General features: G+C 31.8%; 3 protein-coding genes across 5 annotated transcripts; 1 reads left to right on the plus strand and 2 right to left on the minus strand.

Moving 5' to 3' along the window:
• Positions 1 to 4069: 4069 nt before the first annotated feature.
• LOC143067505 (endoribonuclease Dicer-like) lies at positions 4070 to 36052 on the minus strand. Of its 3 annotated transcripts, none has more exons than XM_076240823.1 (17): positions 35939 to 36052; positions 31372 to 31467; positions 27009 to 27171; positions 24772 to 26189; positions 24337 to 24438; positions 23061 to 23218; positions 22264 to 22405; positions 21748 to 21823; positions 21235 to 21377; positions 19273 to 19449; positions 17792 to 18005; positions 13191 to 15184; positions 12718 to 12929; positions 11818 to 12076; positions 11289 to 11445; positions 10008 to 10083; positions 4070 to 7500 (listed from the first exon to the last, which is right to left on the minus strand). In XM_076240823.1, exons 2-17 carry the CDS (start codon positions 31465 to 31467, stop codon positions 7335 to 7337), a joined length of 5553 nt encoding a protein of 1850 aa, XP_076096938.1. In that variant the 5' UTR covers positions 35939 to 36052; the 3' UTR covers positions 4070 to 7334. The 3 variants fall into 3 exon arrangements, with proteins under 3 accessions (XP_076096938.1, XP_076096939.1, XP_076096940.1); XM_076240824.1 differs by having other exon boundaries at positions 35967 to 36036; XM_076240825.1 differs by lacking the exon at positions 35939 to 36052 and adding an exon at positions 33536 to 34533.
• Positions 36053 to 36083: 31 nt separating this feature from the next.
• On the plus strand, positions 36084 to 43959 carry LOC143067508 (putative RNA/DNA demethylase ALKBH6). Its single transcript, XM_076240827.1, has 6 exons — positions 36084 to 36180; positions 39055 to 39184; positions 39633 to 39679; positions 39992 to 40096; positions 43177 to 43278; positions 43596 to 43959. The coding sequence occupies exons 1-6, from the start codon at positions 36154 to 36156 to the stop codon at positions 43860 to 43862; spliced, it is 678 nt and encodes a 225-aa protein (XP_076096942.1). The 5' UTR covers positions 36084 to 36153; the 3' UTR covers positions 43863 to 43959.
• A 2272-nt stretch (positions 43960 to 46231) lies between these two features.
• Positions 46232 to 55535, minus strand: LOC143067507 (uncharacterized). The gene is made up of 4 exons (XM_076240826.1): positions 55347 to 55535; positions 49521 to 53788; positions 48369 to 48557; positions 46232 to 47373 (listed from the first exon to the last, which is right to left on the minus strand). The coding sequence occupies exons 1-4, from the start codon at positions 55397 to 55399 to the stop codon at positions 46904 to 46906; spliced, it is 4980 nt and encodes a 1659-aa protein (XP_076096941.1). The 5' UTR covers positions 55400 to 55535; the 3' UTR covers positions 46232 to 46903.
• Positions 55536 to 61997: the final 6462 nt, after the last annotated feature.

The following is a 61997-nucleotide window of genomic DNA, read 5'->3' on the forward strand; positions in this document are numbered from 1 at the left end:
ATCAAACCCAACCTTCCTTTTATGGTCATAAACCTTGTGTTTAAATTTCATAGATTTCTATTTACTTATACTAAAGTTATGGTGCAAAAACCAAAAATAATGCTTATTTGGGCCCCTTTTTGGCCCCTAATTCATAAACTGTTGTGACCGCAACTCCAAAAATCAATCCCAACCTTCCTTTTGTGGTCATAAACCTTGTGTTAAAATTTCATTGATTTCTATTTACTTATACTAAAGTTATTGTGCGAAAACCAAGAATAATGCTTACTTGGGCCCTTTTTTGGCCCTTAATTCCTAAACTGTTGGAACCAAAACTCCCAAAATCAATCCCAACCTTTCTTTTGTGGTCATAAACCCTGTGTCAAAATTTCATAGATTTCTATTCACTTAAACTAAAGTTATAGTGCGAAAACCAAGAAAATGCTTATTTGGGCCCTTTTTGGCCCCTAATTCCTAAAATGTTGGGACCAAAACTCCCAAAATCAATCCCAACCTTCCTTTTGTGGTCATAAACCTTGTGTTAAAATTTCATTGATTTCTATTTACTTATACTAAAGTTATTGTGCGAAAACCAAGAATAATGCTTATTTGGGCCCTTTTTTGGCCCTTAATTCCTAAACTGTTGGAACCAAAACTCCCAAAATCAATCCCAACCTTTCTTTTGTGGTCATAAACCCTGTGTCAAAATTTCATAGATTTCTATTCACTTAAACTAAAGTTATAGTGCGAAAACCAAGAAAATGCTTATTTGGGCCCTTTTTGGCCCCTAATTCCTAAAATGTTGGGACCAAAACTCCCAAAATCAATCCCAACCTTCCTTTTGTGGTCACAAACCTTGTGTTAAAATTTCATTGATTTCTATTCACTTTTACTAAAGTTAGAGTGCGAAAACTAAAAGTATTCAAAAGACGACGCAGACGACGACACCAACGTGATAGCAATATACGACCAAAAAATTAAAATTTTTGCGGTCGTATAAAAACTTTTGAATATGTGTTCTATAGTTTCTATTGAGTCCATACAGAAAGTGCATTTATTGTGTTGTGAGACTTTAATTTTGTAGAGTATTTTATTAGTTCCCAATATTCTGTGATTTATCCTGTATTGGAGCCATTGTAATTTTGAATTTTTAGTAATGTAAAATTGCAGTCTGTATATTTTATTCCAAATAATATTATGTCTATTTGGGATTAGGGACCACTTTTCCTGTGATGTGATATTTGTTATTTTTTCATTTAAAACATTGTACATGTCTTTTGATCCTTTTGTAGATTTCATAAATATAGAAATAGTAGTTGGTATAATTGGCCCATAAGGATTTATAAGCTGATTAAATTTAATATTAAGACTTTTCATATAGGAATAAACAGCTGACATTACTCCTTGAAATATAAGAAATATATGCTTTTTTAAAATTCCTGCCAATTCATTAAATGTCCATCATTATCAATTACATCATTTATTAGCCAGGCTCCCTTTTCAGTCCATTTTTTATACAGAGGGATTTGATTACCAATTTTATTTTTATTTTTTTATTATTCCAAAGATTAGATGTGTTAAAATCATATTCCTTTTTAATAGCTACTTTGGTTTGGAGTTCAGTCCAAGCATTAAAAACCTCCTGCCAAAAAGGATTTCTAACTTGTGTTCTTGGACCTACCAAGAATAATTCATTTAATTTAACTTTTTCAGTACAAGTTAGTAACTTACAATAGTTATTAGTTTGCTTAATCATTCTTCTTATCCAAGTTAGTTTTAATCCTTTGATGCATTGTTTTAGATTTAAGGTAGCACAATACAAAGATTTTTCATCCCCAATCAGACATCTTTAAACTGATGTAATTCCCCTCATCCTTCTTTAAATTTTATAAATGAAGTACCAAAAGAAAGATGAAGGATTAATCTTTCAAATTGTGATAATTTCATTATGACATAATTATTACATAATTAATTGTTATGTAATTAGTTGCTATATTGTGATGTCCATACTTGAATGAATTTATCTTCTTTGTTATTCATAGCATCCCAAAATATTTTATAGATTCTTGCACAACACAGTTTGACCTCAAAAACTGTGTCTCAGATTTTTCCTATTGTATTTCCTTCTCTCATAAATCTTCAATGAAGTTTGCAACATCAATTCATAAGAGATCACTAAATTCAATTGGATATAAAATTTGTTCTATTGATGCTTTTGGAAATCTGATACATTTTGTACACAGTTTTGGAGGTCAAGCTGTGTTGTTCAAGAATCTATAAAATATTTTGGGATGTTATGTAGAACAAAGATGCTAAATTCATTCAAGTGTGGACAACACAATATAGCAACTAATTACATAACAATTGATTATGTAATAAAACACAAAGAGATGCATCTAAGGATTCTGGTGAACCATCTAAAATAAGTGTGGTGTCATCAGCATATTGTGAGATCGAAAATTCTGAGTCTTCAATAGTAATACCTTTTATATTTTCGTTTTTTCTAAGTAATAGTCCTAAAATTTCTGCACATAACAAGAAAATGTAAGGGGATAAAGGATCCCCTTGTCTGCAACCTCTTTCAATTGTAAAAAAATCTGATAGAAAATTATTCTGTGTTATTGCTGATTTGGTATTTGTAAAAAAAGTTTTAACCCAGTGTTTTATGGAATTTCCAAAGTTGAAAAAATCAAGAACTTGTGAGTTTTACTGGGGGAGGGTTGAGATCTCACAAAACATGTGTAACCCAGCTGTATTTTTGCGCCTGTCCTAAGTCAGGAGCCTTTGGCCTTTGTAAGTCTTGTATGATTTTTAATTTTTATACAACCGCAAAGCATTTTTTGCGTTATATAATGCTATCATGTCGTCGTCATCTGTGTCGTCGTCCGAAGACGCATTTAGTTTCCTGACAATAAATTAAGTTTTAGTGAATGGATCATTATAAATTTTTAACAGAAGGTTCAATACCACTAAAGGAAGGTTGGGATTGATTTTGGGGGTTATGGTCCAAATAGTTTTGGAATAAGGGGCCAAAAAGGGGCCCCAAAATAAGCATTTTTGTAGTTTTCAAACAATAACTTGTGTTTAAGTGTATGAATCTCTCTGAAATTATACCACAAGTTTCCATACCATGAAGGGATAGTTAGTATTGACTTTTGGGGGTTATGGCTCAAAATGTTATGGAATTAGGGACAAAAAAGGGGGAAAACTAGGTTTTTCTGGTCAATGGACAATTAAGACAATTTAAAAGCAGTGAAAGGGAGGTAATTCAAAAGCTTTAACATACAATGTTGAGTATGTTCAGATTTACCTCCCTTACACTACTTGTAAAATGTGTATAAAGAAATGTCAGATTTTGGACTAATTGCAAAAAAAGTTTGAAAAAGAAATCTTTAATTGCATAATATTGTGCAATAGATTTGTAAGATCTTGACATTTGATTTGTGTAAGAAACCCATATAATGTCAAAAATTTGATCACAATTCAAATACAGAGCTGTATCAAGCTTAAATGTTTTGTCCATACTTGCCCCAACTGTGCAGGGTTTGACCTCTGCGGTTGTATAAGGATGGGCCCTGCGGAGCACCTGGCTGTTTCAAGTGTATATTTCTTGGTTAAGTATGACATCCATTATCACTTAACCAGTACACATTTTTGTTTAGGGGCCAGCTGTTAGTCTTGCATGTTTTTTTTTTAAATTTTAGTTCATTTATATGTTTTGGAGTTTAGTAAGACATCCATTTTCACTGAACTAGTACACAATTTTATTTAGGGGGTCAGCCTATGGGTGCACGATTTTCTTGCTACGCTGATGAAAAATTGGTGGTTGTTGTCTCTTTGACATATTCCCCAATTGAACTCCATTCTTAATTTTATTACTTTTAAATGCAACAAAATCTGATGCAAGGTACAGTATTTCCAACAAAAGACCTCTTCAATGCACTGAAACAAACATTTTTTTTTTATAAATTTAGTAAAGATGTCAAAAGATGGCAATTGGTCACATGGCTAAGTGAATGAAAAGCTGAACAACTCTTACTTCTTGATGGAACAAATTCAATGATGGTTTGGTAACACAAACAAATAAAACTGACCAGCAAATACAGTTTATTTTGACTAAATATCACATTCAATAAACTGGAATGAAAATAAACAGATCATTATTTATAATAATCATCTAATTGCCACTGATTATGTTGTAATTAAGTGCCAATCTGTATAAGAATCGATGACAAACAAAAAACCCACTTAAGTTTACATTGGTTTAAGTTCAAAATGTATAATGGTACATAATATACCATTAGTTTCCATTTCCTGTTTTTGTATTTCTAGATATTATTTGTTTGAAATGTACTAAAAATTACCAAATAAGGGGGAGTTAATTCTGTAACTTGCAAGCATTCTAACCAAAAGTTATGTGGAGAATTCTGTAATTACCAGACAAGAAGAAACAAAAGACCTACCATTTCTAACTCAGGACGAGGGTAACTTAGAAATAGAATGGTTAGGTTGGCTGGTTTTTCCAGTTATGTTTTTCAATTCTTCTAAATTGTGTGATTCTTACAAAGACTGGCACTTAATTGTTAACTGACAAAGTTTCCTTTTTGTCAAATTGGCTGTAAAAATATGATGGTTTCTACACTCTTAACAGCAAAAATTTTACTGTTTAATCTGAGTGCAGACTGCAATAATGACCAGATATAATGTTTTTTTAGACATGTATATGCATATTACCATATTAGCCCTTAAAAAATATTTTTTTCTTACTTCAATTACACACAATAACATACAATATTCAAAACTAAAATTCATTATATATTTTTGTTCCTAAGATTAATTAAATAATTGGATTTGTAGCCAGTTAGATATATTTTCATTTGTTTGTTCAATATACATTCATTAGCTAGAATCTGTAATCAATTATGCAAAAAATCTTACTATTGAAGTTGATTTTAAGCCAGTCATGAAAAATTTCAATATGCTTACTTTAGTCTTAAGAATTTTTGTGAAACTGTTCACAGGACCATTACAAAACTAGTGATATTAATTTTTATTACAGTTTTTGAAAACAATTATTTAAATCATAATTTATAAAATCTGTACTCTTGCCAGATTTAACATTCCTGAGTAGGACAATTAGTAAAACACTGTCTGAATTACTTACTTCATCTAAGAAATTTACAAAATGAATATAGTTTTTGAATATTTTCTAAACGATGCATGTTTTGAATGGAAAATGCAAGTCATTTATTATTATATGGTCATGATACTTACAAAGAATCACCACTTTTTATGGTCATAACAAATTAAAACAAAGAATCAGCAATTTTTATGGTCATACATTTTGTAATACCTTAAAACAAAGAATCGGCACTTTTAACAATTATGATACCTTAAATTAAAGATATAGCACTATTTATGATCTTGATATCTTAAACAAAGACTCAGCACGTTTTATGGTCATAATACCTTAAAACAAAGGTATAAGCACTCTTATAAAATACAGATGAAAAGATGTGTGAAACCTAATGATTAAGTAACAGTGAGAACATAATACATTTATACTGTAGTTTCTTCTTTCTATATATATACTGCGTGAAATTATTTCACTTACAAATCTTCAGTTAAAATTTGAGTCGAAATAATAATAAGTTGTTTCACAAGTTGTTCACATGACAAATAGAGAGGTAGAATAGTTTAAAGTTTTACTTAAAGTTCTATACCAGGTAATATTCTGTGAGGAACCATTGAATAGAGAGAAAATATCATATCAAAGACTCAGTCCCTCTACTGGTCTGGTTGCACTGTTTGCTTTTTAAACAATAAACTATAATGAATTTGAATATAATGGAAATATAAAAGGTAACAATGGCAAAATCATGAAATAACTACATAATGGAAGGTTAACAACTTCTAAAGGTTTAAATAACTACATAATGGAAGGTTAACAACTTCTATAGGTTTAAATAACTACCTAATGGAAGGTTAACAACTTCTATAGGTTTAAATAACTACATAATGGAAGGTTAACAACTTCTATAGGTTTAAATAACTACCTAATGGAAGGTTAACAACTTCTATAGGTTTAAATAACTACATAATGGAAGGTTAACAACTTCTATAGGTTTAAATAACTACATAATGGAAGGTTAACAACTTCTATAGGTTTAAATAACTACATAATGGAAGGTTAACAACTTCTAAAGGTCTGCAAAATTTCTGTGAAGTTCAAAGATATGAAAACAAAATTTGGTACCAGCTTGTTAAAATTTTGAAAAATGGAAAAAGTTCCTCAAATATTTCCATAATAGCAGGTGCCTAACTATAATATATGTTTCATCATTCTGTTATCCACCAGTTTAACATGCTCACATGAAGCTAGATACTATACAGGAAGCTCTGATTCATAGAACCTGAGAAAACTGTGACAAAAATATCATCAATGCCAATTATGAGGAAAAATATATAAGTATTTAGTATTAAAACTGGAAGTTGACAAGATATAAATGTAAAAACACATCACACAGTATAGAATGCTCTCAGGAAGCTTGATATGAAATTTCAGGAATCTGTGACTTACGATTAAATGTTTAACATTTAAGATAGTACAAATACATTTGATTTATTCATACAGCAGAAATGAATTTGGTAACCCCCATGAATTTTATATCAACGCAACTGAAATTTAAGTGTCAAATCTTTTTCTGTATGTATTTTGGTGTCAAAATCTTTTACCACACATGTAATTGTAAGAATTCGAATTGTATAAATTAATTAACTTATATCCATTGATAATAATATAGAAAACTAGAAAATCTATAAACTAAAGAATATATTCATAGACAACCAACAGAAATTATCTCTTTCTGTGATGTTTTGTTCAAATATTGCACTTATCTGAAATTGCCTATATTTCTCCATAAATAAGCCATAACAAAACTGAAATATCTAGAAAAGTAAGTCATGACAATATATTTTACATACCAAAATTGTATCATACCTTCATATGAAGGGACTAGGTTTACACTTTCACAAAAACTGAATAACACCAAAAAGTGAGGTAAATTTAAAAAAGTCAGACATATGAACAAAAAGGAGACTTCATAAATCAAAGATGTACATCCAAAAAATATATTGACTGTTTCGGTCTAACAACTTTTAAGTTTAAACACAACCTAAACATGATTAAGTAATAACTCTGTTTTGTCTTCACTCATGTGAACTAAGTATAAGCTTTCCCTTTGATATTTTGATTCATGACTTTAATTTCTATTCAATGTTTTAGAAAAAATGTGAAAACATTTAAAAATGAATCTACAGTAAATTATGGCACATTTTTTGGTTTTCTATGATATCTATTGCACCAGTCCCTGAGCTTGCATAGTTTTTATTCCTCGTAAGGCTTTTTTGGCAGCAGCACTTTTAGCAATCCTGTAATTTCTTCCGACACCAGTAAACACCCCTTTGCTAACAACATTCACTGAGACTCGTATTTTTCCCTCTAATGTTCTCTCTGGTTTCCTGAAAAATGAAGAAAATTTCAATAATGTTTAAGTATTAATTTCTCATATGTTCCTAACATCTACATGACGTGCAAAAATAGTACAGTGTCTGAGTACCAGTCATTCAAAAGTAAACCTACTGTTGTATTGTAAAACAGCAAAAGTAAATCCTCATGATTTTAAAAACAATGTATCATGGAAACATTGGCATAGATTTTTACTTGTGATATGTTCACTAGAGACAATTTACTTTATTTGTTTTTATACTTTTTTGCTGGGTTTCATTTTTGCTACATGTATCAAAGTACCTCAATTAGTATATCTACGTAAGAAATGATTTCAATGATGTAAAATTTAAAAGATTTATAGCATTCATAACTAGAGGCTCTAAAGAGCCTGTGTCGCTCACCTTGGTCTATGTGCATATTAAACAAAGGACACAAATGGATTCATGACAAAATTGTATTTTGGTGATGGTGATGTGTTTGAAGTTCTTACTTTACTGAACGATTTTGCTTCTTACAATTATATCCATCATGAACTTTGCCCATTAGTAACAGAGAACTATATTTGGTAAAAATTTACATAAATTTACCAAATTAATGAAAATTGTTAAAAATTGACTATAAAGGGCAATAACTCCTTAAGGGGTCAATTGACCATTTAGGTCATGTTGACTTATTTGTAGATCTTACTTTGCTGAACATTATTGCTGTTTACAGTTTATCTCTAACTATAATAATATTCAAGATAATAACCAAAAACAGCAAAATTTCTTCAAAATTACCAATTCAGGGGCAGCAACCCAACAACCGATTGACCGATTCATCTGAAAATTTCAGGGCAGATAGTTCTTGACCTGATAAACATTTTTATCCCCTGTCAGATTTCCTCAAAATGCTTTGGTTTTTGAGTTATAAGCCAAAAACTGCATTTTACCCCTATGTTCTATTTTTAGCGGTGGCGGCCATCTTGGTTGGTTGACCAGGTCACGCCACACATTTTTTAAACTAGATACCCCAAAGATGATTGTGGCCATGTTTGGATTAATTTGGCCAAGTAGTTTCAGAGGAGAAGATTTTTGTAAAAGATTACTTTAATTTACGAAAAATGGTTAAAAATTGACTATAAAGGGCAATAACTCCTAAACGGGTCAACTGACCATTTTGGTCATGTTGACTTATTTGTAGATCTTACTTTGCTGAACATTATTGCTGTTTACAGTTTATCTCTATCTATAATAATATTCAAGATAATAACCAAAAACAGCAAAATTTCCTCAAAATTACCAATTCAGGGGCAGCAACCCAACAACCGATTGACCGATTCATCTGAAAATTTTAGGGCAGATAGATCTTGACCTGATAAACGTTTTTATCCCATGTCAGATTTCCTCAAAATGCTTTGGTTTTTGAGTTATAAGCCAAAAACTGCATTTTACCCCTTTGTTCTATTTTTAGCTGTGGCGGCCATCTTGGTTGGTTGACCAGGTCACGCCACACATTTTTTAAACTAGATACCCCAAAGATGATTGTGGCCAAGTTTGGATTAATTTGGCCAAGTAGTTTCAGAGGAGAAGATTTTTGTAAAAGATTACCTTAATTAACGAAAAATGGTTAAAAATTGACTATAAAGGGCAATAACTCCTAAACGGGTCAACTGACCATTTTGGTCATGTTGACTTATTTGTAGATCTTACTTTGCTGAACATTATTGCTGTTTACAGTTTATCTCTAACTATAATAATATTCAAGATAATAACCAAAAACAGCAAAATTTCTTCAAAATTACCAATTCAGGGGCAGCAACCCAACAACCGATTGACCGATTCATCTGAAAATTTCAGGGCAGATAGATCTTGACCTGATAAACATTTTTACCCCATGTCAGATTTGCTCTAAATGCTTTGGTTTTTGAGTTATAAGCCAAAAACTGCATTTTACCCCTATGTTCTATTTTTAGCCGTGGCGGCCATCTTGGTTGGTTGACCGGGTCACGCCACACATTTTTTAAACTAGATACCCCAATGATGATTGTGGCCAAGTTTGGTTTGATTTGGCCCAGTAGTTTCAGAGGAGAAGTTTTTTGTAAAAGTTAACGACGACGGACGACGACGGACGACGGACGCCAAGTGATGAGAAAAGCTCACTTGGCCCTTCGGGCCAGGTGAGCTAAAAATAGCTTAACATTATGTTGATCTTTTCTTTAAAAGTTGCGTTGCTGTCTGATTGATGTTTCTTTCATAGATGTTGGGAATAAGTAAATCAGATAACAACCCATTCGCACAACAAAAATAATAAAAGACATCTTAAGTCCACTGTCAAGTCCCGCACAACAAAAATAATAAAAGACATCTCAAGTCCACTGTCAAGTCCAACAGAATACAGTTTTTGATGCATAACATTCTAGTGTCTCATCTACTTTCTCATGTTTTAGATTGAATATTCATAAATTGAAATACTTTAGTATCATTCTTTGTACTCAATTTTGTCATTGGTTAGCTATCAAAAATAAATATAAACTTACTCAAATTTAGCTGTCTCTGGCTCCATCTCAAGAAGTTCTCTGACCGGGGACTTAGGAATACTCTTCAGATATTTTTCTGTTGATTAAACAATCAATAACTAAAGTGAATTGTATACTCCTACTGGTATTTCAAATTATATTCAAAGAGGATCTGTTAAAACTTTTTGGTTATTACAATTTGTCTTGCATGTGTCATAATAAATTATTCATATAAATTAAACACGTTTATGCAATAAAGTCTATAGGAGCATGTATTTCTAAAGGGTAAAATGTTCTGGTCAGGTTTACTGGTTGTTGTTCTTTTAAACCGTTATATCTTGGTTGAAATCAACCCAGTTATGCTAAAATAAATATATCAGACAATGCAAAAATTTACTGTAACTTACAGGATTTAAACATAAGCAATATCATGTGTGTCACTAACTGGTGCAAACCCTCTAAGAGCTCCTAATTTTTTACTTTTTTTTTTTAGGTTTGGTTTGTGTTGCACATCTTTAAGTTTAGGTGTTTGGTTTTATGGACTTTTGGGGTTTTGTTTTTTATCATTGTATTGTCTGTCTCTACTTAAATTATGGTGGGCTTACCACACCAGCGAAGTGATATAGAAACATTGCCCTAGAAATCATGACTCCAAAAGAAGTTTTAGTCACCCCCAAACTATCAGTGAAATAACCCAAGTTGCTTCATGATCTTAAAATTTCTCTATCAAAATGCAGTTCTTTTTTTTTGTCATTGTAACATAAGCTTTCATGAGTCCTATAAATGTGGAATAAACATGAAATTTATTTTTTGGGTATATTCAGATGTATAAAAAATAGTTGTGATTTGTAGTGAAATATACTTGGAAACATAACAATTTGTTTATTATTGAGTAAAGACAATTAAAAAGAACAATATCAGTGTTCTACTTCTTATACTTTCTGTTTAATATCAAGAATATTGGTTAACCCTGCCACATTGTTATGTCCCTTTCTAGTGGCACGTTATTTATTGTTTTTGGTTGGTGACTGTCACAATTGACATCTTTTCTTTAGTATAATTCAGGCCCTTTAAGATTGTTTAACATTTTGTTATCCTGGACATTTTACAGCTTTAATGACTGAATGTTAAATGGTAGATTTGCCTCCAATGTCATACTTATGTGTTTGGCTGCCACATAAAATCTCATTTCCTTGTCATTTTAAATATTGATCTTTTATGATGTTGTTTGCTTTTGTATCATCCCTTTTGTATCTTGTAGCTTTTTTCACATACTGCTATTACTACTATTTCAATTCTTACCTATTTGTGGTTTCATAATTCTATAATAAACCCTCCAAACTGTGTCTAAAGACATCCCACTATCCAGGTATATAGCACCAGCTAATGATTCAAATATATCCCCTAAGGCTTTGGGAACTTCTAGTTCTACTTTCACTTCATCGTCTCCTTCTTCCTGCTTTTTAAGGAGAGAAGGGATACCAGTCAGTAAAACAGAAATCCAAATACACAAATAAAAACATTTAATTATCAACATAGTATCTTTAGCAATAGACAAATTTCTTTACAAAATGTTAAGCCCTAAAATGCCAAGAGTCTATTTCTAGTGTATCATGTTTGTTTTGGAGATACAAAGGAAATATTTAATTAAAAGGTGTACATACAATACCTTACACTATATTGGACCTTATTCATAGGCCAGATTCCATTCAGTTCATGTGCCAAAGTTACTTTTTCTCAATTCATTTAAGTGCTCAAGTGCCTTTTTCAAAAATTTCACTTGCCGTTCTCAAATCTGAATAGAAAACTTTTACGGTAAATCAAATCTTACCTCCTCATCTTCTAGATCAATCTCATCTTCTCTCTCCTTCTGCCTCGTAACAAACTTCTCTATAACATTGAACAGTGGAGGAGATATAGCCTTGAAGAACTTATGGAAGTCCCATTTAACAGCAAGTGCAGCAAATATATTATTATTGACTAGAGCTGACCGTAAGTCAGTAAGTACACCGGGTGAATATTTACACGCGTCTTCGTACAGATGTCGTGTTATCACATAATCTAATATTGCATCACCTAAAAATTCTAACCTGAAAAAAGAGGTACAATTTAGGACATGTTAATAATTTTTCACAATCACTGAATCAGCATTAATATGTAACCAAACTTATTGGGAGAGAAGAAAGAAACATACAGAGAAGAAAGAAACATACAGAGAAGAAAGAAACATATAGAGAAAAAAAATTTCAAAAAGCAAAGTATTGAAAATACTCTAAACCAACTTATTTTCCCAGATACATTTGCATTTAGCCCTTTTAAGCCATTTCTTTTTTTTTTTTGTGCCAGCAAACATAGAGCGAAAAATTCATTAAGAACTTTCAAGTAAATGCTAAACTACTAAATAACATTCATTGTGTCTTCATATCATATCTTTGCTACTGAAACTCTTGTCTGCAAAAATGGGTAATTGTAAAAAAAAAGTAGCTCAAGGCTAATTAAAAATTTGACATACATAAGATAACCATATAATACTAGAATTCAAGTTTGTCAGTTGGGGACAAATAAGCTTTACAGAAACATGAAGCAATTCAACGACCAAACACAAAGTTGTCAGGATATAGCCAAAATTTGTATGAAGAACACTAAAGGGGTGGCAAATGAAAGTACATTGGTTATAATGACATTAAAGATAGATTCCATTTAATATCCGATTATTAATAAATAAACCAACCTTTGGTAACAATCTGTTACTGTGTTATAATGATATGAAGCATGAGTAAAGGCCTGTAGTAGATATGCTCGGTCTTTGAAATGGTAGTGGATTTTTTCCTCCAGTTTGTCAAAACCAATCAACAGATGTTGAAGCTGATTGACAGAATCTGGTTCCCCATCAAATAATGGAGAGCTTGGACATGATAATATATGTGTGTCTACGCAACCAGTCTGAAATGTAAAAATTGCTTACATACATGTTCTGCTTGTGTTCTGTCACTTTCTTAATTTTCATAAGATTTCACAGTTTTAAATAAAATCAATGAATTCTGACATTATTAAATGAGTATCTCTCTAACTGAATACAAGTGACTTAGCAGTTCAAGCAAAGTAAGCAAATCATAAATAAGGTGATTTCTTAGTCTATCCATCTAACACATGTAACATTGATTATGACTATATGAGTTGTAATAGTATACTACAAATAAATACCTGCTCTAAAGATTTTTTCTGAGGTAGAACTCGGAGACCCAACCACGACATGAACCTCAATGCCACTTTCTTTCCACAACTTGTGAGGTAACAACCTATCAATGACTCAACACAGTCAGCTATACTCTTATCTGGCAAGCTATGAAGAGTCTGTAAGCAGTAGGGGATCAAACAATCAGACGAATCAGATCTATCTTCCTCTTCAACATTGGCTTGAATTTCCTTCAGTTCTTTATTAAATTCATTTTCCTCTTTTGAACAGGGGACATATTTGTCCCATCCATTAGTTAAATGATGTGAATGACTATCAATTTTAATGTCACAAAAGTTCACTGCAGAACTGCTTCCAGGTATTTTGTCTACTTTTGTTGCCAATAAGACTTTTGGCACAGGCCCTTTCCTTCTTTCCTCATTAATTAGATATCCAGGTGGCAACCAATTCTCATAGGGTTCAAATTTTGTTGAGATCATACATTCAGCTAAACCTTTCTTTTTACCAAGTCTGTACAAATTGCAATTACTAACTTGTTTGCTACGTAAATAACTTAACTTTCCTTCATGAACTCCAGGATATGTACAGAAAAGATAAACAGTGATAGCATACTTAAGGAATGAATCACCAATTGTCTCCAATCTTTCAAGGCTAAAAAAATCATTAGCATTAGACATGGTCAGGGCCTGTAAAATCATACATGGTGAAGGACCTATAAAATCTCCAGTCACCACATCAGTATCAAATGACATTAGCTTATCAAGCTCTTCTTCCGTCACTTCAACATCTTCTTCCTTTTTCTTCACTGGTTTTCCTCCGAAGTGTCCCACCTGATTGAACACATCCTGTTCTACAACTCGTTCTGGAGAACTGGTTCCATTTTGTTCAGTAGAATCATTATGTGATTGTTTCATTTGTATTTCTATTTCTTTGTTCATATTGTTCTCATTCTCAGATTTAGACAGCACTAATTTGTCAAATTCACAACAAACTTCAGCAGTTTGTACAGGGTTTGAGGATAATTGAGATACAGTATCTGACGACTGATTATCTGGTATCTCTGGAATGTCAGTATCATTTGGCCAGCCATTTGTGGATACAACAGAATTATCAGTATTTTCATTGGTTTCTAAAGATTTATCAACATCTTGGAATGTTTCTGCACACTTTGAGGTTTTCTCATCAACTACATTAATAACATTAGTATGATTAAAATCAGCTTTGACCTGACTGTTAATATCACAACCATTACTACTGAAAGACTTTTCTACACTTTTTCCTGTTTGATCATCTTCATCATCATCAGACTGCTCAGTGGAGGGATTCATGTCCAGAGGAATACCATCAGTTTCTTCATCTTTGAGAAAAGAGAAACTCAAAGCATCATAGATAAATCCCTCAGGAATTGAGGCTTGTCCTATATTAGCACCTTCTGTAATTATAATTCTAAGTTCTTCAGCCACTAATAAGCAGTTCATTCTGTAAAGAATTGTTGGTAAACAAACAGCCTTTCTCCAAAAAGAGGCTGGAAATACATGGATTTCACACAATTCTGGAATAAGAATTTGCTTCTGTTGTAAATTTTCACGTCTTGCTTTCTTCGTCTCTGCACTACTTGTTGGCAATGCCACGCCTTTTTGATTCAAATATCGTGGAGTCAATAAATTGAGCCGAGCAGATGTATGATCAACATCCAGTAATGGTTGCTCATAATTTGTGATTGATAAACCATACTTGGTTATATAATATTCAGCAAAAGTTTTATATAGTTCTGGGGATGGAAATGGAGATGCTGGGTTGAGATCCATTCTGATTTCAGCTACGTAGAAATGTTGAGGCTGATCAATATTCCTGTATCCTGGCATTACAACACCATCTTCATAATCTGTTTTGGTAAATTCAAAAAGTTCTCTTTCTGTATCATATATGTTTCTTCTCTCATGGAGCTTATAATTTTCTACTTTTTCAATAAACTCCCAATCAACAGCAATTTCTTCTGTAGCTGAAAAAGAGATTTAAAAAAAAGGTTTTCAAAACATCAATAATATTTTATCATCAGTAATTACAACATGTACAATTGGCAATGCAAATTTTGAAAATTAACATAATATCACATACTTATTAATATTTGAAATGACTGTTTAAAGGTAAATATAGCCTATAAATATATAGAAATTACTACAAAATATATAACACTGACTGATTATTGATTAACATGGTACATAAGTGGAATTTTCTGTAAATATACAAGCTAAATCTCTTCTCATGACGTAAAGCAAACTTATGTTTTGCAGATTAAATTAAATAATAGTTCATTTTTATGACAAATTTCATTTCATAAAAAATAAATTGCTTCTTGAGCGCAGCTTGATACGACCGCAAAAGGTCCAACCCTGAACAGTTGGGGCAAACATGGACACAATATTCTCGCTTGACACAGGTCTGAATTAAATATTTGACACATAATAGGTTTCTGACACAGAATAACTGCAGTGAACATAATAGGTTTCTGACACAGAATAACTGCAGTGATTTTGTTAGCGCTCGTCACTTTCATAATTTACGAAGTGGTTTTCGCATTGACAAAAGTATTTCAAATCAATTTCGTCACTTAAATTTGAAAGTGTAAAAATATTTTCGCATTAAAATACTATAAATTTACCTGTCTTTATGTTTTTGACAAGTTTATGACCCCCAGGTAATTAACATTTGCAACAGGTGTTACAAGTTGTGATTACAACTAATCCGCTTATCCCCATCCAATAGGTCACTAATCCATTATTTAATAAACCTAATAATTGACCATCATAATTATTTTCCGGCGTTTTACGTTTCCGCAAATTGGCATTACTTTTCCGGAAAAAAAAGATGACGTTTCCGGAAAAAAAAGTTTACGTTTCCGCAAATAAATATCTTACTTTTCCGGAAAAAAAGTAACTATTCCGGAAAAAATAAATTATTGCTTTTCCGCAAATAATTGAGGAATACCTGTTGATCGATAGCAAAGCCATAATATAAAATAAATATTAAGTAAGTCAAAGGTCATCATAACATGCAAGTAAAATTCATCATTTAAATCTATAAAAACGTATGTTCAAAAGTCAGCACTAATCAGAAATATCTTGATATGAGTTCATAAGTCAGTCCTGGCAGAATATTTGTAGCCAACACGCCGTACAAAGTCCACAGTAGTACATTCACCGTTTACAAGTTTTATATTTTGTTGAAGAAGGAAGTCCATCTTCTCCTTTTCACATTTCCAAACTGATGCTTTTACAGTTAGAGTTCTCATCTTTATGTAAGATGTTGTTTGCAGTTTCAATAACACATCGATAAAAACAAAAATGTTAGGATGGCTACCGTAAAACAGCTCGTTCAAGTGGGCATGAAAAGACTAGGCACTATTCGAGTTTTCGTAGCAGCAGTATGCATTACATATTCAAAGTCATTGTGAACTACCTCGGGGCAGGAGAGTTATTCTTCGGGTAGTGCACACATCAATAAGCTGATCCAACAGTTTCGTGCAACATTCATCGGATTCAAGTGGAAGTAACGCAAATACAAGACGAATGTAGTTATTATTTTTACATCCATGTATCGAATAAACTGAGTTGGTAGAAGAATTTCGGACAGGATTTAAATGTGCCATCTATGAAAATATCAGTCATTTCATTACATAGACATACCAAGTTGGTGAAACATGAAAGTATAATGATTCCCGAATCAAAATCATTGACTAATTAAAAGTGAAAAAAAGTTTGGAAACTGCTTTCGCCTGTCTCTGTATAAGGACATAGCAACATTTTTTAAGTCAATATATATTCAAATATTTATAATTTACCAGGTAAATTTGCGGAAAACTAATAAATACAAATTGCGGAAACGTATACTTTAAATTTGCGGAAACGTAGCATTGGGACTTTGAAAAATTAGCGGAAAAGCAATACGCCCTTATTTTCCCCAGGAAAATCAGTAAATCTGCATTTCAACTTTCAGGAGTATAGTGCTGTCATTTGATCAAAATTGGATATCATTTCTATTAAGTTGGAACTGTATAAAATCCTTTTTGGAACAATTATAATGACTGTAAGGAGGTTGTAAACAAATCAAGAATAGTCAATAGATCATGTTTTCTACTTTTGGTTTTAAAATGAAATGAAAACAGGCAGACACAGTGACATGTGAATACTAAATTCAAAATGAATCCGGATTCATCAGGAAATTGTCATTTTTCGATTTAAATTCCTTTAGTAAGAGATATTTGTCTCTCTCGTTTAATTGACACTAAATTATTTTGTATTCTACGTTTTTAAATACTCATAAGAATACTTACACGCATGCGTAGCACACAGTACAGGAAGCACCTGTTTGACTCTTGAAAAACCTTTTGTGGTTATGAACCTTGTGTTTAAATTTCATAGATTTTTATTTACTAATACTTAAGTTTTTGTTCAGAAACCAAATGTCTTCGGATGACGCTGACGTGATACCAATATTCGATCTCAAAAGGTTGTATAAAAAAGTAATAGGTAAGCAGTTTGTTACTATAGGAACAGTTAAACAGTTTGTTACTATTGACAAAATCAAATTTACCACAAAACATACTTACCTTTTCCTAAAGGAATAATTAAGTAGCCAAGCTCAGCTTGGTTGGGAGAGAATATCATTGGATCTTTCTCTAGTCGTAAGACATTGCTGAACAGAAATCGGTGGAATTTTGATAATCTTTCTAGCTCCTCTTGACTATAACACACATCAGATGTAAGTAGTTCTATACTTGTAGTAACCTCCCCTGACCTGGTATATACTGGAAATTCTGGAACCTATGAAATGTAAAACAAAATCAGATAAAATTCAAATGAGGCAACCAAATCTGATTAAACCATATACAAAATCAAAGTAAATTAAATGCTCTGCAGTGCACAGCTTGACACGACCACAGAGGTTGAACCCTGAACAGTTGGGGCAAGTATGGACACAACATTAATGCTTGATACAGCTCTGAATTTGGGTTGTGATTAAATAGTTGACACAGCATAGGTTTCTGATACAGAATGAATGTGGTCTAAGAACTTAAAATTTTAAAATTGGACATTTACCTTTTATGGTCCAATATCCAAAATCTAAATACATGGTTAGATTCAGCGTATCAAAGAATCATAGGGATTCAATTTCTGTTAAAATCAAACTAAAGTTTAATTTTGGACCCTTTGGACCTTAATGTAGACCAATTTGAAAACAGGACTAAAAAATTAAGAATCTAAATATATGGTTAGATTCTGCATAACAAAGAACCCCAAGAATTCAATTTTTGATGAAATCAAACAAAGTTTAATTTTGGGACCCTTTTGGCCCCTAATTCCTAAACTGTTGGGACCAAAAACTCCCAAATCAATCCAAACCTTCCTTTTGTGGTCATAAACCTTGTGTTTAAATTTCATAGATTTCTATTTACTTATACTAAAGTTATTGTGCGAAAACCAAGAAAAATGCTTACTTGGGCTCTTTTTTTACCCCTAATTCCTAAACTGTTGGGACCAAAACTCCCAAAATCAATCCCTACCTTCCTTTTGTAGTCAAAAACCTTGTGTTTAAAAATCATAGATTTTTTTTCACTTATACTAAAGTTATTGTGCGAAAACCAAATGTCTTCAGACGACGACGACATGATACCAATATACAATTGAAAATTTTTTTGTTTGCGGTCGTATTAAAAGAAATAAAGGAAAACAACAAACATTACAAAGGAGACTCTAAATAGCTCAACATTTTATTGACCTACTATTGATAAGAACACCAAAACAAAACCCAACGTGACTACAAAGATGCAAGAAGAAATTTGGAAAAAGTTCTAAAGTGGTCCCAAATCTTGACTTCGTTCAGAGTATGCATAAATGAATAACAAAACAAGTCTTTACTTTTCTAAACTGGTCTCTTGTGGACAGTTGTCTCATTGGCAATCATACCACATCTTCTTTTTTATATTTATAGCTCACAACAGTAAAATATTTTATTACAGTTTCATTTTGATCAAGTAACTCTAATAGTACATTTGTTATAAAGTATCTTATTATTCCCAGTTCTACAAACCTGTGGTATTGTAACAGAGGTTAAGAGACCAAATGACCTTGAAGTTTCCTCTGGATCATTGAGTTTTCTTCCTCTGGTATTCTGATCGTCAGAGATTGGTTTTGTCAGCTTCATTTTCAGTAGGTACAAATTATTCTTTTGTTTCTCAGGATATCCTCTTAACAGTATATTGGCTGTCTGTGAAGTAAAATTATTAATTACAAAAATAATAAAAATATCATATAGCGTCTACATTTTTTGGCCTGAATAAGTGTAATGAACATACTTTCCCCCCTCTGCAATAGCATTTCTAACATTTTGTTCCTCCCATAATCCTAACACCTTTCAATGCTGTAATAAATATTATTATACCGGTACTTGAGAGAAAATGATTTATTTCTAATTTGTAATTGACTTTGAAGTAGCTTTAAGTAACTGTGTGCAAGCCCATATCGACTATAGGGAATGGGTTTTATTCATTGTTGAAGGCTGCATGGTTGCAAATAATGGCTTACATCCACTTCATTTAAACTGTAGTGGATCGTTGTCTCATTGGCTAACATACCACATCTTCATATTTTTATACACTGTTTATTAAATAATGCACAGTTATACCCAATGGGTTAGAAGGCATACATTAATTAACAAAATAAGTTTACAATACATCATAAAAAACAATAAAAGAACAAAGAATTTCTTATATAGATCATTATTTTGTGTCTTTTGTTGAGTGCTCACAAACAAGTTTAACACGAACATTTTCTCTGTGTGTCTGTCTGAAGTCTGATGCCTGCAATTCAGTGGTTGCCGTTGGTTGGTGTCTGTCATATTTGTCTTTCATTACTTGTCTGTTGTACATTATACCATTAGTTTTTTTCATTTGAATTGTTCCACACTTTGTAATATCAAGGCCTCTTTTTTAGCCGACTATAAAAGTATGAGTTTTGCTCATTGTTGAAGGCTGTTGTTTACCTTTAATTGCTTACATCCACATTATTTGGACTCTGATGGATGGTTGTATCATTGGCAATCATACCACATTATTTAGACTCTGATGGATGGTTGTATCATTGGCAATCATACCACATTATTTAGACTCTGACGGATGGTTGTATCATTGGCAATCATACCACATTATTTAGACTCTGACGGATGGTTGTATCATTGGCAATCATACCACATTATTTAGACTCTGATGGATGGTTGTATCATTGGCAATCATACCACATTATTTAGACTCTGACGGATGGTTGTATCATTGGCAATCATACCACATTATTTAGACTCTGATGAATGGTTGTATCATTGGCAATCATACCACATTATTTAGACTCTGACGGATGGTTGTATCATTGGCAATCATACCACATTATTTAGACTCTGACGGATGGTTGTATCATTGGCAATCATACCACATTATTTAGACTCTGACGAATGGTTGTATCATTGGCAATCATACCACATTATTTAGACTCTGATGAATGGTTGTATCATTGGCAATCATACCACATTATTTAGACTCTGACGGATGGTTGTATCATTGGCAATCATATCACATTATTTAGACTCTGACGGATGGTTGTATCATTGGCAATCATACCACATTATTTAGACTCTGATGAATGGTTGTATCATTGGCAATCATACCACATTATTTAGACTCTGACGGATGGTTGTATCATTGGCAATCATACCACATTATTTAGACTCTGACGGATGGTTGTATCATTGGCAATCATACCACATTATTTAGACTCTGACGGATGGTTGTATCATTGGCAATCATACCACATTATTTAAACTCTGACGGATGGTTGTATCATTGGCAATCATACCACATTATTTAGACTCTGATGGATGGTTGTATCATTGGCAATCATACCTCATTATTTAGACTCTGATGGATGGTTGTATCATTTGCAATCATACCACATTTCTTTTTTTAAATAGATAGCAGAAAATGTTTTAATGAAATAAGTGGACCTTTTTGAGGTAATACTGTTTCCTCTTTGTAGTTCCTGGTCTAGCTTCTCCCATCAAATCTTCATCATCCCATTCATTGTTATCATCTTCCTCCAAGGAAAACAATTCCTTCCCAACAGGAGCAAGCTGGTCATCTAATTCACCTGAAATCATATTTTGTACAATAGACTTAACTATTAAGTGAGTATGTACCCTATCACATAGCTACAGTCAACTCTCGTCTTGAACTAGGTTGACTTAAATTTCGCAAACGTCAAAATATTTCCGCTTTCTAATGTTAAAATACAGTAATATTACTTGATTTTCTCTGAAAATAATTTGATTTTCTTTAATAAGTTTACAGTCACAGATGCCAAGTGATGACATTGGTTTATATGGTCTATTGCCATGATTGGGCAAAATAAGTAAAGTTTTAAAAATTATAATTGATTGTACTGAAATGTTCACGACTTATGAATATCTTCAACAGTTCAACTGAATGATTTTTTGAAAAAAGAGCCATTGGTTAGTTACCTTCTTCATGAAGGTTTTGACACATCTTCAATGCAACTGCTCTCTTGGCTAAACTTTTAGTTGGCATAAAATCACTCTGAAATAATATTAAACTGAATGTCATTACATTGAAGATCATTTAAGACAGCTCTGCTGCATAAAGAATAAGGAAGAACAAATCAAAACAATACTTCTAAATATATCTTTCATTGCTTCCCATTGATCAAATGTCTTCATTGCAAATGAATAACTGGTCTATAATATCTACATGTATAAGTCTCACTAAAACAAATGACAATTCCAACAAAATTCCAACAAAATACACATTTCTGAATTTTTCCCCCTAAAAAGAAAAAAGATCTATAATACTTAGCATGAAAGTCATTTATTTATTGATGAACATCACCATGATTATTACATTTTCAAATCAAGCAATCAGGGGAATATAATTTTTTATCAAATTTTAATTTTGTAACATTTTTTAGGTTGCTTAGTATTCCTGCTTCAGTTATGGTTAAGGTTTTAATTACTACTCACCGTTATTTGTATTTTAATAGGTGAATTAATTGGTAATCTAAGTTTAGCTTGGTACATTGAGGCTCCATTGACTTTGACACTGGTTAGATGACATTTGGGTGTCAGATGTGTAAAGGCATCACTAGGTAGTTTGGCACAATATCTGTAATTACATGTTATATCTAATTAAATTAGAAAGTATGCGTAATATCATCATTTGATAAAATTGCTAGGTAAAGCATGCTATATCAATTCATTTCTTTTCGATATTAAACGAGATTTGTTCAATCTTTTTAAGTTAGGTAGCTCCAGTTAGTGTGATTAGTGCTAAACCAGAAAACATGTTTAGTGGAATTCTGTATTGAGCCTCCCTAAATTGAACTACAACACATTGATAAAATTGAGAATGGAAATGGGGAATGTGTCAAAGAGACAACAACCCGACCAAATAAAAAACAACAGCAGAGGGTCACCAACAGGTCTTCAATGTAGCGAGAAATTCCCGCACCCGGAGGCGTCCTTCAGCTGGCCCCTAAACAAATATATACTAGTCCAGTGATAATGAACGCCATACTAATTTCCAAATTGTACACAAGAAACTAAAATTAAAATAATACAAGACTAACAAAGGCCAGAGGCTCCTGACTTGAGTTTACTATTTTTTATCAATACACTTATCTGAGGAGTTAGCATATATCAGTTTTCATCAGTTGTTGTACTTGATATATGCAAATTTTCATTACATTTTAAATTTACTACAAATTTATGTGATAATCAGTAAATATTTAATTCTAAATAAGATATATCAATTACATTACCTATTGATTAATGCTATAGCATTACATAAGTTGACTTGGATGGTTGGCATGTCAGAATTGGGATAATAAGGGGGAAGTAACTCTATACAATCTAAGTCATCTTCTATTATTTCAAGCTCATTGTCACTTTCTTTATTCTGTCTCCATCCAATCAAAACCTTTTAAAATAAACAAAATCATAAATTATTTCTCCTGTAATACACAAAAAATAAATTTCAAAGTCCATTTTACACTGTAAGATTTTACTATGATCATGATGATCATTTAAGGAATAACAGTACTGTAGTTGAAGAGTTGCCACCGTCAATTGTAGATTTGACAGTCGCAAATGCAGTTTTACTGGCGATGAGTAGCGGAGACAGTAAAACAGAGATTTGCGACTGTCAAATCAAAATTGACGGTGGCAACTCTTCAACTACAGTACTGTTATTCCGATTCTAATGCATTTCAAAAAGAAATAATACGATAAAACTTGGAAAAATGTCTAAATTTGACAAATAAAAAAAAAAATCTATGAAACTTCATGAATGATTTTGGCGCAAAGACGTCATGGGTAAACGTGAGGTCATACAAATGAAAACTTACAAACTAGAGGTTGTTGCGTTACCTGTACGCTTCAAAATCGGATAAAATAACTTTAAAACAGCGAACTTGGGGTAGGTGTTGTTTTATTTTGGATTATATAGTAGTAATCGAACATTTGTTGATTCAATCATTTCAAAATGGTTGTCCCTCCTTAGTTACGCCTGGTCAACTGTGGATTTGACGGCAACTTTTAGCCAATGAAAAAAATTGTTATATACAAATTGCATTAGAATGATTTATATTTCTCTTTAAAAGCATTTTCAAACATTTTAAGTACTCCTGTATTCAGGAATATTACGTCTGTTAAGTGATTGCTTTAAATTAAAGATCATTGCTGAAGATCTTTGAAATAAACAGTGCATTTCAATTACTATGTATCTGTTTTAGTCATATAGCATCTCACATATAATATACATCCTTAGATATCAACTCTAACAAAAAAATGTCTGAGGGGCTTGAGCATTCCAGATGAAAGTAAATACAGATAATCGCTTCATACACAAACAATTTATGAAGAGTTATTTTCTTTTTTGAATCTTTTAATATTTCTTCATTTCCTTACATTTTAAAGATGATTTTTTTGAAACTTTGACTTTCTACATTTCTTTTTTTATATGTTGCTGCATTAAAACTAGGTATATAACTAGTTTTATAACCTATAGAAAGCCTGTGTTCTTAAAAGTGAGCTTACTTTTTCAACACCTTTAAACATTTGGAGGTCATCTTTGAATGTTTCTGTCTTATTATCATCAATAAGTATAAGATACTCTGCATCTTTAGCTCTTGCTAAACCCTGTAAAAAAATCAACAATCACTATTGTGTATATGTACAGTGCATTTATAATCATATTAAGTGAAGAGTGAAAAAAATATTTTTAATATCATAACATCGGTTTTTTTTTATAAATATAAAATAATAAAGGTATTTTTTTTAATTTTAAGTCATAGTGGTAAATGGTTGTTTATAAATTAAGAGTACAATAAAACATGCCTGCGTACATTTCCTTCCTATTTAGAATTAATTTAAAATGTCAGTTAATTTTCTAAGCAGTATTAACTCTTACACCTTAGATATACAAACGTAAATGTACTGTAATTTAACAGTAAAGCTAAATTAACACTTTACCTTAGATCTGCTGTATGACCTGTAATCTTTAGGTTGATCAAATTTCATAATCATATTACATCTTGGAACATCAATTCCATCTTCTAAGAAGCTTGTTGCTATCAACAAATTAAGCTCTTGTAGTCTGAATTTCCTTAAAATGTCCTCTTGTTTTTTATTGATATCCTTTTTGAGAGTTTTCTTTTTCTGGCCTGTAATTTGATGGCATTTGACGAAACATAAACTATCATCCCATGAACAAACTTCCTCTAACATCTTGTTCAGTGCTATAGCTACAAATCTATGATCCACAAAGACAATGCCACACAGATATTTCTCAGCATCAACAGAGAATGGATCTGATGCCTTTTTGTTGCTATCATCTGAACCTTCTTTTTTAATTGCTACATGAATAACATTGGATCTTCTATTATTCTCTTCGTTCTCAGCATCTGAATCATCTAATTCAGAATCATCCGACATGTCTGATTCATTATCTCCCATCATTCCATCCATATCCTCGCTACTTATTATCATAAAATCGTAGTCCGGCTTATAATTCTTCAAATGGTTCACTAGCTCCCGTACTTTTGGAGATGCATATAAAAGCAAAGCGTCAACATTATAATCTGGAGTAAAGTTATTTTCAAATACAGTGTTAAGCATTCTTAACTGTGTTGAACTAAATCTTAAAAACTTTTTAGCTAATATTTCCGTTTCTTGTTTTTCCATTTTTTCCAGTTGTGTGAGAAACATTTGTGCTATACTAGCTGCACACCAAGGACCAAGTTTATATAAAATATTTAGACATTCACATACAACAGTTTTGGAGATTTGACATGGATCATTGCTGACTTTTTTTTCATTTTCTTCATCTTCTTTAATTTTGAAATCTTCCAGAAATTCTAGAGCATCAAGTAGTATATTTTCCAGCTGATCTACTAAACCAGTTGTATCTTCATACTTGTCACAGTTTATAATTTGTTCTTTTGGCCACATTCCATATCTCTGTGACATAATCAGAGTTGATGTTTCTGCAACAGCATCTAGTCTAGTTTCCAGTGTTGATATTGTTGATTCTAGTTCGGCTGGATTTTGACAGCGTGTAGCTGTCACTGATGATGTTAGTCCTACAATTCTAGGTTTACATTCCAATGAGGTGTCATTTATCTTTTGTAAAATTTGAGCATATACAGGATCTTTATTAACAACATGACAGTCTTCAAAAATTAATACATTCACTTCTGATGGATGTAAAATGTTCTCCTCCAAAACATAATTCAAAACATGTGATGATAGAAATAGGATATGATTTGATGTTATGAGATCTTGCCATTTTTCTGTTGTCATGGTTACTATGCTATCTTTATTCAGATGCTGACTGACTTGAAGGTCTGTATGGTGCTGTATTATTTGAACTTGCTGATCAACAAAGGTTTCTAAAATGAAATAAATGTTTAATCAAACAATTCTACACTTGTAAAAGCTATACAACTTCAAGAATGAGGTCACTTACAACATAAATGTTACATTTCTCTGACACTGAGTCACACAGTCTGACAGGGTAAAAAATGGATGAGAAGTATGTCAATATGTACCTATCACATTTCATCACCAAAAATGTCCTTTATTTTCAACCCTTACTACAAACATTTCACTTGAGCTTTGAAAAAAAAAAACTTAAGCCAAAATTCAAAAACAACTTGAAAGGATCATTTGACCCCAAGAGTAAAATAATGAATGGTCCTATGAACACATCTACATGTAAGTTCTTTAGCTAATTATTTTCAACATTTTTAAACCACTATGGAAGTAGTTGTATTAAATTAGAAAAATATTCTTAATAATTCAGTAAAATGCATCATAGAGATGGCTTGATACCAAATATTTAGATGTTCAGAATTTGATAGTTAACGAACAATTAATAAGAAGACAGAGATCATTCCAGTTATTTGTCCTTTTTTTAAAAGAGAGATTTTATCTTCTAGCAAAATTAAGATCCATTACATTTTGAATTTATACACCTCTGATATGCTGTCCATTTGTATTTCAAATTAGAATCTTGTAAGTGATAACCTGGATATATTGCAAAATTAATGGATATACAGTCAAAATATCATCCCCAAGATTAATTCTTAGCATCCAAAGTATGTCCAACACTATCAAACAGATATGTTTAAATTGTCCTTTAGGTACATGTATATTAAGACGTAGTGAGAAAATACCATCTAGAATGTTAATATACAACTAATCTTTACCATTATCAGTTAGATACACGCTTCTCTTGCCCCCTTCTTTCAAGGGTTTTCTGAGCTGGTAGGATAACTCACGAAGTACCATGACAGCCAGGAACATTTTACCAGAGCTTGCTCCCAGACACACGATGGTATTCCTGTGTAATGCTGCATCAAGAAGCTCCACCTGTAAATATTGTACCGATCATGTGTTATTGAAGGAATAATTTAGATGAGGTACTGTGGGAGAGTAAAATATACTAGATGTGAATGTATGTTATATCACTGCCTCCCAAAATGATGGATGGACTATGTTATGATTTAATAAGTTCAGGTTTATGCTGATGTAATCTGAACATTTTTTTAAACACTATTTATAAACTAGAGTTGACATCTTTTTAAATGCTTCACTATTGATGATTTATTTTATGTTGATAGTCTAAGGACAACATTTTACTTCAATTATCACATAAACTTAACATTATCATTGATGCATGAAGATGTGGTTAAAGTCATATAAATCAAGCCAGATTGACATACTTACCTTACAATCATAAGATACACCAAATAAAGTTGACCTATTGCTTACAATATACAAAAATAAACTAAACCATGAAAACTTAATATTGACCAATAACAATTAAAATGAGATCTAGGTCAGATGAATACTGGTAAACAAACATGTACACCTTAGAATCATTCTATACATCAAATAAAGTTTTCCTTATTGCTTATAGTATCTGAAGAAAAACAAGATCAAAACACAAAACATTATTGATCAATGAACGGTGGAAATGAAGTCAAGGTCAAAAGAAACATGCCAGACTGACATGTATTGTACCTTACAATCATTCCATAACAAAGAGCATTGCACAAGATTCTGTTTTATTGAGCTTTCCTTGATAATGTTGTACAAAACCTACTCAGAAGCACAGCAGACGATGTTTTTGGAATATTATAATTTTTATTGAATTCAGAATTTTTTTATAAACTGACTTCTATTACATCATATATACCTTTCTTACATGATGTATACTTCATGTTATTCTATACCACTGTTCAAGACAAAAAGTGATCCAGTGCTAAAACTTATTTGTAGTGTTAAGGTGGCTCGTGGGTACAAAAATTTCAGCTTTATTTTTTCATTACAAATTTTATTTATTACACTATTAGTTATTACTTTATGATATGGTTAAAAAAATCAACCCAAAAAATCGATTCGGTTTGGCCCCAGATGATTTTTAAAATGTTTATATCATTTCAACCAGGTGCTCCGCAGGGCGCAGCTTTATACGACCGCAGAGGTCGAACCCTGAACAGTTGGGGCAAGTATGGACAAAACATTCAAGCGTGATACAGCTCTGAATTTGGATTGTGATCAAATTTTTGACATTACATGGTTTATTTTTACACAAAACAAATGTCAAGATTTTACAAATCAATTAAAGATTTCTTCTTCAAACTTTTTAAATCTAAAATTAAATAGTTGATCATGACACAGCATAAGTTTCTGACACAGAACAAATGTGGTCTAATGAACTTAAAAGTTTTTTTTTGCCTTTGAGCAATTCACTATGCTGTTGAATATTAATCCTCTCAAAAAAATGTTTGAAGAAATTTTCTTTTTATTTATGAAATCTGAAATGAGAAAAATTTAAACCCCCCCCCCTTTTTTTTCACATCCCCGTTTCCCTTTTTCCAAAACTGATATCAATTCAAATTTCTAATGGAGTTTGCAACAATAACTACTCTTTTAAATACATCATAAAATATTAAAATGTAAAATAAAGTGCTTGTTATCACTGAATGGTAAAGATTGGTTGGTAGTAAAAGTGAATATACATTGTTTATTGTATAAAACAATAAAAAAAACTTCATCAGCAACATTTTATATTGGCAAATTTCCAATGAAGTTATTTACATAAAGTTATTGGCAAATAAAAATAGAAAATGACATCATAGTCATGTCTGGCAAATGTCCAACATACATTATCTAAAAACATTTTAGATAAGATAAGGAAAAAAAGCTTCATCAGCAACATTTTATATTGGCAAATTTCCAATGAAGTTATTTACATAAAGTTATTGGCAAATAAAAATAGAAAATGACATTATAGTCATGTCTGGCAAATTTCCAACATATATTATCAACTACTATTCTATACAAAGAAAGATAACTCCAATTGAAAATTAATTGCTATTGCACAATATTGTGCAATATTAGATATTTCTTGCTATTGTGCAATACTGTGCAATTGAAAATTTCTTGCTATTGCACAATACTTGATATGGAATCCTGATTTGGACCAACTTGAAAACTGGGCCCATAATCAAAAATCAAAGTACATATTTAGATAAAGCATATCAAATAAGCCCAAGAATTTAATTTTTGTTAAAATCAAACTTAGTTTAATTTTGGACCCTTTGGACCTTAATGTAGACCAATTTGAAAACTGGACCAAAAATTAAGAATCTACATACACAGTTAGATTTGGCATATCAAAGAACCCATTTATTCAATTTTTGATGAAATCAAACAAAGTTTAATTTTGGACCCCCATTTGGACCAACTTGAAAACTAGGCCAATAATTAAAAATCTAAGTACATTTTTAAATTCAGCATATCAAAGAACCCCAAGGATTCAATTTTTGTTAAAATCAAACTAAGTTTAATTTTGGACCCTTTGGACCTTAATGTAGACCAATTTGAAAACGGGACCAAAAATTAAGAATCTACATACATAGTTAGATTCGGCATATCAAAGAACCCCAATTATTCAATTTTTGATGAAATCACACAAAGTTCAATTTTGGACCCTTTGGGCCCCTTATTCCTAAACTGTTAGGACCAAAACTCCCAAAATCAAACCCAACCTTCCTTTTATGGTCATTAACCTTGTGTTTAAATTTCATAGATTTCTATTTACTTATACTAAAGTTATGGTGCAAAAACCAAAAATAATGCTTATTTGGGCCCCTTTTTGGCCCCTAATTCATAAACTGTTGTGACCTCAACTCCAAAAATCAATCCCAACCTTCCTTTTGTGGTCATAAACCTTATGTTAAATGTTTTAACTCATCGGTGACCTTTATTTTTTATTATTGTTTTCATATAAGCTGTATGTAAACTAAATAATTGTAAAATTTAAGTGATTTCTGTAATTAGGTTATTTTTTTATTTCGATATTACCTCTATTTCTCCTATTAGTTCAACAGAAAAAAAGGACATTAACAAAAATGTATGCTTCTTCCGGAGGCAGATTGTGAGCTTAAATGAACGGTGACCCCATTTTTTTATTTCATTTTTCTTTTAAGTATATGATAAAGTTCATTTATAAAAAAATATAGCGAAATTCTATATTAGAAAAAAAATTTGATTTATACCCAGGAGCCCCCTTAAGTCTAATCCTACAACTTGTAAATGCATTTCTTCAAAGTTAAGCACTTACGGTTGACTTTGTTTATATTTTGTCAGTTGTTTGCTCTGTAAGAAATTTCATGTCATAAGCAGATATTTATAAATCTCTATCTTTAATTTATGCATAACCTGTCTTAGTCAGTATGCAACATTCAGCAGTAGCGGAAGCCTCTGTCTGGTAAAAATCTCATCAGACTTGTGCAGAAGCACTAGTGATTGCCTGATCGGTCTAATGAACATCTGAAATTGTTTGCGAAATTGTAGCCTGTGTTTCATTGAATTTATGAGAACAAGCTACAATTTGTTGCAACCTTGTTTTCATACATTTACTGGAATCCCTATTTTATTTCATACAGGTTTAGTTACTTCTAATCAATTGGAATCAGTCATTAACAATATATAGATATATAATGTGGTATGAGTGCCAATGAGACATCTCTCCATCCAATACCTTATTACCAATGAGAACATGGCTCGACCATGTGCGTGGAACAAACACAATTTATAATAAATACCACTCATTGTAAACAAACAATCAAGGTTTTGATCACATTCGATGCAGAAATGGAACCAGGGGCTTATCCCAGGTAAAACATTTAAAGTTGAAAAGACTCACTGGTTACACAAATTATTTCCAGCTAAGAAAAAATCACTTTGGGCTAGTGTTTTATTCCACTAGCCCTATGGGCTGGTACTCAAAAAGGTTTTTGGCAAAGGCTGCTGTCTATACAAATGTTATAGTCTATTGAAGACCATGTGTTTACAGGTACCTTTGGTTTTAAGTTTTTGTGTGTTTTTGAGAAAAAGGAATATATGGGATGAAATATTGGAGATGATGATATAAAACTTCCTCTTCACTGCTTGAAATGAAAGGGGAGTAATCACAATGCTACAATAACCCCATCACAGGATTACATGCATGTTCCATGGTAGGTAACTTGTAAATTATGATGTCTTTCTAATACATACTTGATAGGTAGGTGGTGTAAAGGTATGTGTTGGTATATCTTCATTTCTAAGATGTCTGGGCAGTCTTTTTGAGGTGTCTGGTCCTATCCTAACCATCTACAAAAGAGATATACAAATGTATGTATATAAATAGTTGTTTTACACCAATAACCAATTAGCTAGATATAAGTTATGCTGTTATATATATGTAAGACTCAGATAGATGTCCGGTCTCTAATCGACGTCTGTTCCTCAAATCGACATCCAAATCTGACGTCATAATTAAATAGCATTCCAAATCGATGGCCAATTTTATGCCTATCTTATCGATGGCCAATTTTATGCCTATCTTATCGACGTCCAATTTGTGACTTCTCTTATCGACGTCAAATTCTTAATTACGCTATTCAACATCCATTTAGGAATACACAATTGAACTAAACCGATAGTAGCTGAAACCTTTCAACCTTTAAATATATTATGTCTAACAAAAAAAATCTATCTAAAAAAAAGTATTTTTTTAAAATTTAAAACATATACCAGTGTGTAAACAGGTAGTGATCATATCAATTTTTTAAATTTTAGAGATTACATAAACATAAAGAGAGGTGTTATTATTTTCAATGGGACAACTTTCCATCAGTCTAAATAAAGTGAATGTGAGCAATTATCATGATTATAGGCAACCGTTTGGCTTTCAACTCTGATAAAAACCTATACCGCAAAGGCTATAAAAGGCCAGGACATAAATAGTGTAAACAATTTAAATAAGAAAATTAACAGTCTTAATACTCTTATTTATAACAAAACAATTTCGAAAGACCAGTATTGCAGACCAACGACAACCACTGGACTATAGGCACATAGAGAATGTGTCGGTTTTAAACATGTGTGTGTGCACTTAATCTAGAACAGAGGTGTAACAGCACAACATAAAAACATAATGCAGATTTCTTGCGTATATTTTCAGTACAAGGGTAAAACTCAGAAATTTGTTGAAAATATCTTACAGATGCAGAATTATAATACTCTCAAAAACCATTTGCTGCACTTCTTTATTTTGTCAATTGTTAAAGACTAAATAATGCTCCTACATGTAGATGTCATTGGTTTCCTTTGTTGTTTGGTTGCTTTCTAATTGATTTACAAGATTCAAGATTTTATTAAAGTCTTACCACTTGTATAACAATAACAGTAAAATTTCATTAGCTTAACTGCTAAAAAATATACAAGCGCCATTATATTTAGAATTATAAGTGACTACATGCATGTCATTTTTTAATATGAATAGGATTAACACACTACCCAGTATTATGTAGATCAATTGGATTAACTTTTAATCAAGATAAATATTTAAATGCATGTTACCTATTTCTTGTTGAAAAAATTCGATATTGGAAAGTATGTATAAATGTTTGAAAATTTATAGTTGTCATAAGACGTGTACAAAACATGTACAGGTATAAGTGTAAGTCCAGTAATTTATTATTTACTGTAAATTCAGAAATTAATGCGAGGTTTTTATTATTGCGAAAAATTGCAACATAGTTGTAAATGCGATATTTCATATGAATTAAACAGGATTTTTCTCAAAATTGTAAAAATTAAAATCGCATTCAAGTCTAAAATGACAAAATCGCAATAATAAATGCAGGCAATAATTTCTGAATTTACAGTCAGTATTATAAATGATTTTGGACATCGATTAAAGACGACTACAATAAATTTGAGGTTTTGGCAATATGCAACGTCACATTGGATGTCCATTCATTGCCATTAGATAATCAAAATATTGGCCATTGATTTGAGAATGTAACGTCAGATTTGGACGTCGATTCCACTATTATGTACAGTAGAGAATGAAGGAATACTACAGATTGGACAGTACCTTTAAGTATTTTTTTCTTGGAATATAAAGATGTCTTCCCCTTTCAATGATTAAAGAATGTCTTTGACCCATTGTGTACATGAAAGAAACTTTCATAAACTAAGTTTAAAAGATTCCTGTTATTTTGCAAGCACTGATTATAAATTCTTTGTTTAAACAACTATTTATAACAACAACTGAAAAGATATATGACTATCATAAATTCTGTACAAATATCTTTAGTTTTGTCATTATACATGTAGGAGTTCTAGAACATTGAAGCATTGAAAATTTTATTAACAATAGTATTTTCCATACCTGCCAACCTCTGAAACCTTCAAAGAGGGAGATCTATCTCCCTCTCAGCTATGACAGCGGGAGGGTATCGGCAAGCGGGAGATTTCCCGAATTTCGCCATTTGAGCGGGAGTCTCCCTCTCAAAACGGGAGGGTTGGCAGGAATGGTATTTTCTGAATATGATAAAAGTATACAATTGACGGTTTATCATTTATCTAATATAATAAAGTACTATTAAATAATTTAAGTGTTTAGGTAAATCAAAAGCTTGTTTGCTTAAAAAATATATTTAACATAAAAAGACAATTGAAGCATGGTTGACACATTTATCAGGTCAGAAGTCACAATAATAAAAGTGCTAGAGAATTTTTAGTATTCTCATATGACTTCCTATTATTGCACTAAAACTATAACTAATATCAGCATAAAAATAAGAATATGCTATGTTACTAACAGAATGATAGTACTTTAAATTGGGTTTCACTAATTATTGACAAGAAGGGACAAGAAGAATAATTTAGCGACAAGAAGTATAATTGAGTGACAAGAAAACAAATTTAGCATAAAAAGTCTAAGCATTAATTATTCTAAATAAATAAATATTCAAACTTACATTAAATTGCCTTTTTTTAACAAGAGAATAAACTTTGGGTTTTTTTTTCATTATCAATGACAAGATAAGTGTAAACATGAATAAATCAATATGTATGTACAAGAGTTTGCAATGATAATTTATAAAAGATTAAAAACCAATAAATATGTGACACAAACTTTTCTGTCTTAACAGGATAAAAGATTTTAATATTTACATTATTCATATAACAAAAGGGGTTACCAACAAAATGTATAACAAATTCTGTATTCTGTAGGTGTCGCTGTTGACACTGGAATATCTCCCTTGTAAATATTAAAGTCTCGTGCATACAATTTTCACTCTGGTAAACAACTCACATGTACTTTAAATATCTACTTATAAGTTATAGGTGGCAACTGTACTTAACATATTTAGACAAAAATTTAAAAATATACATTTATCAATTAACAAGAAAAATAAAAAATTTGTAAGGGTTCCGCAGAACCCAGTGTCTCGCCTACTTTTGCTGTTAATCACACACTCATCAAAAATGATGAAAAAAATCAATAAAATTATTCCTCTCGATACTATCTTTTGATTGTCTGACAGAAGCTTCTGTCCAAGTTTGGTAAAAATCCAGGCTAGTTTAAGAATCTTAAAAATGTTTTAAATACTTTAACTGCAGACTGTATGTCATGTTAACTGGAAGAAAAACTAAGTCCATCTATAAGTAAAATACGGGAAAAATGGAATTTTATTTTTACAAAATTTACTTCTGGATACTATCTTCTGATCATAAACAAGCTTCTGGCCAAGTTTCTTACAATTCCAGGATAGTTTAAGAAAGTTATTAAAATTTTAAAAACTTTAACCACAGAGTGAATGTAATGTTTCCTGGCAGAAAAAACTAAGTCCATTTATAAGTAAAATACGGAAAAAATGGAATTTTATTTTTACACAATTTACTTCTGGATACTATCTCCTGATCATAAACAAGCTTCTGGCCAAGTTTTGTACATTTCCAGGATAGTTTAAGAAAGTTATTAAAATTTTAAAAACTTTAACCACAGAGTGAATGTAATGTTTCCTGGCAGAAAAAAACTAAGTCCATTTATAAGTAAAATACGGAAAAAATGGAATTTTATTTTTACAAAATTTACTTCTGGGTACTATCTTATGAACATAAACAAGCTTCTGTCCAAGTTTCGTACAATTCAAGGATAGTTTAAGAAAGTTATTAAAATTTCAAAAACTTTAACCACATAGTGAATATTTGTGGACGCCGCCGATGACGACACCGACGGAATGAAGGATCGCTATGTCTCGCTTTTTCGACTGAAGTCGAAGGCTCGACAAAAATGTTTCTTTATCAAAACAGCGCATCTCACAAATAAAGTCACCCTATAATTGCATGACTGCTATTAGTGTTTCATTAGAGACGGAGTAGTTGTTGTTTTTTTCTATTGACAATAAGTTCTAAATCAAAATGAAACGATCCGTGTTAAAGAAAATCTCATGTATAAGTTTTCTGTCTCTGTCTAGCCTCTTCATAATTTTCACAAAATAGTAAATAATGTCCCCTAGTTTCTAATTCAGTAATTGACCCCATTCACACTTGGGATCTATATTTAAATTGATTTTGTTTGAGTAATTTCTTAGGTAGTATCCTGATCTTAAATTTCTAATAATTTTTGTTGTTTTATGATCTGGATAATCATAAAACAAATATTTGGATAAAAAAGGGGGGGCATTTTTTATTTTTATTTAATTTTTTTTTCTTAAATTATTAACTGCATGCATTGTTTAAATTTTGCCAAAAAAAATGAAAATACATATTTTCTTATAAAGACCTTTATATAGTGCTGGGAATGCGCTTACGTCCGCATCACAATCATAAATTGCAGATGCTGATTTTTGAAATGTTTTCACATTCGTTTCTTCATTTGCCGGAAAATCGTCAAAATGAAAGAGTGATTTTAATTGGACAGATTTCTGAAATAAGCCAATGAAAATCCTTGACTTATCATATTTACAGAAATTCTAACAGCCAAAACCCACTGAGGAGATGGATACAAAGAATCTTGTGACAGAAGTAACTATCAATTTTTTAATAATTTAACCACAGGCCAGCTACTTGCTGTTTCTTAAAAAATAAGGTTTTGATCTTAATTTCTAAAAATAAAATAAAAAAAGGTTTCAATTTTGAGGGATTTTTTTTTACCATAAAGTCAAAATTTTGCCATTGCCATAATATTTGGCATTGACATTAAATAAAAAATAAAAAATTTAATTAAAAAAATTAAAAAATAAAAATTTAGCTATAACGTCTAAATAAAAATGTGATAATGTTAAACCAACAAAATATCGACTATAATTTCAGTTCTCAGCCAGAGTATCAATTACTAGAATTTATTTAATTTGCTGAATAAATGCAAAAGTCCAATACAGCATTATATTATTTTTTTTTCAAATGCTCCCTGAATATGGGAAGGAGGGGATGATGCCCTTGAACACATGAATGATGTTCACCTAAACCAAACTGGCAATGTTGTTTTTTTTTGGCGGAAATACAACGACCTGGATAGTGGTCTAATATAGTTGATTATTTGTTGTTTTAACATTATCACATTTTTGTCAAGCCTACGACTTTTTTTGCAGAAAGCTTGACTTAGGGATAGTGATCAGGCGGCGGAGGCTACTACGGCAGCAGCGGTAGCTAACTTCTTAAAAGCTTTATATTTTAGAAGGTGGAAGACCTGGATGCTTCATACTTTGTATATAGATGCCTCATGTTACAGAGTTTCGGTCTGTCACATGTGAATTGTCCTTGACCTCATTTTCATGGTTCAGTGACTACTTGAAAAAAAAGTTACGATTTTTTGTAATGTTTATTTCTCTCTTATTATGAGTAAAAGGATAACTATATTTGGTATGTGCATACCTTGCAAGGTCCTCATGTCAGTCAGACAGTTTTCACTTCACCTCGACCTCATTTCATAGATCGGTGAACAAGGTAAAGTTTTGGTGGTGAAGTCCATATCTCAGATACTATAAGTAAGAGGTCTAATATATTATATTCGATTTTATCGTTTATGGGTAGACTGTAAGGTGTACATGTCCAACTGCCAGGAGTCATCTGACCTTGACCTCATTTTCAAGGTTCAGTGGTTATAGTTAAGTTTTTGTTTTGGTCTGTTTTTCTTATACTGTATGCAATAGGTCTACTATATTTGGTGTATGGAATGATTGTAATGTGTTTATTTCTAGCTAGCAGGTGTCATCTGACCTTGACCTTATTTTCATGGTTCAGTGGTCAAAGTTAAGTTTTTGAGTTTTGGTCTTGATTTTCTAATACTAAATGTATATGCAATAGGTCAACTATATTTGGTGTATGGAACTATTTTATGATGTACATGTCAGTCTCGCAGGTGTTATTTGACCTTGACCTCATTTTCAGTGTTCATTGTTAAGTTTTTGTGTTTTGGTCTGTTTTTCTTAAACTATAAGTAATAGGTCAACTGTATTTGTTGTATGGAAGAATTGTAAGCTGTACATGTTTGCCTGGCATGGTTCATCTGACCTTGACCTCATCTTCATGGTTCATTGGTCAATATTTATTTTTCTTGCTTTTAAAAGTCTGTTTCTTAGAAACTATAAGCAATAGGTCAACTATATTTAAAAGTGTATTGAATTTGAATAATTGTAAGGTGTACATGTATTTCTAGTTTGGTTTATATGACCTTGACCTCATTTTCTTGGATCATGTTAAGTTTATGTGATAGTTGTAGTAAAGCTTTATATTTAGGACTATCAACATAATATCAATGATAATTAAAGAAGGCGAGACATTTCAGTGTGTGCACTCTTGTTTAAAAACATATTCTTGGTGATAAATAAAAACCTTAACAATCCCCTCTTTGTTTTAACAAATGTTTAAGTTCTTCATCAGTCATGTCAGTATCATGATTTAATGAAAATCACTTTTAATGCACACACTTTAAATAAAAACCGCACATATAATTTGGTTCTAATGTGTAAACACATGTTTGTATACGTTCACTGATGAAACAGAAAGTCCAATGTTCAATAAAAATTACTTACTAACTTACATTTGTTGTACTTACTTACTACTGTAAATTCAGAAATTATTGCGTGCATTCATTATTGCGATTTTGCAATTTTAGACCAAAATGCAATTTTAATTTTTGCGATATTCAGAAAAATCCTATTTGATTCATATAAAAAATTTCAAAATGCGATTTTTAATTATTGCAATGATTACCCTGTTGCATTTTTCGCAATAATAAAAACATCACAATAATTTCTGAATTTACAGTATAATGCATTTTTTTATATAATTATTTATTGAAATAAGTAATCATGGTAATTGTTAGAGTTCTTGACACTAAAATTGTTTTCTTGTCGCATTATTAGTCTTCTTAATCATTTATCTTCTTGATCATAATGTCTGATTAGTCTTAAGGCTTCACAGCAAAAAAATAAAATAACCTTTCAAGAGGTCATATTTATTTGGACTACCTCATAATATCATTATCACATGGGTCCATTTGCCCATTAAAGTAAGTAAAATTGATTAAAAGTTGGCACAAATTGAATATCTACTACAATGTATCAACAATTAATAACCATGACTCGAGCCTTAATATGAGCTTCACGTGTCAGTAGCTGATCAAGAACTTTTTATAAGTGGGGCATACTGACTGACCTAAGGGGGCATGCTTCAGTCCTACTTCAGTGATTCCCTATATAATCAACCAAATTTTCCCCACATGGCCCTTGGATCGTCCTTTAATTTAGCCTTCCTTTTTATAAGTAAATGTCATTTATGTAAATGAACTCATGTGTTTATTTCAGGTCCATAAATTTACCCCAAATATATAGGGTTTTTTTATGTCATTTTAACTGTAATTTTTCATGGTTCTACATTTTATTCTATATTCTACAGGCACCACCAACAATATATTACATTCCAGAATTTATTTCTCCTGAAGAAGAACAAAGGTTAATGAGCAGTGTATATGCAGCTCCCAAACCAAAATGGACACAGTTATCAAATAGAAGATTACAAAACTGGGGTAAATCAAGGACACTTTTCTTTTGAACCCCCCCCCCCCCCCCCCCTCTTTTTTGTTGACCAAACAAGCATATAATAGATGTCTATGCCATAAGTTGTAAAGGAAGGTTTCAATAAATATAATACCTATCAAGTTTTTGATACTGTTAACCTCACCTGGTCCAAATGGTCAATATTAACTATTGACATTACTTTGCATCATTTCTAAGACATGATACTTCAAATTTAACAAAATCTTTTATTTACTTGAATGTTTGTTTGCTATAGATAGAAACATGTGTCAGTGTGAACATTTGAATGATAAATCTACACATCATGAATTGTAGACCATTTATTACCTTATACCTATTATCAGCCTCTCTGCTAATTTTAAAAACCATGTAGCTGATTTGAGGTTCTTGGGATGATGCAGGGAATTAAGTGCTAAACTAATGTATATTTCATTCCAGGAGGATTACCACATCCCAAAGGTATGGTAGCTGAGGATATACCACAGGTAAGCTCTAATTTATATGTGCCATTACTATTATTCTTAAATTGATAAAAGCTCCAGACAATTTTCAAGGTTCTTCCCTTGTAAATATACTGTAGTTATCAAAGCTTTCAATTCCTCAGCTATCTGAAGATAATTTTACACAGTTGTATGCACAATATTACAGCAGAGCTTAGTAAGCAAGTATTGAATACCCAACTAGTTGTATCTGAAAGACCAATCATACGTCGTTTCTTATTTTCCATATCAAAAGAGTTAAATTAAGTTTGACATTAGTTTTGATGATTAAATTATAAAAATTGTATTTTTTTTAAGTGGTTGAAGACTTATATAGACAAAATTGGTAGACTTGGAATATTTGGAGACTGTTTACCAAACCATGTACTAGTTAATGAATATGAAGCAGGACAGGGAATTATGGTCAGTAAATTCAATATTTGCCAATATATTAATGTGAATTGTTATACTTCATATATTTTTTTACAATCATCTATCTTTGAAGTTGTAAAAATATTGTTTATATAAGTAGGACACAATTAATCTTTGCTATTTCTTAAAGCTTGATGCAAAAGTAAATAGAAAAACTTGTCAACTTTATAATGTTCTGTGGCATGTCATTTATATAGAAGAGGAGTATGCTGGGTCCAAGTACATATCCTTGTGGTACCCCAGACTCTACATTAATGGAATATGATAATTCCCCTTCTTTATGTACTGGCTGAGTTCTCTCAGAAAGAGAGTTCTTGATCCAGTCGTTGGTTTTCCCTGTTATTCCATAGTGTTGAAGCTTTTGGATGTATAGTAGACCATGGCTAATATTGTCAGATGCCTTTGAAAAGTCAATGATTAGGCAGTCAGTCTGTTGGCCTTTATCAGTGTTTGTTTTTATATCATCAATAAATTCTATTTTAAACTGAGTTTCTCATTACAGTTTCTTCCTTAAAACATGTTGTAGATCATACAGAATGTTGTTTCTATCTGCAAGGCACATTAGGACTAGAAACTATGCGCTCCATTATTTTATAACTTTAAAAATTTGTTATTGGATGGTTCACTTTTCACCTTTATTGAATACTAGACATAAGTGTGTTGCTTTTTATAATATAATAACCCCTGTATAATATCTTCTACAAATGATAACTTGTAGTATAAATGCTTTTTTGGCTGCCAGTTCTTTTCAGATCTAAGGGGAGATGTTATCTGGACCCTCTGCTTTATGTGGATGAGACCCATTTAGGATCTTCTTATTCCTTCTAGTGTGATGGATATATCAGGTGCTGTTATTTATGTTGACCAAACATTTTGTCTGGGTTTTTTGTCTGTTGTACAGTAGTTGTCGTTTGTTTATGTAATTTATACGTGTTTCTCGTTTTTTATATAGATTAGACTGTTGGTTTTCCCATTTGAATGGTTTTACACTAGTAATTTTGAGGCCCTTTAAAGCTTGTTGTTCGGTGTGAGCTAAGGCTCCGTGTTGAAGGCCGTACATTGACCTATAATGGTTTACTTTTATAAATTGTTATTTGGATGGAGAGTTGTCTCATTGGTACTCACACCACATCTTCCTATATCTATTTAGGATGTTAGCTTTGAGTCATTTGAGCCATTGTGTAGTAATCCAGCTGAGTTTAGTGATGGTAAACCACTCCCATCTGACCATGTGTGCTTGATGAAGTCCTTAAATATTTCATGCAGTCAGTATTTCAAAAATTAGCAAAAATCTCTACTATAGTAAGCAATAAAAGCCCCTGGCATGACAAAGAGAATAATTCAAAACTGAAAACCAATAACCATAAATATTCATAGTAAAAAACAAACTTGAATAAACAAAAAGTAAATATGGCAGACAGCAACCCCTGAAAGGCACATAAAGAATATGGCCAGGTTAAACATTTTCACAAACACTCAACCCTCCCCTAACATTTATGTTTCATGGTGTTTAAATACAAAAGTTAGTGTGGCATTCTATTATCAAAACTAAATAATCATTACTTCGAAATTGTGTTTTATATACCTAAGTGACCTACAATCATACTGCTTGGTGTAAAACTGGATCATTCTGACCTACATTTTATGCTTAATTGACTAATTTTCATCCAACTATTTGAAAACTATATGATCTTCTCTCCTTATATCAAAAAAGATATTCATACTATCATTTCTTACAGAAATCAAAAAATATAAATCAATGAGACAAATTGTCTAAGTGACTGAGCTATTGCACCTTTTAATAAAATTGAATATGAAAGTCACCCAACTACATGCATTCAGATGTGGTATGACATATTTAATGGAGTTCTAGATAAACATGCACCAACTGTTACTAAAAGAGTAAAAAGAGACAGACAACCTGAATGGTTCAATAATGAAATTACATATGTCAGAAAAATGAGAGAGAAATACCATAAAATAGGAATGTGGTCCGAATTCAAATTTTGGCGAAACAGGACAAAACACATAATCGATGAATCAAAAAGAAATTTTTATTCAAAGATGGTAAAAAATTCAAAAGCTTCTAAAGATTTGTAGAAATGTATTCACAGTCTTAACCCATCCCAACAAGAAAAACCATATGAACTTTTAAATGAAGATGGTGTTAAAACTAATAATGTCAATGCCATTTGTAATGTTTTTAATAAGTTTTTTACATTTTGTGTTGAAAACCTGAGGACTGACAGATGTATGAGCAAAAATCATGATTATGCAAAATTAACTCAATTTGTACAAAAGAAATTTACTAAGTCAGAACAAGTAAAATTTTCAATTCCACCAGTCACAATAAATGATCTATTTAATGAGATGATCAAATTTGACATTAATAAATCCACCGGATCTGATAACATAGGACCAAAATTGTTTAAATTGAGTGCTCCTTTCATAACCTCATCTTTAACTTACATTTTTAACAGAATAATAGATACAAGTACATTACCCAGTGTTCTAAAGAATGCAAGAGTAACCCCTGTTTTTAAAGCTGGTGAAAAATTCATGGCAACAAATTATAGACCAATTTCTGTACTTCCTGTTTTATCAAAACTTTTAGAAAAGCATGTTTTAAAACATTTGTATGACTATCTAATAAGATTAGATCTTTTACACCCAGCACAGTCTGGGTTTCGAGTAAAGACACAAGTGAGTCTGAATGTCTCCCCTGAAAAAAAGATTATCTGTCATAGATTTCTTACTGACTTGGGTTTCACATATGAATTATCTTTTGTATACTGTTTAACATGCAATCATCTTAATATTTTGGTCTATTTGCTGATCATTATCGGCTTAGTTCTACGAGATAAAGTCATTCTGACCTCATTTCACCATATAAATGACAACATTTTTTAATGTCATTACAGACTGCATAGGATTTGACAGTTTTTAGTTTCTTAAATTATACAAGCTAGCAAACATTTGAATAACCAGCAGACCAATTACATATTAGATTTTTTTCATGTAAACAATAGCTTAAATCCATGTTGACTGACCGCACTTTCTTTTTTTTTCAGCCACATGAAGATGGACCTTTATTTTATCCTGTAGTTTCCACAATCAGTTTAGGATCTCACACTTTTTTGGATTTCTACAGACCAATATCTGAGGATAATCAAGTATGATAATGTGTATTTGTACAACTGTCAAATAAAGAATGACAAAAATAAGCAAAAATTCAATACAAGGATTCTTTAGTACATGTAGAATTTAGGTTGAGTGTAATTCATTCTACTTACAACTTTGTTAAATGGGTTTATTTTAACAGATTCATTGGTCTTTGGTTGAAATTCAAAATACTTAATTATAATGATATTTTTTTGGAGTATATCCTTTCTTTTGAATTCCTATTTGATAGATTTGGGCCAATTAAAACAGCAATACTATCCTGTGAACTGTGCATAGTGTATAACCCTTTTTTTTTTTTAAATTTCAGGATTCCACATCATTTGAAGACAGGTACTTAACATCGGTCTTACTACAGCCAAGAAGTTTAATATTAGTATGTGATGATATGTATAAAACGTATTTACATGGGATAGAAGAAAGGACTACTGATAATGTGACAGACAAAGTGGTTAATTTGAGTCAATGTGGAGGAATAAGTATTGGAGAAACACTATCTCGGAAAACCAGAATCTCTCTTACAATAAGACATGTACCTAAAACAATCAAAAATAAACTTATATTTGGAAAAAGATAATATACAACAAATTTGTTGTTGTAAAAATGTTATATATTATTTGTTATACAAGTGGCAATATCCAATCCATTTTTAGATGATTAAAAATAAAAGAATATTTTTCAGTGAATTTATTATCCCATTTTAAAAATCTGTTATTACTCCATATATGTAATTGTGCATGTCTGTTGCATACATAATACTCTTACACTTCGATTGATTTAATGGTAATTTTAGAGTCCTTTGTTAAATCTAAAACTTTTATTAGATGCAAAACACATCACAAGTGTAAGCCTTGCTTTTGATAGAAATAATATGTAATACTGAATGAAAAGGCCTGTTGTGTGTTGTAACTGTTGTGCTTATACCACTCACAGATTTAATTAATCAATATGGATTTCTGTCTTAAAGGAAGCCCAGGTTTTTTTTTTAATAAAACACATGTTTGTATAAAAGTCTGTTTAATTATAAATAACATGTACATTTACAACCATTTTATGTTTATATGATAAACTACTAAGTATTATATAAGTAAAATTATTGGCAGGTTTTCTTGTAAATAGTAATTCGATGATAATTGATAAGCAGATAGTAAGTACATTCATCTAAGTATTTAACATTTAGTAACAAATCCATTTTTTAAAAGTCAAAACATGATTTTTCAATAAAGCCAAATGGATTAGGCTTTGAGTTACAAGCAGTTTGATTCAATTACAGTTCAATTCAAACAGACCAAAAAGAATTCAGGCATTTATAGTTAGAGGTAATTATAGACAAAACTTTTAACTGCATCTTGCCAGTGCTACTTACAATATTAAAGAAAAATAAATTGCTAAAACTATATATAATACAGGACAAGGAATGTCAGAAGCACCTGCCTGTTTTTGAAAGCATTATAAAAAAAAATAGTGGAATACAACTTCTTTCTTATTTTAACATATGTTCAAGATATGTAAAGGGGTGATTGTTTATGTGCATGTAAAATGGTTAACAGTTTTAACCCAAAACATTTTTTTGTGTCTGAAACATTAGTTGACATTTTTTTTTGTCTTTGAATGTGTATTTTCAGAGGAGTCTAGTGCTATAGTAGGGCTTAGTGTGTTCCTGTAGAGTCTAGTGCTATATAGTAGGGCTAAGTGTGTTTCTGTAGTATTGTCTCATATTTTTGATGATTCCTGTTATCTTGTTTATGTATAAATATTATAATCAGTAAAATTGTCATGAAATGCCAGTACTTTATGAACAGGAACAAATATAATGTGTGCAGTAATACTGATAAAAGTATATAATGAAATAGAAACATATTGAAAGACAGATATATACAGTTACAGTATTGCCCATACTTCATAAGATTAAAACAGAATTGAAAACAGTAAAAATATGGATAATAGTGAATAGATTTATATGTCACAAAATTTATTCCTAAAGATTATTTTAAAATGTGAAATGACCGTACAACATATGTAAGAATAATTTACAAAATTATACAATTATACTTCATAAATTGTATCAAGTAAAAAAATCTATCAATGGCTTTAAGTAACATTTGTTAAGGAGCTACAGTAACTGTTATAAACCACAAACTTAAATAACAATATGGTACCAATTCAAACTGGAATATACATGTATATTTAAGTAAATTTTTGCCACAAAAATAAACAAAAATGCTGATTAAATTTCTTGAAATTGGTGAACCCAATTCATTTTTAAGAAGAACTTCTATAAAAAAAACATTAGGAATTTAAAAAAATGTTCAAGTTAAACTTTGGTAAATCTAGATATTAAAGATTTTGAAAAAAAAACCTGCTTCAAATGTAGAATGTTAATTTAGATACCCAGGTAAAATTCAGGTTAACAAATACAAATACGAATACAAAAGTTTTATTTTGATTCAGTTTACATATAACAATACAAACATATGCTCCTAAGCATTCAGCCTGTTTGAAAATTTGCACTTATATGAATTTAGATGTTGCAATATGAATATAAAATCTAACATCATAACAGAATTTGTTAAAATATTATATTATATATGTATATATATAATATCTGGAAATTTTTCATTTTCTTTATGTTATTTCATTTGAGTGGAAGTATTTCTGAAACTCAATATTTAAAAAAAGAGTTCACCGGTGATTTGGGAAGAAAAAACCTGTTATATATTAAATAAACAAAAAATCTGAACATTAATGTGTAAAATAAATTTCTAACATTGCACCATCTCCATCAATATAATTGATATGAAAGACATCTATATTAAGTACATTATAAATAAGACGTTTTCCAAAAAATGGAAATACATGACACCAAATTACATATTTATCTAACTGTTTGTAATGAAGTGTAAACATTTTTTGACATTTAAAAAAATATATTTAGCATGAAAATTTAATTATTTGAATAAATGTTTATGAGGAAAATATCTTTTCATAGAATTTAAATATGCTTAATTTATAAATAAATATCTGAATAACAAGCTGAAGAACATGATGCTTTTAACATTTAATATTTTATGCTATAGATAATTTCAAGTCAACACATAATTCAAACATTTTTATGGATCTATACATGATTGTATTCTTTTATCCTAAAAAAAGTCAACACATAATTCAAACATTTTTATGGATCTATACATGATTGTATTGTTTGATTCCAAAAAAGGGGAGGGGTTGGTTGTTTTAATGACTGGAACTCTCCTTTTTCATGATATCTTTTTAATTGAATTCAATTTAAAGAAAATAAGGTGGGAGCCAGCCCTTTCCCAATTTATTATTCAGCTGTTCCCTGCTAAATTCCCTTTATAAAGAAATATGGATCGAGAACATCTTATATGTGAGTGACCCATTTTATCTTAGAAAATTGTTTATAGTTTAAGCTAAAACAATTTGTAGGTATTGCTTTTCTTTTAAATTTTTTTTGACTGGAAGAATAAGTGGGTGGTACACTGGCAATATAACTTTCTTGTGATGCATGCCATTGCAAAACATATGCCTTTTTGATTTAAGCCCTTGGATAGCTTGCTTTTAGTGCATCATTAGATTATTTGATAAGATACACTTCAATTATTTATCCTTTGCCAAAGATGGTCGGATTTTCATTTCCACTGAACGTAAAGAATAATTAGGTCCTGTCCAGGGCTTCCATGTTATACCATCAAACATTTTTGGTGGGATTTGTCCATTTCTATAATAGAGTCCATTCAAATTTGACATATAACATTTGTAATACCACCATGCTCCACTAAATCGATTAGCACAACTTCCCCCAAATTCTTTCACTACTTTATCATTATCCACATCCTTGGTAGAGAATTTATGACCATTATGTTTGGCCATTCCATCCCCAGCATCTCCAGTATAACCACTTATTGTTAGTTTGTATCCTTCTTTTTCATCATCAACCCTGAATACATCATACTCAGCAAACTTCTTTGTTTTCTCCCAATTTGTTAGTTCTATCCTTAGTTTGTAATTGTCCTGGTTTGTGAGGTAGTGAATGTAATCATTGCCTAACCAATGCTCACCATATAATCCTTTAAAAAATGCAAACTGTTTTATGATACAATCACAAGAAATTACTAGACGAATACTATACACTGCAGTTATGACACATTTCTGAATAGCCTAAGTTTAAAAGAACAAGAAAGTCATCTTAGGGGATAATTTCATATTCATTTCATATAATGTGTGCCAAGTTTTTTGTTATGTTCCTTTTTGAAAGTCTTACATCAGATTTCCCTGATTTAATTACTTTGTTACAAACTTTGATTTTCTCAAAACCATGTATGTCATTTTGTTCAAGAACAATTAGAGTGACTATATATAAGAATTTCAGTTGTAAAAGTCTCCCTTTAAAACATTTATATACTGTACTCCCTAGACAAAAACCCTTTTAACAACTGGTCAAAGAAAAGATAATATAATGACATAATACTGTAACACAAAAAGTAAAAACATGTATATTCTGTGTCCTGTATTAGATGATATTTTAGGTCTGTCAAAATTTTCATTAGTTTATTTGGGTGTTGAACAGGAAAAATTTTGTGTGGCACACAAGACATTTTTGTTGATTATCCCTTATTAATAGGATATTCTTTTGTTTATTTGTCCCAACAAATATAGGACAATACCACACTAACTCTAACTCTAACTCTTAAACCTACATTAACCTAAAACAAACCATAACCTAACAATAACAATACATGAACCCTGGGAACATGTTTATGATGAACCCTGGGAACTGGGAACATGTTTATGATGAACCCTGGGAACTGGAAACATGTTTATGATGAACCCTGTGAACATGTTTATGATGAACCCTGGGAACTGGGAACATGTTTATGATGAACACTATACCAACAGTACAAGGACCTATAATAAATAAAGGTAAATAATAGAATGATAATAAAGAATATTTATTGTTCCAGTAAAGGACATTAGAGGGCAACACTACTGACATATTGGTATACATTCATACAAAGTTAATGCACCACTTCTCATTAAAGACAAAGCTTTGAATAATTCTTACCTCCAAAACCATTTTTGTATTCTGACCACTCCCTGAAGAATTTAGTAGTACCATCAGATCGTTTCTGTATCAATGTCCAGCCTCCGTCTTTCATGTCACAATATACCTGTATACTTTTACCAAAACCATATGGTTTTATTTTGTAAATTGAATTTCGTTTGTATCCTTGCATATAATAGTCATAACAATCTGTAATATAAACAATAACTCAGGAACCTTGATAAGTTAAATAAAAGATGAAGTGCTTTCATGGAGTCATATGAACAAAATCTTTTCTGTGGCAACTCATATATAAACAGCAACTTTGTAGGATGGGAGTTTTAAATATCTGGACGTAATGTAATGCCTACTTTAGTTTATAACTTAAGCATACACATTTTTTTTTAAACCTGAAAGATATGCCATACATTTTTTGAAGATGTCTGAATATATTTGCAAATGGATAGACAATTCAATAAATCGAACTTTTATCTTCTGAATTAGTTATTTATATGTTTATAAATATGAGTATTTCTATCAGCATTACCCCGAGTTTCATAACATTAACGATGCCTTTTTACTGCACCAGACAAGTGTGACAAGTGTAAGTATGACAAATCGGATTCTCCAACGCGAAAGTCACTTTACCTGTCCGTAAAAGAACCACTGCAACTTTCTCTTGGTGGCCTGTTGCAAGGCAAAATGCATGTTCCTTTTCAACACACCATCTTTTTACAGTGGCAGTCCGGATTCCCAGGCTTAACCCCTAACCACACACATTGCAGACCCGATCTATTTGTTTTATTTTAATCTGGTTCACGTTTTTACAATTTTTATGACATGTTTTCCATTGGATATGAAGTAAGCGCTAATATGTCAATCACTTATTGACTTTTTACATCTCCTGGGCAGGTATTAAATGTGTCATCATCTGCCACTTCTTTTCAGCGTCAGGTATTTGGCAAAATTTTTAGAAATATTTGGTCCTCAATGATTTTCAACTTCGTACTTTGTTTTGCCTTTTTACTTATTTTATTCGACAGTCACCGATGAGTCTTTTTTAGACGAAACGCGTTTATGGCGCAAATACAAAATTTCAATCCCGATATCTATGCATGATTAGTTTATGTTCAAAACCATGTATAAAAAAGTGCATAATGACTACAAACATACCTTTAGGTTCTGTTTGATCCTTTTTCGGGTATCGTAGTTTAACTTCTTTCAAGGTATTTTCTTTGTGATTCTTGTGTTGCTTTATTGTCTCTTTCACTTCTTTCTTATTTTGTTTTGATGGATCCAGAGCTTTATCATCTTGTTTCTTCTCTTGATTCCTAATTTTCAAATCCTTTGTAGGTGATAGCTTTTGAGATTTTATGTTGTCAGCTTTTTTGTGTTGTGTACTTGGTTGTTTGTCGGTAGACTTTTTTTTAGGAGGTTCATTTGTCTTGGAAGTTTTAACTTGGGGTTTATCTTCTGCTACTTTCTTCTGTGCCATTTTGTTATCTGGTATTTTATCTTGCTTTAGTACAGTGTTTTCTTGCTGTGAAGTTTTCACTGGTTTTTCATTTGGTACTGGTTCTTCAAAAGGTTCTCTCTTGTTTTTCTGTTCTGAAGACTCTTTGTTCTGTCCTGTATTTGTTTGTACTCCTTTTATTGATTTGGAGTTCTTTTCCTTCGGATCATTTAGAGGTAAACCTTTCGGAGTATTTGCCTTTTGAGTTTTACTATCCTGCTGTTGGATAACGGTAAGGTTATCTTTTGGTACAGGTTTTTGAATTTCTATATCTTCTTTTGTAGTAGGTTTACTATTTGTCAGTAAAGTTTCTTGTGTTTGGTCTATGTCCGGCTTTACAGTATTTTCATGAGGTTTACTATCTGATTGCACATTAGGATTCCTGTCTACCGTCCTTTCGTCCCATGTGTTGCTGTCTTGAACCTTGGGAGAAATTATACTTTCTAATTGAACACCCTGTTGTGATGTTTTGATTTCTGATGATTCTTCATTGCCTGTTATATCTGTATTTTTTATTTTATTCGTAATTTCTCCTGTGGTTGGTTTTAAAAGTTTTGCCTCCACGTTTTCTTCAATAGCTTTTTTATCCACGTCAGCTGTTTGAGGTTTGCTCTCGGTACTTTGTTTTGATATCTCAACTATTTCGTTTTCGCTTCCTTGTACAAAGGCACGTGACTTAGTGTCTTCATTTTTTATGTTCTTATCTGCGTTTTCCTCGTGTCTATCTTTTGGGTCTTCAGCTACAGGCATCGCATTTACTTTATTAAATATCTGTTCCTTCAATTCCTCCACGTCTTTTTTTGTTGTTTTCCTTCTGTCATATCCATACTCCATTTGTGGTCTTGTTGTATCTCTCATTTGTCTTTCCTCGCACACAGACCAGTACAGTGGAACAAATGGTACACACGTTGACAGTCTAATAGATTTGTATATACAGACCATTCGGTGTTTTCCACACCAGTTATATGTAATGTCGGCAAGCCTTTTGGTTTTATTTATGTAGGCTTTCAGTGTTTCGTCTGTCTCGTCTTCATTGCCAAATTTTCCTGTTTCCTTGCTATTAGTCTTGCTCTTTCTATCGTCTGTCATATCTAACTTTTTGTCCGATACAATTGCATCAATTTTTTCTAGCAGTTCATTCGATACCTCCGAAATATGATTTTTTTCTTTTTTATCAGATAACTTTGATATTGCCAGTTTCTCCTTCAGACTTTGTGCTTCTATCCTATGTTGCATATTTTGATCGGATAACTCTTGTACTCGTGACATTATTTGGGTCACCAGTGTCGTCTGGTTCATGACCATTTGGAAGAGCATCCGGTTCTGATCTTCCAAATAATCGTATCTCGTTTTCATGTGTTGAATTGCTTTTGACTGATTCTTGAGTAATTCTGCTAGTTGTGTTATTTTGCTTTGTTGCTGTGTTATTATTTCATAACTTTTCGATGTAGGATCTGTTATTTCGTTTGCTTGTTTAGAATCGTTTTTTGGCACGTGATCCAACTGTAGATATTTTAGCTTCTGTCTATTCATTTTCTCATTTTCTATTTTCAAGTCAAAATGGCTATGGTTTAGCCTTAGTAATTCATTCTCTAGTTTTAGAATACTATTTTCTAACTTAGTTATAGATGTGGAATGATTTTGCTTGTCTAATTTTTCCATCAACAGTTGGTTTTGAAGTTTTATGACCAGGATTTCTAAATTTTGGATCTGAGATGAATATTCAAGTGTTTTAGATTTAAAGAAGTCTTTCATATGATTAAAGTTTGCGTCTTGCATGCTATTTACATTTTCTTCTTTTGTTTGATCTTTGTCATTGGTTTTGTCGTCAGGTTCTAGATCGTTTACCCTGTTCAAAACATATCCTTCGTCGTTTGTATTTTCATTGCTGGGAACCAGAGCTGATTGTTTACTGTCTTTCTTTATAGAATATGCGTGCTCTTGTGACAAGTGTAAATGTGAATCAGGAGTCCTGGTATTTCCACTCTGCTTTTTATTTTCAGAGTCATTTTGTAGATTCACAGTGTCCATTTTGTCATGAGTGTTGTCTTTCTGAACAAGCTTCTTACTAGATACTGTGGATTCGTATTTGTTCATGGTGATATCCTTATCACGAAATTCATCAGGCAGGTTGTTCTTGTTGTCAGATTCAAAGCCGTGACAATCGCTGCATTTTTCAGTTGTACTTTCATTATTTGTATTGATTGACGGCAAATATCGCGAAAGAAATATATCCGTTGCACTAGATTTATCTGTTCTACACACTCCAAAGTTTAATAGAATATTGTCTTTTTCTGCATCGGAGTAACCAGATTCCGAATCAAAGTCATTTACATTTTGAAGATGTTCGTTGTTCGAAATATTATCTGTTGGCTTGATTTTATTTGTTTCAGGTGATGCGTCAGTGTGTTGTTCAGTAGTTGGTGTTTGGTCAAATTCTGCTGTGTTCATCATTATATCGGTTTCTTTTTCCATGTGTTTTTCATTCCCTTTTTCTTTTTCGTGCATTTCTGTTTTCAAATGCTCTGTAGTTTGGATTGTTTTATCAGCTTGCATCTCTTTTTCCTGTGTTAGACCACTTAACTGGGCCTCATCCTGTAGAACATGTGTTCGAATATCTGCATTTTGACTGTTTTGTTGTGTTTGGATAGGCATAGTTTGTTCAATATTTAAGCTACCTGTTTTTGCTGCATTATCTTGTTCGCTTGCCTTTTCTCCTTGAAAAAGATCTGCAATAATTGAGTCAATAAATTCAGATTGAAATTCATCTCGTTCCATTGCCTGTGGTTGTGCTCTGTTTTGTTCCATCGTATGAGATTCGTCGTTTCTCTCCGTTGTCTGTGTTTTGTGGTTTTGTTCCATTATTTGTTGTTGATATTCACTCTGTTCGGTTGTCTTTTTATTTGATCTATTTTGGTCAGTTGTTTGTGTTTGACCCTCGTTTCGTTCTTTTATATTTTGTGGATCTTCCCCTTGTGGTGCCGCTTTCTGTTGTTGATCTCCCCCTTTTTCTGTTAATTGTTGTTGATCATCACTTTGGATTGTAGTTTGTTCTACTATTTTTTCTGTTGTCTGTTGATGTTCTACGCTATGTTCTGTTGTCTGTTGATGTTCTTCGCTGTGGTCTGTTGTCTGTTGATGTTCTACGCTATTTTCTGTTGTCTGTTGTACTTTATCGTCATGTTCGCTTTGTTCAGTTGATTTATGTTGTTCTTCATTGTGTTCTTTCTGTGTGTTTGTCCCGTGTTGCTCTGAAGTCTGTGGTTGTTCATCAGTGTGTCCCATTGTATGTTGATGGTCTTTGTTATGTTCTGTTGTCTGTAATTGTGGCTCGTCATATTCTTCGTTTTGATCTATTGTGTATTGTTCATTTTCTTCCATAACGTGAAATTGTTCTCCGTTGTTTTCTGTTGTCATTTCCTGTTGTCCGTTTTGTTCTTTTGTTTGTCCCACATTACCTATTTCTGCACCATTTTTGGAATCTTCATCTTCGCTGGCATTGCTTGTTTCAACATTAGAATCTGACTGGAGATGGGAACTATGTGTGACTTCATCCGGTAAACTATTTGTTTCGTCCATTTCTTGATTATCTTCGTCTTTGTTGTTAGTATTTTCAGTTGGAGCAGTTACATCATGCTCCGTTTCTTCTTCAAGAATGTCGGTTTCATCCATTTCCATTTCGTTTATAGCTTCACTATTATCACCTTCGTTCCCTTTTGACTTCTTTTTCAAAATATTTTCAAACTGTTCCAATAAGATACAGTCTATTTGCCTTTGAGTCGGATCATTTCTACTTTTTAATAATATATCTTCAATTTCGTACTGCACTGATTCTTGAGACCCAGTTAATGGTCCGTCAAACAGTCCTTCTGCTGCACATTTTAAATACCACTGGCGAGCATCACATAATGAAATGTCCAAATCACCTCTGAAAATAAAGACGTATACCTTGCTTAGACTTATATCAGCTTGGGATAGGTTCTTAAACGAAAAATAAAATTTTAATAAGCTGCTGGAAAAATAAGACACTATATATTTCGATTTTTAAATAGCTTATCATTGAAATATTTTTAATCTTAGAGCTGCATGAGAAGATCAAAAGTTAAAGGAATAATTGGTGCAGTTTGAAAAAGAGAAAGCCCTATTCCATGTTCAAATATTTTATAGTAACCTTTAAAAACTGAAAAATATACTTTAGTTTTGAAAATACTATATAGCCAGCCTACAGTAAAGGATATGAACTGTAAACACAAACATTTGGACACTGCAAAAGATATACAGTGGTTGTATAAGTCTTAGGATGTATAACGAACATTGTCGTAACTTGTTATTACAAGCCCGTACTGTTTTTTCTCTCGCGAATATGACCTACCGAACTAGAATAATCAGCGATTTTGTACTAAATGAATAACACGACTGATGCCACATGTGGAATAGGATCAACGAGTCTGCTTACTCTTCTGGAGCACCTGAGACCAGTCAGATTAGTGCTGCTTAGTCTTTAGTGTTCTGAAGTTGTGGTTTGTCTTTTGATCGTTTTACGTTTATTTGTTTGTTTTTTTGCCATGGCGCTGTCAACCCAATTAAAATTAAATCCTTGAATTGCTCTTGTTCTGATATCCTTGTGTCGCGACATATCAGAACAAGAGCAATTCCACGTGAGCAATCTCAAGGATTTAATTTTAATTAGATTGTGGCGCTGTCAGATTATTTTCGAGTTATGCGTTTGAATGCCCCTTTGGGATCTGTTTTCTCTCTTTTGAGCCAGTTGTATTTTATCATCTGATATTCCAATATTTTATTCTTTAGTGTGTCTATCAGAGACGGACCCCCTCCCCCTTTATGGAGCTACATTTATGGTTTGGTCATAATTTTTTAAAATGTCCCACTGCATAACAGTGTCAGGGATTTCTCATCTAAATGGTAAGTATCCATTTATTATATATTATATTTTACAGCGAAAAAACACCAAATTATTATTTTTTTAAATGCACTTGAATCCTCGTTTATCACAACTTTCTAACCTGAACAACTAAACAAAAACGAAAAGACCAAAATTTAAACATCTCCAATATTGGCAATAATCAAATATGTCAATACCAGTAAACACTTTTAAAAAATAAATCTGCTTTATTGTATCTACGTGTTGAAGATAAAAGCGAATATTTTGCACTCGAAAAGGAAAACTTTTGAAACTATATCGCACACATAATTTTTACAATCTAAAAGACAGGGTATGAAGTCGTGAAAGATTGACGTATTTAATGATGAAAATCGAATGCAATTTAAAAAGAATGTCATGGAGTGGTATGTGTCCGATATTGCGATAAAGCCAAGTTAATATTTTTATCACCTAAAAGCGAGTTAAAGTAAATTATAAACACAAATGATTTTATTTGAAGAATCGAAATTGTTTGACACAAAGACCAATATGAGTTCAATGATAACGGGATATCAATAAAACGTAAAAACTGTAGGATACTTACCCCTGAACAAGACTGTAAAGTGTGAATACAAGAAAAACCAAATTCGTTTCCATGTTGGTCCTATCTTATGGTAAAGTAAAAGTCACTTGAACAAGAAATAGAAATTTGATTGCAACGTGGCTTCCGCGTTTTGTATACGTTTAAATTGTCATATCATTTGTTTACTCGTGTTGAAGGTATAAATGGTGTTTCTTAAATTCCAATCAATCAATAGAGTTGAATGCAACAGCTGGTGAAGTATCTTTGATTATTTTTATGAATCGTAGGTGCGCAGTTAATCAATACGAAACGTACGTGTATCTGATTAAATTTGGTCGGGGTCTTAATTGACAGTATATATAATCCAGAAATACATAGATATAACTATGTAGACTTTAAAATCTATGACGATGTTTAGTTTCTCTAAAAAAAAAAATACCGTTGCAATCCACCCATGCTTGGTCATTACGGAATATCTGTGTTCCTATTGTAAAAGCCGCAACTCCTATTTCCTTTACACGTTTATAGCTTCTAACAAAATTCCACTTGAGGGGTGTCTATATATATTTGATATTCTTGATGAAAAAGGGGGCTGGGTGGAGCAGAAAAAAATATGGCCGGGTAATAACTGAAATGAAGAGCTTTGCCCAAAACAGTACGATTATGAAAAATCTTTCCAACGAAATGCAGTACCCTGAATACAGGGAATAATTATCTGCACTTGCACCGTACTAGCAATAAATGAAAATAGTTATTCCATCCGAAAATCGTTATTGGCTCTTTATTAGAATTATGCCTTTCAGTGTCGATTTTTACATATACATGCGGGATTTTTTTTTTGTATTTGTTGTTGCAAAGGCAAACTTCCGACTGTAGATATTGAGAAACCGTTTACAGAAAACATTATCATTAAGGCAACATCTACAAATAACTTATTTCAACATGACAGAAATCGTAAGTTGTTACTTTATGATACTATTTATATTGTCCTGAAAGGAGGAGTAAATATGACCAATTTTAGTCTATATTGGATACGTATACGACAAGATATTGACTTGAAAACTTTCATTTCTACCGAAGCCCTGGAGTGCCATGCAAAAAAATAATTACAACTTGCACGAGTTACAATCTTTCAGCACAAATTTCTTGTTGCAATGTATCATTATTATACAAAGCTGTCAGGTGAGCAATGTAGGATCTGTATGAATAATTTTTCGTCTGCAAAGAGTCCACTAGGCACAGAAAAAGGGGAAGAACGTGCGAGGTCGTGGCTTCAATGTTTTCATAGAAAAACAAGAATTTAGTTTCAACAATATTTATTCAAAAAGTTCATGAAATATAAATATACAATATAAATACAGGGATTCGGAAACAAGAAAAACTTATATAAATCCGTCTCCCTTTTAAAAAGAATTTGATGACCAACTGGATTTTGTATTAGTAAAACGAAAAAGCATGCATGTCCGTTTTATAGAAATTCGTAGGACAGTACAGTAAAGGCCAGTTAATGTCCACTTTTCAATATTTAGAGATATTTTCCTTTTCATTTGTACTTCTTTTGCATGCAGGATACTCAATTTGTTATATACTTATTCTTCTAATTTTTTTCGGTATCCTGATGATGTTCCATATTCTCTTATAGCTGAAAAAGCTCATAAAAATATGTGAGATTGATTATGTAGATACCTAAATCTCAAACGTCAAAAGGAAGGCACGGGAACGCCGAAACATTTTGAAGATAATAAATAATAAGATGACCAAATGAATTTTATAACCGTTTAGCGATTGGTAACGATAGAACATTGATGAAGTTTTTAGATTGTTGCCTTTCCTTAGATATAGAAATGTGACAGTCATGAAAATGATACTTTTCCGTCGTTGATAGTGTTGTTGATCTCGACAAAATGTAACATGTTTTTTTTTCTGTCTAAATAACTGGTTAATCCCCGCACCAAGTTGTCTCTTTGCCATACTATCTAGACAATGTTATGTTTAATTCATGGTTGAATATCATGCAGTATACAATAAACTCATCATATAGATACCAGGGTTGACATTTTGCTTTTGCGCCAGACGCGCGTTTTGTCTACACAAGACCGTCACCAGTGACGCTCGAATAATACGAAAAAAGGCCAAATAAAGTACGAAGTTGAAGAGCATTGTGGACCAAAAATTCCTAAAAGTTTTGCCAAATATACAGCTACGGTAATCTAATCCAAAAGACCTCACACAAAAAAATGATATTCCGTAGATTGGTGTTATGTTCGGGGTTTTTTTTCAGTTATACTGTATTCCACACGTTTCAGGTTCTATAAAAAATGAGTCTCCTCCGTGTTCCATTTCAAACTTAACTCTGCATCAAAGACTGACATTCTTTATAGGCAGTGGCTATTTGACCGGCACCGGCGAAATAGCAAATTTGCTATTTGACCGACACCGGCAAAATAGCAAATTTGCCATTTAGCCGGCTTTGATTAAATTATATCTCACTGGAATTAAAATTTAAGAATAATAATTAAATATCAAAATTTTATATTTAAAAACTTTTGTTACTGTTGCTCATATAAACACTTAAACTTCTTACCTAAAAAAATAAAAAAAACTATGAAGCGTACACATCGAAAATTTGACAAAAATAAAAATATGGTGAATCTATTCAGAAAAGAAGTAAAGTAATAAGATAAATTAAAACGTAAAATACAAATATGATAATAGTCACTTTGTAGATATACTACATTCCAGAAACTAGTATACTCTTTTCATTTACGGAACCAGCATTGTGATTGTGTTGCCGATGCAATGGCATAATGGTCTTTCAGTACCATGAGAAAACTTGAGAAATACAATTATAATCAAGCGATTATCTGGCTTAGGCTTTTGAACATAAACTAGGCGTGACAATATAAAAATTTCATCAGACACATTTTTTTCAGTATAAGGAAGGAAAGGAAATTGTCCTTGATTTTTCTGAGAATTATATTTGAGAATCAAAAGTTGAAAAAAAGACTAAAACATCGAGAAATGTAATTGTATTTATTTATTATGTATTTTCTCATTTAAAAAATATCATGCAAGTTGCACAGACACTGTTCCTTATTATCCGATCTAGCTCAACCCAATACACATTAGAAGTTTGTTTTTCTCTAATTATTTTTTTCTTTAAATTTATTTATCATATATTTAATTTCAAAATTTGATTTTTAACTGCCGAAAATATCGTTTTTGTGAGGTCATGTTAAGTCCCAGGAAATTGCGAGAATTTCACTATTAACATCAGAGCTTCTGGTGGCCTTGACTTACCCCCGGCTTTGACTACACATCATTTTGCCCTAGCTACACCCCTGGCTATTTAGAGCGTTTATAAAGAGAAGAAAAAGAACCGTATCTACATATGTGACATATGCACACATGATGTAGATTCAAAGGAAGTCAGTGTAATGTGTAGTTCCTGTTTAAAGTGGCAACATTTATCTTGTGCTAGACTAAAACAACTTCCAAAGAATTGGTTTTGTAACAATTGCATATGTTAAATCATGTGTCCATTTGAAATTCATAGCAAACAACTATTAATATTGTCTGTGGTGTCTGTTTTATAATGTAGTTTTGCATAACACTATTTGTATCACTAGCAGGATATTGAAACCATAGATTTTACACAGATTTGAAAATCAACTTTTTTTTATAAATATTTTAGAACAAGTATATATTTTAATAATGTATGTACAAATGTGTTTTATGCTTTTAATTAATATTATAAAGTTATAAATTATTTATTTATGAAAATCTTCAATATTTTATTTTTGATTGTACTCAGTGTATTTTTATTAATGCTTGATATTATGATAAAATGATTTTAAATTGTTATTAAGCTTTTGTATTCTCTACTAATCACATCAATGAACAGTTTTATTCAGTGCCGGCTAAATGGCAATGCCGGTGCCGGTCAAATAGCCACTGCCTTCTTTATATATGTATTCTACAAAAGAGACGCGAAAGATACCAGATGGTCATTCAAACTTGTATATCGAAAATAACTAAAAAAGACAAAGACTAACAGACAAATAATATAGTATCAAATACGGATTTAGAGGGGGTCCCCTTTTCTGGGAAAAATTTGGTGGCTTATATAGGGAATCACTGAAGCATGACCGGAGCGGGGCCTCTCTTAGGCAGTCAGTGGACCCCAACTTATGAAAATTTCTGGATCCACCATTGAGTATATATTACACAACATATATAAAACTAAAGTAACTGAGCAGCATGAACCCCAGCAAAAACTGGCCGCGTGATCTCAGGTGCTCCGGATTAAGTGGTAAGTAAACCCTGCTCCAAAAGTGGCACCCGTCGTGTCGCATTCAAGCCTCGACTATACGTTAGATTTAAGATTTAGTAATTCATTACAATTTATATAGTTTAGAACCTCTTTCAAATTTTGTCTGACTAAAAAAATAGATCATCCCACATTGTCTGACTTATCAGTATAAACAGTTCGAGTAGACTTTATAGACGAGTCTATATATGAAGACAACTCTGACCAGTGGCAGATCCAGGGGGGGGTCCGGGGGTGCGCACCCCCCCTTTATTTTTGCCGATCAATGCATTTGTATCGGGACATATGTTTTGAACCCCCCCCCCCCTTTGCCCTGGTGCCCTGGGTTAGCACCCCCCCTTTCGAAAATTCCTGCATCCGCCCCTGCTGACCGTCAATAAGTTAACTCGGATCATCTATAAGTCAACTCTGATCGTCTGCAAGCCAAAGATAACTTGATATGTTTTTTCAAATTTAGCAACATCATGTTAAATATAACACAGTCTGATTAAAACCAGAATGAATATAAAATTAAAAATTTTATAATCATATATGACCCACATGCATATATATTGATTCCAAATGATCTTTAAAATACTTTGTCTTAGTTTTGATTATAGAGGGGGGTTGGAGGCGTCCTGTTTTACTAAATTCCGATTTCCCGAATTTCAGTAAAGTAACTTAAATCCCGACATCCCGAAATTCGAAAAAATAATACCGGATCCCGAAAGGATCAATCCCGAAATCCCGAGTTTAAAAACAAATGAATTGTTTAATTTAATATAATAATTGACCATTAATAAAGTAAGATTCTCAATAGCATATTTATATATGAATAATGATATGCTGATATCCCAAATCAATATACAGTTATCGAACGTAAATGCATTTTAATATAGGATGTCATTAAAAAGGAGGGTAATACTTACTTAGTTACTTATAGTTGATTTCCAGTACAGGATCCCTCAAGGTTCCTCTTCACCAGACTCGTAATTTAATGTATTTCTTATACTATTTTGACCGTGACTTCCGGATATTTCTGCTCTATAGTCATTATAGTATAATTCTTCGTCTGACCAATATTTGTCTAGTCGATTTTTGAATGAATTTATCGATGGTGACTTTGTTATTTTATCTGGTAGTTTGTTCCAGGTTTTAGCAATTCTAACAGAGAAAGAGTGTTTACGGATATTAGATTGGAATCTTTGATGAACTACTTTATTGCTGTTGGTCCTACTACTACATCTTTGTTGAGAATCTTCTGCTTTTCTTAAAAATGAGCTAACTTCTTTGTCGTAGTATCCATTCATTGTTTTGAAGGTTTCGATCATGTCTCCTCTTATTCTCCTATAGGATAATGTTGGTAAGCCTAGTTTTTTTAGTCTCTCTGGGTAGCTCATGTCTTTTAGCCCTGGTAGTTGTTTTGTTACCCTTCTTTGAACACCTTCTATTTTGTCTATATCTTTCTTTTTGTATGCATGGGGACCAGACTGAGCTGGCATAATCTAGGTGTGTTCTAACCATGGTTTTGTATAGTGGCATGAATGTTTCTATTCCCAGGTATTTAAATGTTCTTCTAAGAACTGCGAATATGGAGTTTGCTTTGTTCACTTTTTCACTAATGTGGTTTTCGAATGTGAGTTCTGCATCAATGAGGACTCCAATATCTTTTTCCTCTTTAACTTGTGCTATAGGATGATTTAATAGGTTATAGATTGGTGGAGGGTCAGTGCTATTAGATTTCTTACTTATTTTCATATATTTACATTTTTCTGGGTGAAATTTTAGTAGCCATTTGTCACTCCAGGATTCCATCTTATTAAGATCTTCTTGTAAAATTTGTCTGTCATTTTGTGTTTTAATTATTCTGAAGATCTTAGTGTCATCTGCAAATAGGTATGCATCAGAATCTACTTGGTCTGGGAGATCATTTATATATAAAACAAATAGTAGTGGTCCTAATACTGATCCTTGGGGTATCCCAGATGTAACGTTAGCCCAGTCTGACTCTTCACCATTCACTACGACCTTTTGTTTCCTATCTTCTAAAAAGCTCGTTATCCACCCTACTATATCCTCGTGGACACCTAGATTTTTGATTTTGGCTATTAATCTTTTATGTGGTACCTTATCAAAGGCCTTCATAAAGTCTGTATAAATGCAGTCTATATATATGTCTAATCCTTGATCTAGTGCCTCTGTCCATTTATCAATCACTTCTAGTAATTGGAGACCAGTTGACCTTCCTGCAATAAATCCATATTGCTTTTTAGAGAATAGGTTGTTCTTTTTCATATGCTCTATTATAAATTCACGTAATATTTTCTCCATTATTTTACATACTACTGATGTCAAACTGACTG

This window comes from Mytilus galloprovincialis, chromosome 3 (assembly GCF_965363235.1).
Source record: "Mytilus galloprovincialis chromosome 3, xbMytGall1.hap1.1, whole genome shotgun sequence".
NCBI lineage: Eukaryota > Metazoa > Mollusca > Bivalvia > Mytilida > Mytilidae > Mytilus > Mytilus galloprovincialis.

Coding starts and splice junctions, on each gene's coding strand:
- LOC143067505 (XM_076240823.1), bottom strand. CDS start 31,467: ATGGTTAGGATAGGACCAGACACCTCAAAAAGACTGCCCAGACATCTT. Junction 24,439..24,771: donor GGTCATACAGCAGATCTAAG/GTAAAGTGTTAA, acceptor ATTTTTTTACAG/GGTTTAGCAAGAGCTAAAGA. Junction 12,077..12,717: donor GTAACAGATTGTTACCAAAG/GTTGGTTTATTT, acceptor CTCTTTTTTCAG/GTTAGAATTTTTAGGTGATG.
- LOC143067508 (XM_076240827.1), top strand. CDS start 36,154: ATGGATACAAAGAATCTTGTGACAGAA. Junction 36,181..39,054: donor CAAAGAATCTTGTGACAGAA/GTAACTATCAAT, acceptor TATATTCTACAG/GCACCACCAACAATATATTA. Junction 39,185..39,632: donor TAGAAGATTACAAAACTGGG/GTAAATCAAGGA, acceptor ATTTCATTCCAG/GAGGATTACCACATCCCAAA.
- LOC143067507 (XM_076240826.1), bottom strand. CDS start 55,399: ATGGAAACGAATTTGGTTTTTCTTGTATTCACACTTTACAGTCTTGTT. Junction 53,789..55,346: donor CTTTACAGTCTTGTTCAGGG/GTAAGTATCCTA, acceptor CTTTATTTTCAG/AGGTGATTTGGACATTTCAT. Junction 48,558..49,520: donor GGATCAAACAGAACCTAAAG/GTATGTTTGTAG, acceptor TTTATATTACAG/ATTGTTATGACTATTATATG.